At 38.9% G+C, this 72,089-nt stretch overlaps 2 protein-coding genes across 2 annotated transcripts; both read left to right on the forward strand.

The window, feature by feature from the left end:
* The first annotated feature begins 4,270 nt into the window (after positions 1-4,270).
* On the forward strand, positions 4,271-33,133 carry LOC127102189 (uncharacterized). Its single transcript, XM_051039592.1, has 3 exons — positions 4,271-4,343; positions 4,757-6,034; positions 32,916-33,133. The coding sequence occupies exons 1-3, from the start codon at positions 4,271-4,273 to the stop codon at positions 33,131-33,133; spliced, it is 1,569 nt and encodes a 522-aa protein (XP_050895549.1).
* A 6,462-nt stretch (positions 33,134-39,595) lies between these two features.
* LOC127115647 (60S ribosomal protein L36-2) lies at positions 39,596-40,398 on the forward strand. The gene is made up of 3 exons (XM_051047137.1): positions 39,596-39,711; positions 39,870-40,069; positions 40,159-40,398. Exons 1-3 carry the CDS (start codon positions 39,610-39,612, stop codon positions 40,187-40,189), a joined length of 333 nt encoding a protein of 110 aa, XP_050903094.1. The 5' UTR covers positions 39,596-39,609; the 3' UTR covers positions 40,190-40,398.
* Positions 40,399-72,089: the final 31,691 nt, after the last annotated feature.

Below are 72,089 nucleotides of genomic sequence, written 5' to 3' on the forward strand. Positions count from 1 at the left end.
GTTGAAACAACTTGGCTCCGGTCTTCATTGATGCTTGTGTTACATGGCCTTACCTTGAATTTCATGTACATATGTTGTCCATCTTCAAACCGCATGAAAAACCGCATGAACCTGCAATAGTTGGAGTAATAATGCAATTCGGCATATGAATCAGCACGTCTAAGGGAATTCCATATTGCTTCACGAATATGGGAAGCACCCTTTACCTGTTTTTCCCTTGCAGCAAGTCCACACACAAGTCAGCTTGTAAAATCGGAGAGTGCTCGAGCATAAAACTCATTTCCTGCTTTTAAATGTTAAGAATAATACATCAGCAAGATAATAGCACAAATACAATAGTCAATGCCAAAAAACCAACAAAAAGGCAGTAGAGGCACATTAGCGCTCAAGAGCTCATATGCAGATCTTCACGTCTGTATCTTCGCCATCGACACATATTCTTGGCTCCACAAGGGTTTTCTTGCAAGCACTGACCTCTGTAAAGTTGAACAAGAGAACAAGTGTGCTAGGGTTAGAAGAGATAATTTTGAATGTGCAAGTTGAACATGATTTGAATGGAAATTCTACAGCTGCCTGTGAAAGCCGTTGATATTTCACCTGTGATTGCGCAAGGACTAATTCAGTCGACAATCAGGCACGCTTCAGTCTTTTCTTAGACAGTAGTCAGGGATAATTGACATGCAGCTTTTACAACTACACACAATGCTCAACCAGTATGCAATCGAGCGTTATAGCCTACAACGATACCGCAATTTGAAACGAAGATGCAAGGCTCTGTGACAACAACGAATCATAGAAGAAGCAAACAAGAAAGCGAAAAGCAGTCAGTAGTAGAGGAAATGGAGATATCAAAAGTGACAAGAATGAAGAAAGCTCAGTTTTACATGTTCAGCGAGACACAGAGCTGCATAATGGTGAATTTCAGTCTTCATCTTTACAACAAGCTGGCAAGGAGGAAAGTTGCAAGTGATTCAGCTGCTGATTCTCAAACTTCTGGAAATGTCCAACGAGATTCTCCAATGTTCGATAATGATAACAATGACTCAGGATCCTGCAAGCATCAAACCACACATGTTATATTCCAATGAATTCGCAGCGGTAAATAGCCTTTTACCGGCGGTAAAAGTCCACAAGCGACCCAAAAGGAATCGAAACAAATTCAAGAAAAGAAAGTACAAGGTTCGTGTTACCTTTTCTAGAATAAACACCAAAATAGGGTAGACAAACTGGAGCACCTCAAGCACTTCCAAGTCGGATACCCCTTTTGATCTCAGTAGCCAGCTCAAAACCCTAGCAGGGTGAGTATAAAAGGAGGAATACTCTCCTCATGGAGGGCGGCCGCGACTGTTCAATAACAAAAAAGAAAAAGATCTTAGTAAGAGTTCTGTGAGAAAATTTCAAAAAAGAAACTAGCATTCGCGAATTCATATAAAAAGACAGTGATACTACTATTTTTGAGGCCCTGTTTTCGAAACCCACTACCAAGAGCTAAGTCGCAACGGCTCTTCACAGTCGCCGTAATGCCACGACAAGTAAAGGATGGTGATTCCGAAGAGATTAGAGTTGGCGACTCGAAGAAGCAAGAAGTGTGGGAGATCACATACGTGTTCACTTGTCTTCAAAGTATTCTGATCCGGTATGTTCCCTTAATGCTAAAATTGGTTTGTGTTTGGTTAGGAGAAGTAAAACCGTGATTTTTGTTTCTATGAGCGATGTTGATTTAGGAACGAAAGGAAGATGAACATTTCAAACAGAGGAAAGAGTGGTTAAGGTGGAGGTGGATACCGTGTTTTCATCTCTTTCCTAGAGTTTAGTCTGTTTTTGTTTTAAGAGGGTTTAAAGGCCATTGATGACGGCACATTTCCCACTTCCCAAGGCCAGCTTTTCACTTTCATCTTCCATTCTCATTAAAAACCACAGACCAACCATTATTGTTGGCAACCTTTTTTTCCGTCACCCAACAGCCAGCGGCTAGGGTGACCGTTGAGCTTCCTTCTGGCCCTTTTTGCGTTTGGATGCTGCTAAAGTGGGCCTCCACTGACCCGAGTCTGGGACTTAGGTTCGTGGGCCTTAGATAACCTAACCCAGCGGCCCATGCTGGCTTTCAATTTATTCATCTACTTTGTTTCATTTGTTTTTTTTATTATATGCTTAAGTCGTTGATTGGGTTAACAAATGACCATAAGTGGCCGAGTGGAGAGAAAGCAATTTCGTTTTCTTTAGTGGGATGGGTTCGATACCTGTGTACGACATTTAGATTTTGATGTACAATAAATTTCCATTCTTATTTCCTTTCATTCCTTTTGTATTATATGCATTTATCCAACACTCGTTGATCTTAATGTTTTCCCATTTGACTTATTTTAATTGCTAAAACGTCGGTTTTTATTTATGGATTCAACTACTCTCATGTTGTTCATCCGTAATTATTTTATCGAGATATCAATGGAATTTCGCCACGTTATGATTGATCGCATATGACACTTCGATTGTAGTCAATATGTGCAAATCGGCTTTGAGCATATTATTTAGGTTTTGTGTGTCCCTTAATTTCCATCCGTACAAATCCCGATTTTACTCCTTTTGATTTAATTCTTTTTGATTCTCTTGTAAATAATTTTGGTATTTGTTGCTTTCTTCACATGGCTTACTCTTGGGCCTTCTTACAATGAGCTATTTTCTTTTAGCATTTCGTGTTTGTATTTTAATTACCCTCAAATCATTTCAAACCATTTTCATAACTAAATCTGAAGAAAAAGATTACCCTGGATGGAATATCCAGTCGTAATCCCGAATATTAGACCCAAGTTGTAAGAGCTTGTAAGTCATATGTATTCGTCTTCTCCTCAAAATGCTCTAATATTCAAATCTTTTTCTCAATAAAATCTGAAGAAAAAGATTACCCTGGATGGAATATCCAGTCGTAATCCCGAATATTAGGCCCAAGTTATAAGAGCTTGCAAGCCATGAATATTCGTCTTCTCTTCAAAATGCTCCAATATTTAAATCATTTTCATAAGTAAGTTGGAAGAAAAAGATTACCTGGATGAAATATCCAGTCGTAGTCCTGAATGCTAGGCCCAAGTTGTAAGAGCTTGCAAACCATAAGTGTTCGTCTTCCCTCCAAAACACCTGTAAATATTCAAACCATTTTCTTAATAAAATTGGAAGAAAAAGATTAGATGGGTGAAATATCCAGACGTAGTCCCGAGTATTAGACCCAAGTTGTAAGAGCTTGCAAGTCATAAGTACTCGTCTTTCAAGCCCAAAAATACATCCAACCGATCAAACTCTTTTTTGCCGCCGTGCGATTAATAAAAAACCATTTTCATAAATGAAAGACATCTTGTCTTAAGATGATGCAAAGCAATGCTTCGGCCACAATTGTTGAGTTGAGATAAGTGACGTTTTTCCGAATGTTGATTTGTAAATCCATTCGATATGTGGTATACGTCCGCTCCTCATCTGTTTTGGGTAAAACAATGTTTTCGTCGATTAATACAATATAGCTTTCGCTAAAATCGACCAACAAACAAACATTTTTCTACCCAGAACTACGTAAGCCTTGATTTCTCTATCTGAGATACGTAGGAGCAGGATTTGTAAATCTTGTCAGGCCCACTAATAAAAAACTTAGGTTTAGTCCTTCGTTAAAAATCCAAAAATATTCTCCTCTCACCCTTTCTTTCTTTCCCAACTAATAACTCGAGAAGCCTAACATTTCTAAGCTTACAATAACGCACACAATTAACCTAATGGTTCCCGTTGAGTACAACGGACGTAAGGGGTGCTAATACCTTCCCCTTGCGTAATCGACTACCGAACCCTAATATTGGTTGCGACGACCATAATCATTGTCGTTCTTTCTTGGGTTTTATCGATATTTCCCCTTTCCTTTTTAGGAATAAATAAAGTTCGGTGGCGACTCTGTTCAGTCCATCACTGCGAGCATGCGATTGCGCTTCGCTTAAGTCGTGTTCTCATTTTTCGAGGTACGACAGATGGCGACTCTGCTGGGGACATACCAATGTCTCCCTAAGTGAGTCAAGCTTAGTTAGGTCGTTTGTGTGCCTTTGATTGTTAACTTGTGTGGATTTTCTTTCTTGCTTTTGCTATCTTTATTGTCATATTGGTATAAATCTGTTGTATTGGTTCCATTATGCTTTGGTACTTGGATACTCTGATTGCAAACCTTGTGGGAAAGACTTTTTACCCGAATCTCGAGTAAAAACATAAGATAGGACAAGGTTGAGTAGTGCGGGTCCGCGAGATGAATTTCTCGTTGGGCCGGTGCGAGAACCTTACTTATAGTAGATTCCTGAGAGGATGTTGTCGCTCGGCAAGTAAGTTGCCGTAAGCTTCGATATTTTCTTTAGGATCCATGACTCTGAGAACCATTTGTAGAACCTTAATTCTTTGTCCAGCTAGGAAAGATGGTTACGTAGCGTGGGTCTGCGAGTTGAATTTCTCGTTGGATCGATGCGAGAACCTCACTTAGAGTAGATTCTTTAGATGGAGTTGATGCCCGGCAGGTAAGTTGCCGCAGGTAGCAAACAGTCTAATGGATCCATGACTCTAGGAACTTTTTTTGAAACCTTAGATCATACCTGGTGAGAACCATGTTCTATACGAAGCAATCAGACTTATCTATGCCTTAAGCCTATTGAACTTATACAAAAAATGCATCACATTCATCCACATACATTGCATCAACGTCATAAAAAGAAAGCTCTTAGTTGTCTCTTATTTGTTTCAGGAATTGAGAACTTGAAAACGACAACTCCAAGGAGAAACACTTTCATACTTAAGTACAAGGAACCTAAGCTTGACAGTCTGAAGGGTTTGATCTCTGATTTGACTCTCAGTAAACATGATGACTTCGGAAAAAACTATGGGAAAATTTTGAGCCTTCTAACTAAGAAAGTTGACTATGGAATTATCAGCTCTTTGGCACAATATTATGATTCACCTCTACACTATTTCACATTCATTGATTTCCAACTAGCTCATACTTTGGAAGAAGTTGAGAGAATCGTGGGTCTCAAATTGAAGGATTTCAATCCATTTCCAAAGCTCGAAGAAGAAGCAGGCCCAAAAAAGATAGCTTCAGCCCTAAGTATCAATGTCCCGACTGTTCTAGACAATTGGGTCGAGAAAGGGGGTTGCGAAGGTTTTGCCATGACATTTTTGGAAGATTTAGCTCTGAAGTTCAAGAAAAAGGGAAATTGGAATGCATTCTATGTTGTGTTGGCTTTGTTGATCCATGGGATTGTGGTCTTCCCAAACGTTGAAAAATTTGTGGATCAGGTAGCCATAGAAGTCTTTCTCTCTGGCAATCCCGTACCATTTCTCTTAGCTGACATTTACCATGCCCTTCACGCTCGACACGAAAAGAGGGGTGGAACTTTGTTGCGCTGTGCTCCTTTGCTTTATACTTGGTTCATGCAACATATGCCCGAAGAAGGCCCTTTTGTGGCAAATGAGCTTAAATCTCCTCAAAGATTAGCGTCTCTCACTGCAAGTTCCATCCGATGGTATATCCGAGAGTGGGAAACCCCAGACATTATAGTCAGCTGTGGGGAATTTCCTAATGTACCATTGTTGGGTACTAAAGGTTGCATCAATTGTAACCTTATGTTATCTCGAATGCAACACGGTTACTCCATGGAGGGTCCTCCTGACGCAAAGGACTTACAGCCATTTGTGCTCTTTGATATCCAAGCAAGCAATCCTGATGTAAGAGCGATACGAAAGGATTGGTTAAAGGTTGTTAGGAAGGGTAAAGAGTTTGGAAAAAGAAACCTTCTCGCCAAAGAACCTTACACTCGATGGGTGAAAGAAAGAGTTGGGGAAATCCATTTGCCATTTATCTTAAAGGCTTCGGTTTTTCCCAAAACTCCTGAGCCCAAGCCCATACTCCCCGAGGACATGGAGAAACTCACTACTAAGGTTAAGGAGCTCGAATTGGAGAATACTGAATTACGGATTCAGATGAACCGAGTTATCTTGGAAAATCAGAATTTGAAGGAGGAACGTAAGGGGAAATGTAACACCCTTCTAAAATACCCCAATAATTTAATTAAATATTAAAATATAACATCAGAGTAATTATGCCCATTAAGGGTGTCACACAATCTTCCACACTATTCAACAATATAACGGTCATGCTCTTTTATTAATTTCAAACTTAAACAATTGCATAAAACACAGCGGATATAATTTCATCAATCATGTAAAACAATACATGGAAAATGGTTCTCAACCAACAAATAAACATTCAAAACAAGTTAAACAACCCATCCCGATGTTACATCTATCAGAGCACGACCCACTACGGAGACTACACTAGACTCCAATAATTAGCTTCTACTCAACTCATTTCTCGTTACCTGAAAAATAATTGTAAGGGTGAGTTCCTCAATCAATATAATGAGTATTATAAAATATCATGTTATGTTAAGTGATTCAACACACTTCATCACCCTAATCAAAACACACATTCAGGAACAGCATATTAATTCAACATCATACTCAATAACAACACAACAATACCAACACAAATACACGTGTAATATTGGAATACATCCATTCATATTACACGCCATACATATATTATGCAATGAGACTCCATGCATGCGGTACCGACTATTTTGTGAACATATAGTTCAACCTCACCGTCCAAATCCAGGCACGGCTACCAAGCTCACTAGTCCCACTCATTTGAGACATAGTGACTCACTCACTAATTCCTCACCATGGGAATTAGCTACCACCCCAAATGGGCCATGCTATGCACGCTAATCACCTAGCATGCAAACATCAACAACAATCAAAATGATTTACTCACTAATTCCACACCATGGGAATTAGCTACCACCCCAAATGGGCCACAATATGCATGCTAATCACCTAGCAATGCAACAACAACAACAACACAAGAATAGACGTATGCTCACACTCTAAGCCATAAAACAGTCTATTCGCAAATGCATACATTCACATCGTCATGTATACCATCGCATATCATCAACAAAAGCATATCATATCATGCCACATAATTAATCATAGTATTAGCACACTCTACTAATACCTATACTATTCAAAACAACGGGAATTGATCCCTACTACGTCATACATCAGCTAAGTTACATCACTCAGCCTAAACCACCAAAAACTGCACGACCACTGTTCAGGAAAATCACAAATCTGCCCATACGCGTATTGCCTATGCCCATACGCGTATTGCCCAAACCTGACCAAGTCCATACGCGTAATGCCCACGCCCATACGCGTATGCTACGCGTACCACATCCTCATACGCGTACCAACAGAGACGCTTTCACGCTCAAAACATCATCTCTTTCACTCATACGCGTATAGCATACACCATACGCGTACCACTCCAGGGATACGCGTATCACACGCGTATGGCGCGTACCAGCGCCAAAACCCCCATTTTCCAGCCATCCCATACGCGTATTGCCTAGTGCCATACGCGTATGACCAGAGTCCAGTTTTCCAGATCTGCTATGGGTTTCCTCTGCTACGAGATCCTTCAGATCCAACCCCTCACAGTCCAATTTTCACACACGTTCGTTCGTTTTATCAATTACAACTCAGATACATTCAACTTCTCAAATCGTAACCTCACTACATCTAATTCCTACAATTTCATCAATTATCATCCAATTTTCGTTCATCAATATTTCACAAATTCATCATATATCAATTCAATCAGAGTCAAATTCAGAGGTTCATCACTACCCATTACATGCTATCCCATAAGACCCATCAAACGATGATAAACCCCCTTACCTGAGTAAATCCGGCAGTCTCTGCGCTCCAAGCTTTCCCTTCCTTCAACCTTCGTTCTTTTGCTTTTTGCCCTTTCTGCCTCTTTTCCCTTTTCACGTGAAAAATAACTTTTTACCAAAAAATGGGATTTTTCTAACTTCCAACTTATATATTTTCCAAATTATATTATTATTCCAATAATAATAATAATTCAATAATCCCAAAATAATATTAATAATCCAATAATTTTCTAATTATTCAATTAAATTAATAAATAAAATATTAACTTAATTTAAACAATTATCTTAATTTCATCGGGGTGTTACAACTCTCCCCCACTAAAAGAGTTTTCGCCCTCGAAAACATACCTCAAGTGAACAGCTCAGGATAAGACTCTTTCATCTGACTCTCAAGTTCCCAAGTCACATTGCCACCTGCTGGTCCTCCCCAAGCTACCTTCACCAAGGCGATCTCTTTACCCCGCAACTGCTTCAACTCTCGATCCTCGATCCTCATAGGTGATGTTTCAACAGTCAGGTTATCTCTCACCTGTACATCATCTACTTGGACTACATGCGACGAATCATGAATGTACCTCCTCAACTGAGACACATGAAAAACCTCATGCAAATTCGCAAGCGACGGCGGTAAAGCGACACGATAGGCTACCTCCCCTATCCTCTCCAAAACCTGATAAGGACCAATAAATCGAGATGTCAACTTCTTCGACTTCAAAGCTCGACCAACACCAGTTATCGGAGTAACACGAAGAAACACATGATCTCCCTCTTGGAACTCAAGTGACTTCCTCCTCTTATCATGATAACTCTTCTGACGACTCTGAGCAATTCTCATCTTCTCCTGAATCATCTTAATCTTTTCTGTAGTCTGTTGAACAATCTCCGGTCCAACCACAGCACTCTCACCGGACTCATACCAACATAACGGTGTCCGACATCTCCTACCATACAAAGCTTCAAACGGTGCCATACCAATGCTCGAATGAAAACTATTGTTGTAGGTAAACTCAATCAAAGGCAAATAACAATCCCAAGCACCTCCCTTTTCCAAAACACAAGCCCTCAAAAGATCCTCTAGCGACTGAATCGTCCTCTCAGTCTGACCATCAGTCTGCGGATGATATGCAGAACTCAACCTCAGCTTAGTTCCCAAAGCTCTCTGCAAACCTTCCCAGAACTTCGATGTAAATCTAGGATCTCTGTCCGAAACAATACTAGACGGAATACCATGCAAACTTACAACCTTCTCAATATACAACTCGGCTAATCTTTCTAACGGATAATCCATTCTGATCGGAATGAAATGAGCCGACTTCGTCAATCTATCAACAATCACCCAAATAGCCTCAAGATTCCTACTTGCCCTCGGTAACCCAGAAACAAAATCCATACTGATACTATCCCACTTCCACTCTGGAATAGCCAACGGTTGCATTAGCCCAGACGGCTTCTGATGCTCAATCTTCGACTTCTGACAAGTCAAACAGGAATAAACAAAACTCGCAATTTCTCTTTTCATCCCCGGCCACCAAAATAACTTTTTCAAATCATGATACATCTTCGTAGCTCCAGGATGAATACTCAAGCCACTACGATGTCCTTCCTCCAGAATACTCTTCTTAAGTTCGGTAACATCCGGAATACACACCCGATTACCAAATTTCAAAACACCATTCTCATCAACTCTGAATTCACCACCTTGACCTTGATTCACTAAAGTCAACTTATCAACCAAAAGCATATCGGATTTCTGACCCTCTCCGATCTCATCCAAAATATTACTCGTTAACTTCAACATTCCCAATTTAACACTATTGTGAGTACTCTCACACACCAAACTCAAATCTCTAAACTGCTCAATTAAATCCAATTCTTTAACCATTAACATAGACATATGCAATGATTTCCGACTCAATGCATCAGCTACTACGTTTGCTTTACCCGGATGGTAATTCAAACCAAAGTCATAATCCTTCAGAAACTCTAACCATCTTCTCTGTCTCATATTCAGCTCTTTCTGATCAAACAAATACTTTAAACTTTTATGGTCACTGAAAACCTCAAATCTCGACCCATACAAGTAATGCCTCCATAATTTCAGAACAAATACCACAACTGCCAATTCTAAATCGTGTGTCGGATAGTTCCTCTCATGAACCCTCAGCTGTCTTGAAGCATAAGCTATAACCTGCTTATTCTGCATCAACACACCACCCAAACCCAACAATGAAGCATCACAGTAAACCTCAAATGATTCCGACGAACTCGGTAATATCAGAATAGGAGCAGTAGTCAACCTTCTCTTTAACTCTTGGAAACCTTCTTCACATTTTGAGTCCCAAACAAATGTTTGCCCCTTTCTAGTCAACATCGTCAACGGTAACGCCAACTTAGAAAATCCCTCAATGAACTTCCTATAATAACCTGCAAGTCCAAGAAAACTCCTTATCTCAGAAACTGACTTCGGAGCTTCCCACTTAGATACCGCTTCTATCTTAGAAGGATCAACAGCAACACCACCTCTGGAAATCACATGACCAAGAAAACTGACCTCTTCTAACCAAAATTCACACTTAGACAGTTTAGCAAATAACTTCTTTTCTCGTAGAACTCCTAAAACCACCCTCAAATGCTCAGCATGCTCTTCTTCGGATTTCGAATACACCAAAATGTCATCAATAAACACCACCACAAACTTGTCTAGGTACGGCTGGAAAATCCTATTCATATACTCCATAAATACTCCAGGCGCATTAGTCACACCAAAAGGCATTACAGAATACTCATAATGTCCATACCTTGTTCTGAAAGCAGTCTTCTGAATATCCTCAGTTTTCACACGTATCTGATGATATCCCGACCTCAAATCTATCTTGCTGAACACACTCGCACCAACCAACTGATCCATCAAATCATCAATCCTCGGCAAAGGATACCGATTCTTGATCGTCACTTTATTCAGTTGCCTGTAGTCCACACACAACCTCATAGTACCTTCTTTCTTCTTAACCAATAACACTGGTGCACCCCACGGTGACACACTCGGACGAATAAATTTCTTATCCAACAGATCTTCCAGCTGACTCTTCAATTCAGCTAACTCAACAGCAGACATACGATACGGAGCCATCGATATCGGTCTAGTACCAGGTACTAAATCAATCGAGAGCTCAACTTCACGCTCTGGTGGCAATTCATTCACTTCTTCCGGAAACACATCAGGAAAATCACACACCACGGCTAGATCACCAATCACCAGTTTATCTTTAGCCTCCAGAGTCGCTAACAGCATAAACAACTCCGCCTCATCTGCTACTTCCTCATTCACCTGTCTTGCAGATAGAAACAAATTCTTTCCTTCTTCAATCTCAGGAAAAATCACAGTCTTATCAAAACAATTGATAGAAACTCGGTTAAACACCAACCAGTTCATACCCAGGATAACATCAACCTGTACTAGTGGAAGACATACAAGGTCTATCCCAAAATCTCTACCAAAAATACTCAAAGGACAACTCAAGCAAACTGAAGTAGTAGTCACTGAACCCTTTGCAGGAGTATCAATCACCATACTTCCAAGCATCTCAGATATCTCTAACTTAAGTTTCACAGCACAATCCAAGGATATAAAGGAATGAGTAGCACCTGTGTCAATAATAGCTACAAGAGGAAAGCCATTAATATAACACGTACCTCGGATCAAACAATCATCTGCAGAAGTCTCAGAACCTGATAAAGCAAAGACCTTGCCTCCTGACTGATTTTATTTCTTCGGCTTAGGACACTGTGGACTGATATGACCCAACTCTCCACAGTTAAAACAAGTCACAGTCTTCAACCGGCAGTCTGCAGCCAAGTGACCACCTTTTCCACACTTGAAACATTTCTTCTCATTACTGGTACACTCATGGATACGATGCCCAGCCTGACCACATTTATAACACTTAGCAGGAGCACTAGAGTCTCCCCCACTAGGCCTCTTCATCCCACTCTGTCTCTGAAAACCCTTTCCAGCTGCATACGGTTTTCCACGATCATTCTGACTCTTGCCTCTTCTATCAACCCTCTGCTGATAGCTCTCCGCTCTGGCTTTGGAATCCTGTTCAAAAATCCTGCAACAGTCAACCAAGTCAGAAAACACTCTGATCCGCTGATATCCAATAGCCTGTTTGATCTCGGGACGCAGCCCGTTCTCAAACTTCACACACTTTGAAAATTCTCCAGCAGCCTCACTATAGGGAGTGTAATACTTCGACAGCTCTGTGAACTTAGCAGCATACTCAGTAACAGACCGATTGCCCTGCTTCAATTCCAAGAACTCTATCTCTTTCTTCCCTCTAACATCCTCTGGAAAATACTTCCTCAGGAATCTCTCTCTGAACACAGCCCAAGTGATCTCAGCATTCCCAGCAGATTCCAACTCAGTGCGGGTAGCAACCCACCAATCATCTGCTTCCTCTGACAGCATATGCGTACCGAACCTGACCTTCTGGTTCTCGGCACACTCAGTCACTCGGAAGATTCTCTCTATCTCCTTCAACCACTTCTGAGCGCCATCTGGATCGTATGCTCCCTTGAACATTGGAGGATTGTTCTTCTGGAACTCACTCAGTTGACGAGCAGCTCCCATTCCCACAACATTCGGATTTCCTCCAAGTACTCCAGCTAGCATACCCAGAGCCTCAGCAATCGCAGCATCATCTCTACCTCTTCCAGCCATCTCTATTCTGAAAACCCAACAAACTAAAACAATAAGTACTGATAGGGTTACACAACACCTATCTCGTACAGGGAAACGGAATAATTACGACTCGACTCGACCGACTATGCTCTGATACCACTAATGTAACACCCTTCTAAAATACCCCAATAATTAAATTAAAATAATAACCATATAACAATTCAGAGTAATTATGCACTTCAAGGGTGTCACACATAATATTCACACCATTCAACAATATAACGGTCATGCTCTTTTATTAATTTCAAACTTAAACAATTGCATAAAACACAGCGGATATAATTTCATCAATCATGTAAAACAATACATGGAAAATGGTTCTCAACCAACAAATAAACATTCAAAACAAGTTAAACAACCCATCCCGATGTTACATCTATCAGAGCACGACCCACTATGGAGACTACACTAGACTCCAATAATTAGCTTCTACTCAACTCATTTCTCGTTACCTGAAAAATAATTGTAAGGGTGAGTTCCTCAATCAATATAATGAGTATTATAAAATATCATGTTATGTTAAGTGATTCAACACACTTCATCACCCTAATCAAAACACACATTCAGGAACAACATATTAATTCAACATCATACTCAATAACAACACAACAATACCAACACAAATACACGTGTAATATTGGAATACATCCATTCATATTACACGCCATACATATATTATGCAATGAGACTCCATGCATGCGGTACCGACTATTTTGTGAACATATAGTTCAACCTCACCGTCCAAATCCAGGCACGGCTACCAAGCTCACTAGTCCCACTCATTTGAGACATAGTGACTCACTCACTAATTCCTCACCATGGGAATTAGCTACCACCCCAAATGGGCCATGCTATGCACGCTAATCACCTAGCATGCAAACATCAACAACAATCAAAATGATTTACTCACTAATTCCACACCATGGGAATTAGCTACCACCCCAAATGGGCCACAATATGCATGCTAATCACCTAGCAATGCAACAACAACAACAACACAAGAATAGACGTATGCTCACACTCTAAGCCATAAAACAGTCTATTCGCAAATGCATACATTCACATCGTCATGTATACCATCGCATATCATCAACAAAAGCATATCATATCATGCCACATAATTAATCATAGTATTAGCACACTCTACTAATACCTATACTATTCAAAACAACGGGAATTGATCCCTACTACGTCATACATCAGCTAAGTTACATCACTCAGCCTAAACCACCAAAAACTGCACCACCACTGTTCAGGAAAATCACAAATCTGCCCATACGCGTATTGCCTATGCCCATACGCGTATTGCCCAAACCTGACCAAGTCCATACGCGTAATGCCCACGCCCATACGCGTATGCTACGCGTACCACATCCTCATACGCGTACCAACAGAGACGCTTTCACGCTCAAAACATCATCTCTTTCACTCATACGCGTATAGCATACACCATACGCGTACCACTCCAGGGATACGCGTATCACACGCGTATGGCGCGTACCAGCGCCAAAACCCCCATTTTCCAGCCATCCCATACGCGTATTGCCTAGTGCCATACGCGTATGACCAGAGTCCAGTTTTCCAGATCTGCTATGGGTTTCCTCTGCTACGAGATCCTTCAGATCCAACCCCTCACAGTCCAATTTTCACACACGTTCGTTCGTTTTATCAATTACAACTCAGATACATTCAACTTCTCAAATCGTAACCTCACTACATCTAATTCCTACAATTTCATCAATTATCATCCAATTTTCGTTTATCAATATTTCACAAATTCATCATATATCAATTCAATCAGAGTCAAATTCAGAGGTTCATCACTACCCATTACATGCTATCCCATAAGACCCATCAAACGATGATAAACCCCCCTTACCTGAGTAAATCCGGCAGTCTCTGCGCTCCAAGCTTTCCCTTCCTTCAACCTTCGTTCTTTTGCTTTTTGCCCTTTCTGCCTCTTTTCCCTTTTCACGTGAAAAATAACTTTTTACCAAAAAATGGGATTTTTCTAACTTCCAACTTATATATTTTCCAAATTATATTATTATTCCAATAATAATAATAATTCAATAATCCCAAAATAATATTAATAATCCAATAATTTTCTAATTATTCAATTAAATTAATAAATAAAATATTAACTTAATTTAAACAATTATCTTAATTTCATCGGGGTGTTACAGGAAAGCCCATGAACTTGAGGATAGTAACAAGAGAGCCATGCTATTGGAAGACCAGAAGGACGATCTTGATCATATCCTTATAGGTTCCACATCAGTGATCCAAACAAGGAAGGAAGAGCTCAAGAAAGCTGAATATAGAATCTGTGAGTTAGGGAAAATGTTGGATAGATCTCTTATGGAAAAGAAAGAAATTAAGCTCGACTTTGAGGCACAAATTCGTGAACTAAGGGACACTCTGAAGAAATGCAAGGAAAAGTTGTCTCGCGAGATACTCCAAAAGGAAGAAGCTGAAAGAAACTGTCACCATCTCAAGTACCAGTTGGAAGAAGCTAATAGGAGGTTTGCAGTTTTGGAGAGCCAAGAAGGTGATGCAGCCTACTTGCTCCTAAAGAATGATTGTGTGTATTTGAAATTCTGGCGTAGTCAGTATTCAGATGTTCTACTCCAAGTCATGACATCTGATCTAACATTGTACTTATTACAGCAAGACAGTTATTACACTCTGTACTAATGAGCACCTTTTCACAGTGTCACGACCTCTCCTTCTATGTCATCCTAGAAAGGAGGAACACTTAGTTATGTGCACCATAACCTTCTCTTCTGTTGTTTTCCTACACAGATATCAGCATGATGTCTCAATCCTGTTTTGAACATCATCTGTTACATTGTTCCAGTTTGTTGGTCATGTACTTGTATTTCCTAAATTAAAGGTTGTAACAAGTTAAACTAATCTCTACTTATTAAGGAGCTAACAAATAGATTATTTGCCAGGTTCATTAATTGTAGCTTAGTTGTTAGTTTCCTAGATTTTAGATCAGCTGGTGGATTCCTGAAGAATAGCCTGAGAAAAATCCTGAAACAGAAAACTAACCATCCAACAATTTAGCATATGCAGTGAGGAGTGAATGTCACAACATTCCGTTTGACATCCAAGTCCAGAACCATATGCTAAGTCTGTTTGGTTCCTGAAAACAGACTGAGCTAAATTTGCTGTACTGTAAAAGACCAACCAGTCTCTACATCAGTATTAGCTTTCTGGAAGAACTGTCAAGACACCCAGTTTGACAGGTTCACAATGATCTTTTGGCCAGGTCTGTGATGATTTTGAAATCCAGACTTCACTACATACTGAACTGAGATCATCAGCTTATTATACAGTATGTGCTGTTGTTGATGAATGTCAAAACATTCTGCTTGACATTCCAACAGAAGGCTATGTATCATGTCTGCTATTATCTTGCTGAACAGACTGAATTACATGATCAGTTTGGCAGACATGATTATATCATACAGAAGGAAAACAAACACAGGAAATTGTTAACCCAGTTCAGTCCAACATGACCTACATCTGGGGGCTACCAAGCCAGGAAGAAGATCCACTATTAGTAGTATCAATTCAGAGTTAAACTCCCCCGTTTACAACTCATCACTTAATCCCTACCCAATGCAATCTATACCTAGGAACTCCTAGATAGAAACCTCCAGTTTCCATTCCTATCACTACAAATACAATGTAATGTGCAAACACCTTGAACTTGCTTCACAGCTTCATTCAAGAACATAATTACTCTTGCCTACAGGCTTTGAGTAACAAACACTCTCAGGTTTACCACTGAGAAACACATGGTACCCTTCCCACAGATTGGGAGGTTTACCTTACACACACCCCTAAAAATTCATTCTAAGAGGCTTACAAAAACTAGATTACAATCAGCTATTTATAACCTAATCACCCAACTGGATTTGGGCCTTCAGAAAGTTGCAACAGACTTGTTCTTTGCTGTTGCAACTTCAGCAGAAAAATTCTGCTACAAACAAGGTCTTCAAGTTCCTAAACTCTCTCCATATATATCTCCATATTTTGAGCCTATATATCTTCTGATTTAGTCTTCAAGACCTCCACCTGGGAGTTAGGATATTCACCAGATATCCTTGCTGATCCCAGAACATATACTGAATTAATTAATTCAGTTTCCTACACATGTGCGATGTCACAGACCTGACGTCGTGACATCGTACATGACATGTTGGTCCAGATGTTGAATTTCTTCAACCCAACATATTAAAACAACAGAGGTGATTACATTATTTGTTTTCTAAAATTAATGCCAATCCTGAGGTATTAACAATCTCCCCCTTTGGCAAATTTTAGCTAAAACAAATAATCCTCTGTTATTATCTCCCCCACCATGAACACCAATGTTGGTGTACATGAGGAAGAAGAGGGACAATACTCAGTTGTACCAGAACCCTCCCCCTCAACCGGAGAGCTTCCTGAAGAGTATGTAATGCTGAGTACATAGACAATGTAACTCAGATCACACGGCACAACTGTCTTCTTAACTCAGATCACAAGACACAAGTGGTGAATTTTGTGCCTGATGCCAACTTCTGTTTGCTGTCACATCCACAGTTGGCTTGCTTCTGGTACATTCTCAACCCCAGGACTATATTTCTCTCCCCCTTTTTAGCTAAACATTTGTAAAGGCACCCTTCACAAAACCAGATCCAGGCGCAGCTTGCCCAAACCTTAACATACCCCATGATTCTGAGAATGGAGTGTTTTTCTTGTGAGAGGAAGAGGGCTATTGCATCCTTTAAATGGTCCATCCCGTGCCTAGGACTTTCCGGTAGAAATAAATGCTTGGTCAAGATGCATTTATTTTTGCTGAGAAACAGTCAGAGAATCACCACCAACATCTCAGACTATCTTTGAATACCTTTTATAGCTCTTGACTGTTTCTTTTCCAAAACAACCGTTCCAGTGCATGGAGACCATTCCATATATGCAGTCAGACACGTTGCACGCGATGTCTTAACATTCCTGCATTCAGCCAGTATTCAACAAGACCTCTGTCATACCTCCAGTAGATACTTGACACCTAGCACTGCTACAGCCAACTTTTCACACTTCAGTTGATGGTTACTCCCCCTGTACCACACAGCTGTAGCCAACAGGCTTATTCTGGTTTATCAGACTTAGCCACATCACCCTTATAATTCCTAATGACTTTAAAATTCAGAAGGAATTAACAGCAATGTCCAGGGCAATGTCATGACATCCGGTCAGACATTTTTCTGCTCACTCAGCCTTGACATACATCACAGCATCCTGATAACTACCTAGTCATCTGAGAGCACATAGACCACAAGCTTGGTGATTGCTTGCAACACAAAGGCACAACTCCCCCTGTCATGGACAACCTACTCTCTTGGAGGTCACACATGATCATATCCAACATCCCAAGGTTGGACCTTCACATACTTCCTGATTCAAAGAGATTCCAGACCACTTGATGAAAGGAAAACATAAGACGCATCTTCATGTCTTCAAGAGCGCACCCTCTGTCCAACCCTCTTGGTTGAACACATCCACACTCTGTGTCAATTTCTCTTCTAACCAGAACAGAAGATCACTTCACAAGATGTTGTAACATCAGCTGGGACTTCCTTCACAGCATCACAAGGAGCACTATCTGATAGACTTCAGATATTACTGAGTCCTCAGCTTGGGCCAGAGGAACCCAGACATACATTGGGATATATACACTCTCATCCCACTACCAGAGACAGTCTTCCATAGATAGCTCAGAACTTCTACCACAAGCTCCAAGAGATGAATAGAGAACACCTCCTTTTGTCTTCAACTTAATACTTTTCAGTTCAAAAGTAATTTGTCTCAGACTTTCCTCAAGAATAATCAGCTGCCTTATGTTGATTACCTTGATTCTTCGAACTCACTTCTGAGATAGACCAACTGCCACTGGTTGATTACCTCCTTCATGAATTCTCATATGAAAAGATCAAATGCTGCTTTTTGACCTCCCCAAGTTTATCAGACTTCTCCCTAAGATATTCTGACCTCTCAAGTGAGACTAGAACTTCAAGATTTTGAAGTATCCAATCTACAACCCTGTAGACCTTTTTATCTCAAGTTGATGTGCCACTTCACCAACTAAGAGTCTGATGTTGAACCAAATGTCACAACATTGTGTTTTGACATCTAGCTGTTGAATTCAGCTCCTTCTTCTGCCACTTGAAAGAACTTCCTCCCTTCACAGAACAAGAGTTCAATGTTCTCATAGACTTGATTGTGGAACCAAGTTTGAGTAAACAACCTCTATCGTGCAGGTTTGCAGTTAAGTCATCCAAGCTCACACCTTGATGAATCCCTGCTTCTTCTCCAAAGACATCAGACATTTTGATGTATGAGTCTTCAGAAGGAACAGTTAGAAACTATCCCTTCAGCTATGCCAAGGATTCCTCTTCCTAAAGCAAGGCTGTTTCCATGATGTCAAGACTGCTGCCACTAGTTCTTGACTTCACAGTGTGCATAAGCTAATGCACTTCCTTACCTAGATCAGAAATAAACTGATCAAAGTAACCACCATCAAGACTATGATGTCTTCTTCTTCTTGTACATACCAAGGCTGAACATGTTTCGTGCCAGGAAACTTTTTCAGAGATCATATGCTTTTGCTGCCACCAAAGCGATAGATCATAAGCCAATGTACTGTCCTTCCTGTGATTCTGCACAGGGTCTTGAAGAAGTGATGTTCCAACATCTTTAAGAACATCAGTTATCTTGAGCTCCAAGGATAATCGATTAAACACTTGCACTTGGCACAAGTAGACATTGATCTTAAATCCTTTCCCAATTATCCTTTCAGATACTTCCACCATACGAATACTTTGAACGTACTCTTCTAGTGTCAACATCTTCTGCTTGCAAGCACCTCAACAGTCTTGAGACTCTTTCCAGATTAGATTCACCCTTAGGAATGAGAGAGATGAATCCTTCCTTGCAAATGTGTCACACAACAACCAGAACCCATGTGACACAGGTTAACAGCCAACCAGACCCTAGGCTGACCACACTTGAGGAGGTTAACCAAGCCTCCCCCTCAAATTAACAATCATGGACACTCCACACCAAGATCCATGCATTGTACACATATGTCTCAACATGACATACATTATCCCTACCAGTGGCAACTAACTCCTCCACTCACACCAATCAGACTTCAGCTGACCATAAGTACTAGTGAGACAAACAGCACCAGTCAATAGTATATATGCATTGCCAGAGCATATTACCTCAACCAACCACTGAATCTTCATATTCTCACTCCTAGTAAGAACTGCCACTTCTGAACGTGGTGTTTGAATACTAAGATTCATGGTTACAACCCCCTTTAATGATATCACAGTCAGGTTACCCCATTATTGACTGCTAACGTCCAGGAGACTCGTCACACCATAGTACTTCAGGGAACAACTATCCAACCCTGATCAAACTGCAGGGAGATGCCTAACAGCAGGAGATTGCACAATGTCACATCTCAACCAGCTCAACTTCTAGGGATGACCTTCTTGAGCACACACCCAGTTGACCCTGCTCTTGTCAACTTGGCACACACAGATGTCTCCTCTTCCAGGTCAGGAGTAGGTTCCAAACAGAATTATCCCTTTGTTTGAACCCTAAAAACATCTGCTCTTCAACCAGTAGCTGCATACTTGTTGAACAACATGTTCTATCATCACATAGAACATTGGTTCCACCTCCTTAGAACAAACCTTCCTTGAAGGTCTTCAAGGTCTTCATATACACTACTCATGAGAGTAAGAGAATCAGTGATTAAGTGACTCTTACCATCCTGAAGTGAGAACGTCATGATGAGTGGACTTGAGGGGACTCAAGTATCTTTGACATCTTCAGTAGATTATGATGAGATCTTGAACACAGCAGCCTTTCATCCACATGAGGGGAAACTACATCAGAGTTTGAGTTTTGCCATGTATTATGCAGCGGAAATCATAATACAACTCAACCTATGAACACACACTTCACCAGATTGGCCTCCAAGACCATACCAGGTTTGAATGTGTTTTAGTACTGGCACAGCTGTCCCACACACAGGCCTATTGCCAACCTCCAGAGACAGGTACACACCATTCCTGTCATGAACAGTCCATCCACCTACTTCAAGGGACCATTCAGGGAATTACAGAACCTTACACAGGTTCCAGCATCAGTACTAACATAACTCCTTGCCAGCTACCAGAAAGTATCACCCATGGATCTCATCCAGAGACAGAACAGGATGCCTGCTCTGATACCAATTGAAATTCTGGCGTAGTCAGTATTCAGATGTTCTACTCCAAGTCATGACATCTGATCTAACATTGTACTTATTACAGCAAGACAGTTATTACACTCTGTACTAATGAGCACCTTTTCACAGTGTCACGACCTCTCCTTCTATGTCATCCTAGAAAGGAGGAACACTTAGTTATGTGCACCATAACCTTCTCTTCTGTTGTTTTCCTACACAGATATCAGCATGATGTCTCAATCCTGTTTTGAACATCATCTGTTACATTGTTCCAGTTTGTTGGTCATGTACTTGTATTTTCTAAATTAAAGGTTGTAACAAGTTAAACTAATCTCTACTTATTAAGGAGCTAACAAATAGATTATTTGCCAGGTTCATTAATTGTAGCTTAGTTGTTAGTTTCCTAGATTTTAGATCAGCTGGTGGATTCCTGAAGAATAGCCTGAGAAAAATCCTGAAACAGAAAACTAACCATCCAACAATTTAGCATATGCAGTGAGGAGTGAATGTCACAACATTCCGTTTGACATCCAAGTCCAGAACCATATGCTAAGTCTGTTTGGTTCCTGAAAACAGACTGAGCTAAATTTGCTGTACTGTAAAAGACCAACCAGTCTCTACATCAGTATTAGCTTTCTGGAAGAACTGTCAAGACACCCAGTTTGACAGGTTCACAATGATCTTTTGGCCAGGTCTGTGATGATTTTGAAATCCAGACTTCACTACATACTGAACTGAGATCATCAGCTTATTATACAGTATGTGCTGTTGTTGATGAATGTCAAAACATTCTGCTTGACATTCCAACAGAAGGCTATGTATCATGTCTGCTATTATCTTGCTGAACAGACTGAATTACATGATCAGTTTGGCAGACATGATTATATCATACAGAAGGAAAACAAACACAGGAAATTGTTAACCCAGTTCAGTCCAACATGACCTACATCTGGGGGCTACCAAGCCAGGAAGAAGATCCACTATTAGTAGTATCAATTCAGAGTTAAACTCCCCCGTTTACAACTCATCACTTAATCCCTACCCAATGCAATCTATACCTAGGAACTCCTAGATAGAAACCTCCAGTTTCCATTCCTATCACTACAAATACAATGTAATGTGCAAACACCTTGAACTTGCTTCACAGCTTCATTCAAGAACATAATTACTCTTGCCTACAGGCTTTGAGTAACAAACACTCTCAGGTTTACCACTGAGAAACACATGGTACCCTTCCCACAGATTGGGAGGTTTACCTTACACACACCCCTAAAAATTCATTCTAAGAGGCTTACAAAAACTAGATTACAATCAGCTATTTATAACCTAATCACCCAACTGGATTTGGGCCTTCAGAAAGTTGCAACAGACTTGTTCTTTGCTGTTGCAACTTCAGCAGAAAAATTCTGCTACAAACAAGGTCTTCAAGTTCCTAAACTCTCTCCATATATATCTCCATATTTTGAGCCTATATATCTTCTGATTTAGTCTTCAAGACCTCCACCTGGGAGTTAGGATATTCACCAGATATCCTTGCTGATCCCAGAACATATACTGAATTAATTAATTCAGTTTCCTACACATGTGCGATGTCACAGACCTGACGTCGTGACATCGTACATGACATGTTGGTCCAGATGTTGAATTTCTTCAACCCAACATATTAAAACAACAGAGGTGATTACATTATTTGTTTTCTAAAATTAATGCCAATCCTGAGGTATTAACAGTATTGGAAAAGGTTGTATATAGAGGCTAGAGCAACTTTAGATGAAGATCAACAGGTCATCAAGAAACTCCAAGAGCTCTATGTTGAATGGAATGGCAAGTTCCGCAACTTAGCTAGATTTGTTAACCTCAACATGTTGGAACTCCCAGAAAAACTCTAGGAAGCGGATTGGTGTATGTGTCCAGAAAATACGCCTCCTCAAGTTTTGAATTTCGTCAAGTTTTGCAAGAAAATGATGAAGGAGCTCACCACAGATCTCGCTACGATCATAAGAGCTGAGACAGAGCTTAAGTTTACTTGTACTTGAATTTGAATTGTTGATGTTTAAATCTTTTGTATTTGAATCATTTGTACTTGAAGATTAAATCCTTTTGTATTCGAATTTGATTTTAATTAATGGAAGTTGTCATTTTGGGCCTCAATTATTACGTGTTATTCTTATTTAATATATTCTAACATTGCTGGAATAAATAATATAGATAACTAAGAGATTTGCACCAAAATTCACCCATAACATACACTCATGTCATTCTTCAAACAAAAAACTCATTTTTGTGTCTTCTTCAGTTCCACACTGAGTCCTCAACACCACTACAACACCAGAGCCAGCGCTCGTCAAAGAATGGCAGATCAAGAACAAGAATTGGAGAGAGTAAGCTCAAAACTTGAAGACTTACGAGGAAACACGGGTCAAGTCATGGAGATACTACAAGTCATTAAGGCCAAGTTGGACACCCAAACGACGGTCGTTTCAGATATCACCGGTCCTACGATTGAACCCCAACCTGTGAGGACAGTGTCGACCACTTGGCCAGTCTATGGTTTACCTCCCGGTTTCACACATCCAGTTGAAGGCGCCCCTGGTGTTGTACAATCTACTCAGCAGACGGTTCCTCTATCAACTATCAATGAAACTCATCCCGTGGTCCACACGTTCGCACCACCCCTTGTCCGTGCACACGTGCAACCTTATTTTGAGGATCAACAACATGCTCCGGATTTTTCGGACGAAGATGATGAAAGGCATGAAGACATAAGAGGAATGAAAGAGAATTTCCAGATTCTTGAGAAAAGGTTAAGGGCTATGGAAGGTGACCAAGTCTTTGGTGCTGCTGCTAGGGAGATATGCTTAGTGTCAGGTCTCGTGATTCCTGCGAAATTCAAGACCTCAGATTTTGATAGGTATGAGGGCCACTCATGTCCTAAAAGTCACCTTATTATGTACTACCGAAAAATGGCTACGCACGTAGAGGACGATAAACTTATGATACATTGCTTCCAAGACAGCTTGCGGAGTGCTCCCTCTAAGTGGTACTTAAGCCTTGATCAAAGTAGAATTCATTTTTTCCAAGACTTATCTAATGCTTTCATCCAACATTATAAGTATAACATGGATATGGCCCCAGATAGGAGGCAATTGCTCAGCATGTCCCAGAAAGATAACGAGTCTTTTAAGGAATATGCACAACGATGGAGGGAAGTGGCCTCGCAAGTCGAACCACCCCTTGTTGAGAAGGAGTTAGCAGATTGGTTCATGGATACGGTAAAACCTATGTTCTATGAAAGGATAATGAGTAGTGTATCGGCAAGCTTCTCTGACTTGGTTGCCGTGGGCATAAAGGTCGAGCTTGGATTGAAAAATGGAAAAATGATAACCACCTCTGAAACATCTGGTAATAATGTCAAAAAGTTTCCCGGAAGTTTTCAAGAAAGAAAGAGGGTGAAACAAATTCAGTGTCAACCAGTCAAAGGAGGAGTCATTCATGGAAGAAGCAACATCAATTTGCTTAACAACAACCAACTTATCCAGTGCAGTATGTTCAACAACCATATGTGGCAGCAGTCACACCAAATTTCAACCAATCACAAGCTCCCGTCTATCAACCTATTCAACAAGCACCAGTATACCAGCAAGCACCCATGCCACCTGCTTATCAACAGCCAAGGGCACAAGCTCCACGTCCACAAAATCTTCCAAATCAAAATAGGGTACAAAGAGGTAGACCTCCTTTCACTTCAATCCCTATGACATACACTCAGTTATACCCATCGTTACTGCAGAAAGCGTTGGTGACCCCCAGACCTCTGGGTCCTCCACCAAATCCTTTACCTCCATGGTTCAATCAAGATGCCATTGTCCTTTCCATGAGGGTCCCCCTGGGCATGATTTAGAGGGATGTTATACTTTGAAGCATATTGTGCGAGAGCTGGTTAAGAAGAAGATTTTTTCGTTTCGAGATGTCGGACCCAACGTAAAAAGTAACCCTCTGCTGGCACATGGTGATGTTTATGCCATTGAGGATGCTTCTGATGTTTGTATAATCAAAAATGTTGAAGATGTTAAAACTCCATTGCTAGCACTCCATGCAAGATTGGTGGGAGCTAGTTTGATTGATACATGTCACGACAAATGCGAAGAATGTGTCATTCATCCAAGGGGATGTAAAGTGGTACGAATTGATATTCAAAACTTGATGGATCAAGGTGTTTTACAAGTTTGTGGTCCTGCAACAAACGAGGAAATTTCAGTCATTGAACCCTTTTTCAATCTACCAAAACCAGTTGAGATAACTTATCAAAGAAAAGATGTTGTTCATCCATCACCCGTGGTAGTTTGTATGCCTACCCTCTTTCCCTTTGAAAGCACCAAAGCGGTACCCTGGAAATATGACATAACTGTGGTAGATGGAGTGGCAGATGAAGAACCCAAAGATGTTAAAGGTGAGAAAAGCTTGGATAATGTTGACACCAATATCACTAATATCGCAGGGACAAGCAGAATGACCCGCAACGGTCGGATTTATACTTCCGATGTTAATATAATCCCTCAAGAACCAACAAGGGAAGCTTCAACTGCAATTCCTGCCCCAGAGTATGGAGGGGTACAGCCGGCAGTGCAAGCAGATGAAGCGATTGAATTTCTAAAAATGATAAAGAAAAGCGACTACAAGATAGTTGATCAGTTACATCAGACACCGTTAAAAATATCTATCTTGTCCTTGCTTCTAAATTCCCATGCTCATAGGGAGGCTCTACTGAAAGTGCTTGCTCAAGCTCATGTTACCCAAGATATAACGGTTGGCCAATTCGATGGGGTGGTCGCCAATATCATAGCCTGCAACACTCTAAGTTTCAGCAATGAAGAGCTACCCAAGGAAGGGAAGAATCACAATCGCGCCTTACATGTATCCATAAATGGCCAAGAAGATGCTCTGGCCAGGGTCTTAGTTGACACTGGATCGTCCCTCAATGTTCTACCAAAGAGGGCACTTGCTAAATTATCTTACCAAGGTTCGGAAATGAAACCTAGTGCACTTATGGTAAAAGCATTTGATGGTTCTCGGAGGACAGTAGTTGGGGAGGTAGAGCTACCAATCCAAATCGGACCGCAAGTATTCCCCATCAATTTCCAAGTCATGGACATAAATCCCGCTTATAGCTGCCTTTTGGGACATCCATGGATACATGCTGCTGGGGCAGTGACTTCTACTTTGCATCAGAATATGAAGTTTGTTGTCGGTGACAAGCTCGTCATTGTCTCGGGTGAAGAAGATTTTATCATTAGTCAACTCTCCTCTTTCTGTTATATCGAGGCTGATGAGGATGCCTTAGAGACCTCTTTCCAAGCACTCGAAATATCCAATGCCACACTTGCAGAGGTAAAGGATCCTATTGAGAAAACTAGTTTGTCGTTCGCCTCTTTGAATAGTGCAAGGTCAGCAGTTGAAAGTGGAGGTCCTACAGGTTGGGGGCAAGTCATCAATGTCAGCGAGAAAAATGATCGTTTTGGTTTGGGGTACAAGCCTTCTGCTAAGTAAGGAGCCCTGGTCCCTGCAAAGGACCGCATACGGAGCATACAAGAAGTTTTCCTAAGCACAGGATTTATCCACGGGGATCAAGTTGGTGCAGTTGAAGATGACACTGAAGATGACACTGAAGATGGAGAAGCATCAAATCTGATATACCGGTGTGAAGCAGCCTTAACAAATTGCGAAGCAGTTGAGATTCCAAAAGTTTTTCCTGTGTCAAAGTAATTTTGTTTTCCTTTGTTTTTTGAAAATCCTTAGCTCTGCCCAAGGCTAACGGATCATTTGTAGGGCCACTTTAAATTTCAAAATCATTATGACAAATAAAGAGCATTTTGTTCAAATTCTTATCGTTCATTCATTTGTTTTTCTTTCCTTAAAATGGCAATCCTTTCAAAAACTACAAAAATATTTTTAATTCTTTTGCACTTTATTTCCACTTTTCTAAAAAACCATCATTAAAAAAACATGCAGAATAATCAATAAACCAGTTGAATTCGATGACTCCACTACTTCCTATTTCTTTGAATCCCCATCTACCAAGCGGAATAGGATAGTGAGGAAGATTATGATTTCCCTGAAGAATTGGAAAGGCTACTCGAGCACGAGTCAAAGGCCCTTCAGCCACATCAAGAACTAGTGGATACAATCAACCTTGGCACTGAGGAAGAAAAGAAAGAGGTCAAAGTTGGGACTACACTTGGGGAAAGCACCAAAGAAAGATTGATCAAGTTGCTACAAGAATATGTAGATGTATTTGCTTGGTCGTATCAGGATATGCCAGGTTTAGATATTGATATTGTTGTCCACAAGCTACCACTACAGCCAGATTACCCGCCAGTGAAGCATAGGTTCCGAAGAGCAAGACCCGACATGACTCTAAAGATTTGTGACGAGGTGAAACGTCAATTTGATGCCGGTTTTCTAGCAGTTGCGAAGTACCCCCAATGGGTAGCTAATATTGTACCAGTACCCAAAAAGGACGGCAAGGTCAGGATGTGTGTTGATTACAGGGATCTAAACAAAGCTAGTCCAAAGGACGATTTCCCCCTGCCACACATTGACACTCTGGTAGACAACACTGCTAAGTTCGCGGTCTTCTCCTTTATGGACGGATTCTCGGGTTATAATCAAATTAAGATGGATCCAGAAGACATGGAAAAGACCACATTCATCACCCCTTGGGGAACATTTTGCTACAAGGTAATGCCATTTGGTCTCAGAAATGCTGGGGCAACTTACCAAAGAGCAATGGTCACTCTTTTCCATGATATGATGCATAAGGAAATTGAGGTTTATGTAGATGATATGATTGCAAAATCCCAAAGTGAAGAGGATCATATAGATCACTTGCAAAAGCTATTTGAGCGTCTTCGGAAATTTCAACTACGGCTGAATCCTGCTAAATGCACCTTCGGTGTCCGATCTGGAAAGTTGCTTGGTTTCATTGTCAGTCAACGAGTAATTGAGGTAGATCCAGACAAGGTTAGGGCAATACGAGAAATGCCTGCTCCACGTACAGAGAAAGAAGTTAGAGGATTCCTGGGATGTTTGAACTATATCTCTAGGTTTATATCCCATATGACTGCTACGTGTGAACCTATATTCAAGTTGCTTAGAAAAGATCAAGTAGTCGAATGGAACTCTGACTGCCAAATGGCTTTTGAGAAGATCGGAAAATACCTGCAAGAGCCCCCTATTCTAATTCCACCTGTTCAGGGGAAACCACTCTTTATGTACTTAATTGTGCTTGAAAAGTCAATGGGATGTGTGCTGGGACAACATGACGAAACCGGCCGAAAAGAGCATGCCATCTACTATCTAAGTAAGAAGTTTACCGATTGTGAAACCCGATATTCACTCTTGGAGAAAACTTGTTGTTCTTTAGCATGGGCCGCTCGTCATCTAAGACAATACATGATTTGCCACACTACTTTGTTGATCTCAAAAATGGATCCAATAAAATATATCTTTGAAAAGCCTGCTTTAACTGGAAGACTCGCCCGTTGGCAGATGTTACTATCTGAGTATGACATCCAATATGTATCCCAGAAGGCCATTAAAGGAAGTGTGTTATCTGATTACCTGGAAAACCAGCCTGTTGAAGACTACCAGCCGTTGAAATTTGACTTCCCTGATGAAGACATTATGGTAGTAAAAGATTGTGAGATACCAGGACTTGACGAAGGACCTGAACCCGGATCTCGGTGGAAGCTCATGTTCGATGGTTCCTCCAACTACATGGGGCATGGCGTAGGAGCTGTTCTTTTGAATCCGAATGGTGGATACACTCCTTTCACAACAAGGTTATGTTTTGATTGCACAAACAATATAGCAGAATATGAGGCGTGCATCCTAGGCATTGAAGCAGCAATTGACCTCCGAATCAAAATCCTCGAAGTATGTGGAGACTCAGCCTTGGTGATATACCAAGTCAAAGGCGAATGGGAAACTCGTGACACCATGTTGATCCCATATCGTGCCTATGTCATGGAACTAATAAAATACTTTGAAGAAATCACTTTCTGTCATATCCCGAGAACTGAGAATCAAATTGCTGATGCTTTGGCTATGTTGGCTTCAATGTACCAAGTTAGATTCCATAATGAAGCGCCTCTCATTCAGATAGAGCGGAAAGTTGAGCCTGGTGTGTTATACAAGAGGAACCACGACATGACTCTGCTCAGATGCGTGAATGAACATGAAGCGAACATGTTGATCAAGGAGATTCATGAAGGATCCTTTGGAACTCATGCAAATGGGCATGCCATGGCCAAGAAGATTTTGAGAGCTGGTTATTACTGGTTGACCATGGAATCCGACTGCTTCAATTATGCTAGAAAATGTCATAAATGCCAAATTTATGCCGACAAGGTACACGTGCCTCCGACCCTACTAAATGTTTTGACGTCACCTTGGCCTTTCTCAATGTGGGGCATCAACATGATTGGCGCCATCGAGCCCAAAGCTTCCAATGGTCACTGCTTCATCTTGGTTGCCATTGATTACTTTACCAAATGTGTAGGAGCCGCCTCTTATGGTAATGTGACAAAATAAGTGGTTGCACGGTTCCTCAAGAAAGAGATCATTTGTCGTTATGGAGTTCCAAGCTGGATAATCACAGATAATGGGACGAATCTGAACAATAAGACCATGAAAGAACTATGCGAAAGCTTCAAGATTGAGCACCATAACTCTTCACCATATCGTCCAATGATGAATGGCGCTGTTGAAGCCGCTAATAAAAACATCAATAAGATCCTGCAGAAAATGGTGAAAACCTATAAGGATTGGCACGAAATGCTACCCTTTGCACTGCATGGATACCGGACTTCCGTCTGCACTTCAACAGGGGCAACCCCATTCTCTTTGGTATATGGGATGGAAGCGGTTCTCCCAGTTGAAGTGGAGATACCTTCAATGAGAATCTTGATGGAAACAAAGCTAGAAGAGGCTGAATGAATTCAAAATAGATTTGATCAGTTAAACCTCATAGAAGAGAAGCGAATGACTTCTTTGTGCCATGGACAGTTATACCAGAAGCGGCTCAAGAGGGATTTTGACAAGAAACTACGTGTTCGGGAATTCAGAGAAGGAGACCTCGTGCTCAAGAAGACCTTGCCACTACACAAGGACTCACGTAGGAAGTGGACTCCCAATTATGAAGGCCCATATGTTGTGAAGAAATCCTTCTCCGGAGGTGCCTTGATTCTCACAACTATGGATGATGAAGACCTTTCCCATCCCGTGAACTCTGATGCAGTTAAAAAATACTATGCCTAATAAAAACCCGCTAAGTGGAAAACCTGAAAGGACGATTTAGGCAAAAAAGGGGTATCCCGGTGGATTAAAAACCCGAAGGGGTGATCCAGGCAAAAGTTAGGGATGAATAAAAAAATGATAGCTCGCTAAGTTGAAAACCTGAAAGGGCAACTTAGGCAAAAGAGAGCGTCCCGATGGATTGAAAACCCGAAAGGGCGATCCAGGCAAAAGTTAGGGGAAAAAGGCATAAACTGCATCAGTTGTTACTGATTGACACTGAAGAATCTGAGGCGGAAGATCAATCCAGTCACTTCCCTTAGAAGCAAGGTTTTGGGGAATCATATCTATTGGGGATGTTAGTGGTCACTGAATTCAACGTAAACCTTTCCTTATTGCCATTTTCAAAATTGTAACATTCCATGGAGCTACGCCATTTGTGTGCTACCATCCTTGAATAAAATACAAGTTTTGCCTATTAATCATTGTTAATTGTGTTCTTCTATGTTTTTCTTTGTTATGCAAAGCGTCATTTATTTGTTAATAATGAAATTTTGAAACTTGAAAAGAATTTGAAATTTAGTGAAAGGAACAAAATTACTTTGATATATGTGAAAATCAAGAGAAAAGCATTTGTTTTTCCGAAAGTCTCCAAATTGCATAAATACTCCTGGATGACCAACAAAAATCTCCATGGAACACAAATTATTAATCCTCTGGAAGGGTGGACCTTTGGTTATTTATGATTGTCAATCTTGATAGATTCTCTTCTGGATACGCCTGTTACTTGTACGGGTTTGAATTATTGGTGTTGAGGAATTAGAATGTCTATAAACAGTCCCTACAAACTCACAGTCTGCCTATTGTCAGCATTGCATATCATGATCATTCATATATCATGCATAAAACAAAAATTAAATCATGCATGGTTCAAAATGTACTTTATACTCATGTGTGTGGCCCCTTCGGTCCCGTTGTTGATTGTTATCTCTTGACCCAAAGACCAGTTGTCACTAGTATCGTTTCAAAAGTTCAATCGTCATTGGCATCTCCAAAATTCAGTCATTACTGGCATTATCATCAAAAATCCAGTGGTTACTAGTATCTTTTTAAAAAAAATCCCATAGTCCTTGGGATTTATTTCAAGTCCAGTTATTGCTGGGAAATTCTGATGTGATGATGATTATTTTACTATTTCCTTTGGTCAAGTCCAATTGTTGTTGGCAAAATCCGTTAAAAGTTGGTTGTAATCCATTGCTTACGGTCAAAATCCATTTGTCATTGGCACCCATCCGTTAAAATCTGGTTGTAATCCATTGCTTACGGTCAAAGTCCAATTGTGGTTGGCAAATTCCGTTAAAAGTTGGTTGTAATCCATTGCTTACGGTCAAAGTCCGATTGTTATTGGCACATACAGAGAGTTTGATTACCCTGTCTTTCCTGATGGTTCCGTGAAGGTCATGTATGACTCATCATCTTGAGCAATTCCCAGAAGCTTGGAGACTTTTCGTGTTAGAAAACTCCAATGATGTTGGTTTTGTTTGATTTCTTTGTGAAGAATCACCATAGTCTTTGCATGGATGATCTACTTATAAGAAGACTCATGCTTATCTTTGCTTTGCATAAATTCCCTGTTGGGAATCTCAAAAATATTTGGTCAGATGAATTTCTCGTGAGAAATCTCCAAAACTGTTTGATGTATTCTAAAGTGCCTGGTCATGAATGAACCTATTGACGATACTTGGTTTGCATGTTTTCCAAAATTGTCAGGTCATGTATGAACCTGTTGTTGCAAGTTTCCTTGGGTTTTCTATTGTTATTAGGTCATGTTCGAATTTGTTGTTAAAATCTTTTTGCATATCCCCTAGTTGTCTTTCCTCCAGCAGGATTGTTATCCCCAACAAGTTTTCACTTTCATTTCTGTTTCCCGTGGGCCACCGTTACAACATGTCTCCATCATTCCCCACAGATTTTTGTTTCAATCTGTATCCATTATAAAACATCATGTTAGGGTTTATCTCATGTATGATCATATCCCTAGCAAATAAAATAAAAAAAGTCTTTCACCCATGCATATCATATCATAGCATTTGCATTTTTAAGGATCAAAATCTGGGTCTCCATGGTATTTAACCATCCCCCACTACGATCCGATGAAATGTACTGTTTCATTTTCCTCTGGCAGAGGATATTTAAATAGGGGCAATTATCATACCCTGATTTTGGACCCTGAAAAAAAATCTTTTCCCATCAATCAGTCCTTCACATTTCTCCTCATGACCATTTCACGTTTAAACTCTTCACTTCATATTGAAAGATCTTTCATTCATTCATGTTTAAAGATTTCCACGAAATCATTCATAGTCCAACCATTCATGCATGATTAAAATGATTTTTCCCACATGTCTTCGGTTCACGTTCATGTTCTCCATTTTTATGTTCGAATTTTTCACATTACATTAGGAAATCACTATTCACCCATATTTGAGAACTCACGTATTCATGCCCAAGAATGTCCTCACGTTCATTTGATCATAGTCTTGTGATTACTTCATAATCCTAGAGTGTCATTAGAAGCTTTAATTGCCAGAAGACACTCAATTGTCAGAAAGATGTTATATTGGAGATTTAACACTCCATCAGGGGGCATTTAACTCGAAATTGGCTATTAGCATTCATGTGTGCAGCAGTGAAATTGCAAAGGTGGTGGAAAGAGGTTGAAAGATTAAAGGTGCATCTACTTTCTCCTCTACTAATGTGCAAGAGATGGATACACTGGTTTCTACTTTCGGTGCTTTTGAAGTAAACGAAGCTGGTCCTCTAGTTCCATTATGGGCAGTGTTTCTTTATCTACTCTCTACACTCCCGGGAAAAGATGAGAACAATGAGCTCATAGGGTTTGCTTACATTGGTTATGTTCGTCAAGCCTTTGAGGCAGGATCGTTACACTATTATTCTGAAATTCTTCAGTGCAACCTGTAAATGCTATTTCTAATGGAAATGTTTTTTTTCCTCATCATAATCAATCGAAAGTAGCTACTTCAAGTGAATTCTCTCATTTTGCATCAAATCCTAATGGACAGTCTATTATTGGCAAAGTTAGGCCGAAGGGTGACATATTGAAAGTGTCAAATGATAGAAATATCAGAAATATAACGAGGAGGATTTCCCTCTTAACTATGATAATGCAAAGTTTTTTGTATAAAATCATACAGTGAGGACGATGTGCACTAAAGCCATTACACCAAAAATAGGAATTGAAATAAAATCACTTAAACCATTCAGCAACGATGGCTGCAATCAATGCCTTTTAGTACATCCCTACCACCCACAAGCGTTGACCAATCTTGGAAATATATACATGGAATGGAACATGGTGGCTGCTGTTTGCTTCATATTATAAAGCTGCGCTAAGTGTAACCACTGGATTATCTGCACCTTACAACAACCAAAGCTCAATCTCGATATGATGATGCATGATCAATGTCCCATTGCGCTTAGTTGGAAAGGAAGAGCAAAAGACGTGAATCATTTGTGTCTATAGGAATTGCACCTGTCTCTGTTTTGAAGAACCCCTGTTGAAATAACTTGGCTCCGGTCTTCATTGATGCTTGTGTTACATGGCCTTACCTTGAATTTCACGTACATATGTTGTCCATCTTCAAACCGCATGAAAAACTGCATGAACCTGCAATAGTTGGAGTAATAATGAAATTCGGCATATGAATCAGCACGTCTAAGGGAATTCCATATTGCTTCACGAATATGGGAAGCACCCTTTACTCGTTTTTCCCTTGCAGTAAGTCCACACACAAGTCAGCTTGTAAAATCGGAGAGTGCTCGAGCATAAAACACATTTCCTATTTTTAAATGTTAAGAACAATACATCACCAAGATAATAGCACAAATACAACAGTAAATGCCAAAAAACCAACAAAAAGGCAGTAGAGGCACATGAGCGCTCAAGAGCTCATATGCAGATCTTCACGTCTGTATCGTCGCCATCGACACATATTCTTGGCTCCACAAGGGTTTTCTTGCAAGCACTGACCTCTGCAAAGTTGAACAAGAGAACAAGCGTGCTAGGGTTAGAAGAGATAATTTTGAATGTGCAAGTTGAACATGATTTGAATGGAAATTCTACAGTTGCCTGTGAAAGCCGTTGATATTTCACCTGTGATTGCGCAAGGACTAATTCAGTCGACAATCAGGCACACTTTAGTCTTTTCTTAGACAGCAGTCAGGGATAATTGACATGCAGCTTTTACAACTACACGCAATGCTCAACCAGTATGCAATCGAGCGTTAGAGCCTACAACGATTCCGCAATTTGAAACGAAGATGCAAGGCTCTGTGACAACAGCGAATCATAGAATAAGCAAAGAAGAAAGCGTAAAGCAGTCAGTAGTAGAGGAAATGGAGATATCAAAATGACAAGAATGAAGGAAGCTCAATTTTACATGTTCAGTGAGACACAGAGCTGCATAATGGTGAATTTCAGTCTTCATCTTTACAACAAGCTGGCAAGGAGGAAAGTTGCAAGTGATTCAGCTGCTGATTCTCAAACTTCTGGAAATGTCCAACGAGATTCTCCAATGTTCGATAATGATAACAATGACTCAGAATCCTGCAAGCGTCAAACCACACATGTTATATTCCAGTGAATTCACAGTGGTAAATAGCCTTTTACCGGCGGTAAAAGTCCACAAGCGACCCAAAAGGAATCGAAACAAAATCAAGAAAAGAAAGTACAAGGTTCGTGTTACCTTTTCCAGAATAAACACCAAAATAGGGTAGACAAACTGGAGCACCTCAAGCACATCCAAGTCGGATACCCCTTTTGATCTCAGTAGCCAACTCAAAACCCTAGCAGGGTGAGTATAAAAGGAGGAATACTCTCCTCATGGAGGGCGGCCGCAACTGTTCAATAACAAAAAATAAAAAGATCTTAGTAAGATTTCTGTGAGAAATTTTCAAAAAAAGCAACTAGCATTCGCGAATTCATACAAAAAGACAGTGATACTACTATTTTTGAGGCCCTGTTTTCGAAACCCACTACCAAGAGCTAAGTCGCAATGCCTCTTCACAGTCGCCGTAACGCCACGGCAAGCAAAGGACGGTGATTCGGAAGAGATTAGAGTTGGTGACTCGAAGAAGCAAGAAGCAAGAAGTGTGGGAGATCACATACGTGTTCACTCGTCTTCAAAGTATTCTGATTCGGTATGTTCCCTTAATGCTGAAATTGGTTTGTGTTTGGTTAGGAGAAGTAAAACCGTGATTTTTGTTTCTATGAGCAATGTTTATTTAGGAACGAAAGGAAGATGAACATTTCAAATAGAGGAAAAAGTGGTTAAGGTGGAGGTGGATACCGTGTTTTCATCTCTTTCCTAGAGTTTAGTCTGTTTTTGTTTTAAGAGGGTTTAAAGGCCATTGATGACGGCATATTTCCCACTTCCCAAGGCCGACTTTTCACTTTCATCTTCCTTTCTCATTAAAACCCGTAAACCAACCATTATTGTTGGCAACCTTTTGTTTCCGTCACCTAACAGCCAGCAGCTAGGGTGATCGTTGAGCTTCCTTTTGGCCCTTTTTGCGTTTGGATGCTGCTGAAGTGGGCCTCCACTGACCCGAGTCTGGGACTTAGGTTCATGGGCCTTAGATAACCTAACCCAACGACCCATACTGGATTTCCATTTTTTATCTACTTTGTTTCATTTGTTTTTTTTTATTATATGCTTAAGCCGTTGATTGGGTTAACAAATGAGCATAAGTGGCCGAGTGGAGAGAAAGCAATTTCATCTTCTTTGGTGGGATGGGTTCGATACCTGTGTACGGCATTTAGATTTTGATGTACAATAAATTTCCATTCTTCTTTCCTTTCATTCCTTTTGTATTATATGCATTTATCCAACACTCGTTGATCTTAATGTTTTCCCATTTGACTTATTTTAATTGCTAAAACGTCGGTTTTTATTTATGGATTCAACTACTCTCATGTTGTTCATCCATAATTATTTTATCCAGATATCAATGGAATTTCGCCATGTTATGATTGATCGTATATGACATTTCGATTGTAGTCAATATGTGTAAATCGGCTTTGAGCACATGATTTAGGTTTTGTGTGTCCCTTAATTTCCATCCGTACAAATCCCGATTTTACTCCTTTTGATTTAATTCTTTTTGATTCTCTTGTAAATAATTTTGGTATTTGTTGCTTTCTTCACATGGCTTACTCTTGGGCCTTCTTACAATGAGCTATTTTCTTTTAGCATTTCGTGTTTGTATTTTAATTACCCTCAAATCATTTCAAACCATTTTCATAACTAAATCTGAAGAAAAAGATTACCCTGGATGAAATATCCAGTCGTAATCCCGAATAATAGACCCAAGTTATAAGAGCTTGTAAGTCATATGTATTCGTCTTCTCCTCAAAATGCTCCAATATTCAAATCTTTTTCTCAATAAAATCTGAAGAAAAAGATTACCCTGGATGGAATATCCAGTCGTAATCCCGAATATTAGGCCCAAGTTGTAAGAGCTCGCAAGCCATGAATATTCGTCTTCTCTTCAAAATGCTCCAATATTTAAATCATTTTCATAATTAAGTTGGAAGAAAAAGATTACCTGGATGAAATATCCAGTCTTAGTCTTGAATGCTAGGCCCAAGTTGTAAGAGCTTGCAAGCCATAAGTGTTTGTCTTCCCTCCAAAACACCTGTAAATATTCAAACCATTTTCTTAATAAAATTGGAAGAAAAAGATTACCTGGGTGAAATATCCAGACGTAGTCCCGAGTATTACACCGAAGTTGTAAGAGCTTGCAAGTCATAAGTACTCGTCTTTCAAGCCCAAAAATACATCCAACCGATCAAACTCTTTTTCGCCGCCGTGCGATTAATAAAAAACCATTTTCATAAACGAAAGACATCTTATCTTAAGATGATGCAAAGCAATGCTTCGGCCACAATTGTTGAGATGAGATAAGTGACGTTTTTCCGAATGTTGATTTGTAAATCCATTCGATATGTGGTATACGTCCGCTCCTCATCTGTTTTGGGTAAAACAATGTTTTCATCGATTAATACAATATAGCTTTCGCTTAAATCGACCAACAAACAAACATTTTTCTACCCAGAACTACGTAAGCCTTGATTTCTCAATCTGAGATACGTAGGAGCAGGATTTGTAAATCTTGTCGGGCCCACTAATAAAAAACTTAGGTTTAGTCATTCGTTAAAAATCCAAAAATATTCTCCTCTCACCCTTTCTTTCTTTCCCACCTAATAACTCGAGAAGCCTAAAATTTCTAAGCTAGCAATAACGCACACAATTAACCTAATGGTTCCCGTTGAGTACAACGGACGTAAGGGGTGCTAATACCTTCCCCTTGCGTAATCGACTCCCGAACCCTAATATTGGTTGCGACGACCATAATCATTGTCGTTCTTTCTTGGGTTTTATCGATATTTCCCCTTTCCTTTTTAGGAATAAATAAAGTTCGGTGGCAACTCTGTTCAGTCCATCATTGCGAGCGTGCGATTGCACTTCGCTGAAGTCGTGCTCTCATTTTTCGAGGTACGACACATAGTGTTTTTAGAATTTTGTAGACACCCTATCCTTAGACTCTATCCAATTTAATATCTATACAATTTTGTTATCGATATCGAGTTACGTGATCGAGTTAACCAATTTTGTTCAAGTAAATCATGTAATATAGTTATTCGATTTTATTTGAGTAAGTCATGTAATTCCTCGAATTTGACCATCGATCATTCAAATCCGTTTAGGGTTGTTGGACGAACTGATTTTTAAAACATAAATTTTTTTCACTGTAAGTTAATCGTGACCTTCATCAGATCTTGAATTATGTTTCACTATATTTATACAACTATTAATATAATATAAAGAGAGAGAAAAAACTAATTAAAAAATGAAATCATACCTACACCATACATGGATGTTCGTGGTGTGATTTGAGAGATTATGATGCTAAAAGTCTTCCGAATTACAAGAGAAAAAAATGTATGGTTTGATTTGTTTTGGTTGGATTTTAGAAATAAAACCAATATCGTTTGGTTTGGTTTTTTACAATTTTTTTATTGAATCATACATACATATATAGAGAATAACATAACTTTGTGTTTAGTCATTCATACATTACCAAATAACAACAAAACTCATCATATTTTTGGACAATAACTTTTCATTTAAAATATAAAAATTAGTTCAGACAAAATTAGAATAATAAACATAAAACAGTAACAATAACATATAACAATATCAATTACATTACAATGAAACAAAAAAATAGAAAAGATGGGAGATTAGTGAAGATGAAAAAAAAATAGAAGAGATGAGAGATTAGAGAAGAAGATGTGCGATAAAAATGAATTTTGAAGAGAGAACACTACCATAAAAATGAGAAGATGAAAAAGAAAGAATATAATAAAGTAGAGATTAGAGAAGAAGAAGTGAGATGTACTTGGAGAAGAAGCACGATACTTCTGAAACTAAAATCTTAAGTGTGAGGAAGAGAAAATCATTTATAATCTTAAGGTTAAGGCATATTAGGTTTGAGTTTGAGTTAGATGTGGGTTAAGTAAAATTTATATTGTAATATAATGCGGTTTGATTCGGTTTGCAAAAAACAAATGATCCAAACACATCCAAACTAATGCGATTTTTTTACAATTTTCAATTTGATTAGATTCTGATTGCAGTTTTCTATTGAAGTGATTCAATTTTGAACATCCCTACCACCATATACAAATACACTATTGAACACCACTTTAGATGTCAACGTAACATATCTCTTTTTTGATTGACTAATTTTTTAATTGATCTATTAAATTTATATAGGATCCAAAAGATTTAATAGAACTCACATAAATTTCAATCAATAAAAAATTGTTTTACAAAGTGTCTTATTAACACTCCTCAAATTCACATAAATTTCAATCAATAAAAAATTGTCTTAAAAAATTGTCTTAGAGAGTGTCTTATTAACCCTCCTCAAATAAATTTCCAAAATAAAATTTTTATGCATTCTTGAACAAATCCATACTTGTTTTATTTCAAAAAAATAATTTTAAAATGAAATTTGAAATCATAAAAATAAATTAATTTCAGTTATAAAATTCTAGTAAATAGAATTTTAGCGAGTGTGGGGAAAGCAGGGGTACTAAAAGTAACATCTATAATCGTACCAAAAAGTTCTGAATCCATAACCCGACCCGATATAAAATGGGTTTTTATCTTTCTCATTTCCCTGCAATAAAACGCTTCGCTGAAACTCTTAAAACCCTAGTTGAAGCTACCGCAGGTATCTGAATCGTTTTTTCCCTTTCTTCTCTTGTCACTCTTTCAATCGATTTTATTGTTTATTTGATTCGTTTAACATTGCTCTTAATTTCTGTTTCAATATTTGGTTTTGAGGTTTTTGAGGTTTTCAGGAAAATGGCTCATAAGCAGGCGAGTACAAGTATTTTTGTTGGATTGAACAAGGGCCATATTGTTACCAAGAAGGAGTTGGCTCCACGCCCCTCCAGTCGTAAAGGGGTAAGGTTTTCAATTTTGTTAATTAGAAATGAGATGATGAGATCAGTTTTCAATGTAATGTAATTGTGTCTACATGAAAAATGAACAAGTTGGGAGAATGAGATTAAAGTATGATTTGTTTTATCTTTGATCTTTGATGAGTATGTTGCATTCAACAGAAAACAAGCAAGCGTGTGCACTTTGTAAGGAACCTCATCCGCGAGGTTGCTGGCTTTGCACCCTCTGAAAAGCGAATCACTGAATTGCTGAAGGTGGGAAAGGGTAAGAGGGCACTGAAAGTTGCAAAGAGAAAGCTTGGAACCTACAAGCGCGCAAAGAAGAAGCGTGAGGAGATGTCTAATGTTCTTCGAAAGATGAGGTTCGACTTCATGCCAAGTGTTTTTATTATTGGACTTTTGTTAACTTGATGAAAATTGACTTTGTAGGTTATCTTTTTATTGTGTGCAGGGCTGGTGGAACAGGTGATAAGAAGAAATAAGTAGAAGATAAGTTTTGTTTTGGTTCAACTATCTAGTGTGCTCTTACTTCTAGAGATATTTTGATTTATGATTTATGGAAAGTGCAGTTGGATTAATCTCTGCTCTAATATAAAATAGGGAAAATCTTTTTCAATTCAACATTTGTTGTCTGTTCCACTTTTGCATTAGGAATAAAAAAGAGTTTACTCATTATTCAAAAAACTAAAAATATGGTAAAAGCAAAATTTGATTAAAATTAATTGGATAAGCATATGAGTTGAAAAAATATGGGGATTTTTTATCCCATATTGGGTGCAAAAACATTTTATGAAAAACTCAAAAGCCTCATAGAGATTTTGGATATGCATTTTTAGACACATTTTCTCTAAGTCAAAATGTTAATTGATTCGGAGATATATCTCTGTAATATTTTAAAATACACTCCATACATCCCTTTTTGAAAGGCCCATTTTACATACATGTTTATTGTTGGGTTAAATATATTTATGATCCTCTTAAATATATCAATTTCATTTTTAGTCCCTCAAATATTTCCTTCAAAGGATGAATGGTATTCTTAAAATTTACCATCCATACTTTTGCTCCCTCATGCAACTCAACGACGATTTTTACAACTTAGCGATTGAATTAATGATATTCTTAAAATTTACCATCCATACTTTTGCTCCCCCATGCAACTCAACGACTTTAAGGAAATATTTTGAGGGACTAAAAATGAAAATTGAGATATTTAGGAGGATCACAAACATATTTAATCATTTTATTGTTTCGGAGATGCATCTCCGTTTAGGATTTACGGAGATGCATCTTCGTAACCTATCAGAACAATGCAAGTTATGTTAGTTTTATGGTTATTTAGATGAAAATGACGATTTATAAATGTTAAGGACCCTGTTATGTGATGAACATTAAATCATATAATCAATATGCAAAAAATGACATGTATAAATCTAGATGGTCAAAATAAGTCATCAGCCGATACACAATGAAGTCGAAATACATAATAAAGTAGAGATAAGTGAAAATAAAAATACAATCAATAATAAATCCAAAGTACAAATATTATATACTACTGTGTATGCCAGATTACAACTCTTCGACGATGTCTTTGGTACATCAGTGTCTCTCGTGCTTCTGTCATAATGACATCTAGGATCTACCTCACCTCAGACCCATCAGGAAAGATATCTATATTAATGCTTGTCTGTGCAATCTCCATAATGCAACGACATCTAGGAAAGACATCACGAGCATGGTCTAACCGTTCCTGCTCCACTAATATCTCCTGATGAGCTGGCCTTGGTGGATCTCCTAGAGCAACCTACACCATATACGAACGTGACACCCTGAAGAACCACTTGATGTACTCGTCGACATACCTCTAGTCACTCTCAACCATGGTACTTAGTGCCTCCTCTGATATCAGATGACTAAGATAATCATCAAACATGACATACATATGTCTACGTCTCATATCAGGAGGAGCAGAGACTGTTTGGGAATAGTCTAAGTGTAGTAAAACTCCCGCATGACACGCTCAGGCAGATGAGAAAATATGAGCTGTGAACCGCAAATCAACCATCTAGAGTATAACACTATGTGGTTAAATGACCCGTCTCACGGTGATCGACATAGCTGTTAAATTGCATATCTCCAACAACCAAGCGGTCAAGATACACTCTAAACAACTCTGTCTCCTGGCTCTCTCTTGTCGCACCGCGAAAAATACAGAGTTGCCACCGGATTTTATTTATTCCAAAGGAAAGGGAAAATAGCGATAAAACCCCAAATGAAAGAATGGTCTCGCAACCAAGAGAGGATTCAAAAGTCGGTTATGTAAGGGGAAGGTATTAGCATCCCTCACATCCATGATACTCCATGGGAACCACTTACTTGTATCAATGTGTATGGATGTTATTTATCTGTATGTTGCTTGCTATCAGGAATGAGATGAAATAATGATATGAGGGAAAGAGAATCAGTTTTAAGTTGGCGTGCTCTCCAAGGATTTGGGCCCTTGTGCCTACATATCCTCATACGTGCAATAAGAAAATCAGAGCTCCGTAGTTCGACTCACAAACGGAACATTTGTTTGGTTATTTTTATTGAACAATATTGATGTTCACGTGCTACTATTCACCTACTTGTATACTCTTTCATGGCAGAGGTAAATATTTGCTTGTTTGCGGTAAAGTGGATACACTTGGATCGCACTCTAGCAGTTAAACATTACTTGCTCACACATGGAGGCTTAACGTCGTTCACGGTAGAAAGGAAGTAACACGTTCTTTTTGAAAGGTTTTGAAGAGTGTGCATTGAGGCAAAAGATGATTTGATTTGTTGGGATTGATTTTATGTACGGAGACAAGCATCAGACCCTTGGCTAGATACAGTCAACAGTCCAAAAACTCGGGAGTCGAGAGGACAATGTTATCATAACCACTCTTTTTCATATAAAAAAGAGATTTGAATAGTGAAAAGAGTTTGGAAAGTCTAATAATTGGAACTTAAAGGGAGACAAGTATCTAACCCTTGACTAAGTACGACCAACAATCAGAATACTTGAGAGTCGAGAGGATAATGGAGTCCTAACTACCCTTTTCTCCCTCATAGCACCTAGATCTAAGTTGTTTGAATCATTAGATGTTTTAAGGGGGAAGTCAAGTGTCAGGTCCTCAAGCTAGGTACGGTCGACAACCCAAGTACTTGAATGTTGTGTACAAGCACGTGCACCCTATTTTTGCATTCCAGTTTTTTATGAAAATGGTTTGAAAAAGGCATTTGACATTGGATCAAGCGTTTGAGTTTATTATGAAAAAGTGAGTGAAGAATGGAGGAGAGAGAGATAAAGTGAGGTTGAGAAGAGATTATAGAATGGATCATGGATCATGGAATGGAATGGATGGGAAATAATTGATATTGGATTAAGTATTCATGTTACAATGGTGAGAGTTTTATTTGGAAAAACAACTTGACATTGAATAAAGTACCTTTTATTTCTTTGAAATGCTTTATTTATCATTTTGTTTTTTATCTTTTTAATTAGCATGCATGATGGATTAACAAAAACCTAAACCTAAACTATACGTCTTCATGGGGTGGGGGGACATTTGACTCACATTAGAGGATGGATCCACACAATACAACATAAATGGAAATGGAAAGAATTATACAAATTACAAACCGTTGTAGTGGTAAATTCATGACCATCAAGCTATGGATAAGCTAGACGTCAATAAAACCAGAGTCGCCAGCGCGCTTTTATTGTTTCCAAGGGAAAAGGGAAAAGTACGAACAAAACCCAAAGATAATAAGTTTTCAAATCAAAACTAATAAAATGTCAGAGATTACAGGTAAGGGGGTTGGTTACACAGAGGGAATGTGTTAGCACCCAAAGTGTCCTAGGTACTTCTAGGGAGCCCTTTTTTGTGTGCATATGTGTTTTTCTACAAAATTATGTTTGCAATAAATATAGTGGAGGGATGATAAAAGAATTCATTAATTATATTTTTATGTTTGACAAGACCTTCAGACTTGTGCCTACGTACCAACATAAAAATGAAGGATCAAAACCTCATAGTCCGTGGTAACAATTTCAAAGTGGATGCATTTCGTTTAACAAAAATTTAAGTTTAGCAAAGGCACAAAAGGCCTAAAAAGGTTTGAATGAGTTTTAGTTCTTTTTGTCTTTTGAAATTTTAAGTCAAGTATAGTTAAGTTCATTTACAAGTTTGATTAAGAAAAGAGTTTAAAAATTCAATGGCATAAGGCCAAAGTTTCTAATTTGCAAAATGGTCTAAGTTTAGAAAACAAACACAAGCAAAGAAGATTTTAAAAGGGAGGGAGAGATTTCAAATTAAAGAAATGGGGAAGAGATGAAGAGACTAATACTAAGCAAAAATTTAAAAGTTGAGAGTTGAAAAGATCTGACCAATGGGCTACAATCCAATAGACAATAATGTCATATAGAAATCCAAATTTCCCTTGGACTTTAGAATCAAGCAATATCAATACACAAATATCAATATGAAGAGCAAGGAATCAAATAAAGATATCCACATCCAAGCTTAGCAACTCCATGATCTTTCTTCATAATTCTCCATGTATCAGATGGCTTCAAAGAGGAGCATTAGACACAGGTTCAAAATAACAGCTTCAATATGATCATGTTGTAGATGAACTCAAATGGATCTTCAATATTTGCATTAGATGAAAGTTTTCTTCACAAGCACTTGGTTTCAGAAAAGTTGGCATTGGCCAAGTCCTTTGCATAAGGAGTGTTGCTTAATTCTAAGTCCAATGTCTCAGATCAATCCAATAGTCCACACAAAATGTTTTTTAGGGTTTTTGTTCTTATTATGTTCATTAAGGTCAAAAGACCACAAATACAAACAAGTATATACAAACACAATATATCCATAAAGTATGGCTCAAGTGAGCAAAGTGAAAATGACATTAAAGTAAACAAATTGAATGGTATGAATAATGGCAAATGAATAAAGGCTTGAAATTAAAGTGCATAAAAGTAAATGGCTTGAAATTAAATGTTAGTGGTTAGTGGATTAGAAGTTAGTAATGCTTTTGCTTTGGTTTTGTTTAAGTCATTCTTTGGAGAACACTCAACCCACTTATCACAAGCATGGATCCTTGAACCAAGACATCTTCCAAAGGAATGAAAAAAGGCCAAGTTTCCACACAATAGCATGAAAGAGGGGAGACTTACGATCTCACTTACTAGAATGTTATGCCTTTTGTGTCAACAATTTAGCGATATGTTAAGCAATTGTAATTGGATTAATGTAGAAGTCACAACTATTTGAGGCTGGGCAATAGAGATTTTGGTGTTAATGCATGTTAGAGACATAGTATAATGGACTATGCTCATAAAACACCATACAAAAAAAGAATATGCAAAAAAGTGGACCTAATCTCATCTATACTCATGTTGATTTTGCAATCAACTAGTCTTAGGATCTAGAGATATCATAGGCCCATGACATGAATGAATAAAGAAGGGGAATAAGATGAAGAGGGAGGGGAAATGGAATCAACACAAATTGGTCAAAGGAGGACTTTTACCAAATTAAGATCATTCATTCATTTTGGGAGATGAAATGTACATTTCATCAATCCCCTAAATCTAATGATCTTAACTCAACAAAGTCAAATCAACCTTGACTAAGGCCAACAACACAAGTCAAACTCAACAAGTCAAAATTAGAAGCTCAACACAATTTATTTTGCATTTAAATAATTAAAATCAACTAAAATATGCATTAAATTAAATTATGGTTTATCAAATTCCTAAAACCTCATCCAAACACCAAAGAAATGACCATGAGATTTATCATACGTCAAACAAGGTCAAAGGACCTTGAAGAAAAAATTTCATCATTTTTGGAAACTTAAAACTATTTTTAAACAATTAAAAAAAATCACAAAATCAAATAAATCATGAAAAATATTAATAATGATCCAAAAAATAATTTTAATTCAGAAAATGAAAGAGGAAATTATTTAAAATTTTTGGGTGAAACTCTCATATTTTTTTTGATCAATATTAAAATTACTATGAAGTAATGAAAATAAAATAAATAAAATGAAAATCAAATAATCAGAAAAAATGTGGACCACTTGATCTCCCTCATTAATTGTGGTGGCAGATCAAGTGGTCACAAGTGTGCAATCCACGACGGACTGTAGTCAGTGCACCACAAACTTGGTAATTCAAACCAACACACGAGATTATTTCATTTCAAAAGGATCATGTGGCTCTGAACACGCCAACTCACCACCGGAGCTACAACTTCGGTCTCCTTCTCAGGCGAGCCTCGCCGGATTGGTTCAGTCATAACCATCACCAAAATTAAAAAGGACATGATTTCAAAGTAAAAATGGCACTGAGCTCGAATCTGGCATCAATTCATCCTAACTCCAAGTATATTGAAAGATACAAGGAGTTGAAATTTGAGGTGCACGATCTGAGTTGCTTTGATTTGACCTCAAAGCAACTCAATCTTGTTGCCTACATTGGTAGGACTTCAGACAACCGCCATCCAAGAGAATTATGGAGAATTGAGTGAGAATCGAAGAGATGAAATTTTCTGAAAAATACCTTCAATGTAGGTCTGAATTCAACTGTTCTTTCTTTGATTCGTGCTTGATCTTGCTCAGAATGCTTGCAGGAGTATATTAGAATGATCAAAAGGCTTTGGATCCCTGGAGTTTTGAATCTAAAAAAATAGTGAGATTCAAACTCAATTTCCAATGGAAATTCTCTGGTTTATCCTCTCAAATGGAAGGGTTTGGTGTTTGGGATCAAGGCTGGCGCCAAGGGGTCCTCATTTCTGATGCATAGGGTCTCTATTTATAGCTAATTCAAATGATATTTGCACCCTTGAAGTGAACTTCCAAATTTGGCAATGAGTGATGCATGGGTGCATGGGCGTGTACAAGCCAATGAAATCATGTCATTTGGTTCATAATTGAGTGTAGATAAGTCTGAGATCATGTTGGAATGTTAGGCAAATGTGCATGGAAGTTTGAAGTTTAATCTTGCCAAATGATGATGCAATGTTCAAGCCATGTGCAGCCTATTCAAATCTTGTCCAAAATGGATGAAATTGGACTTTTCTGGAAAGGTTAGATCAATAGGAACAACTTTCATGTTTAACACTTTTCTATTTGAAGCATGTATCATGATGAATTTTGAGGTGGAAGTTTGGAGATTTAAACATATCAAAAAAAATTCTAAGTGTCAAGCCATATGTTCACTTATTCCACCTTGGCTAACTTTTTATGTGAGCTCCAAATGAGAAACGTTCCTTAATCAAAGTTGTAGCTCTCTCAACTTAATTAAAAATGGTCACAAATGTAACCTCATTTGGATTTAATATGAAGGAGTTATGCATTTTTTAAGTTGAGGAAACTCACTTGTTCAATGGTATTAGTCCAAAATGACCTATAATGTATCCTCATATCACATGCTCATAAAAGTTGAATTAACTCTACCTATAAACATAATAGTTGAAGTAGACATATTGAATTTGATTGTGAAACTTGGAAATCTTTCATCTCATAAAAATTGAGCAACTTATGGCCTTGGGAAGTTGACCTCCAAATTAGGGTTTAGACAAAATGACCTATAATCTTTCACCATAAGAAATGACTTTTCAAGCAAAAATAGATCTAGACCCCAACATGAAAGTTGTTTGGAATGTTATTTAGAGTAACTTTGATCTTAGAATCATTTTCATATGATAAATAATTGTAGGAGATAGGGTCTAGGGGACCCCATATTTGATTAGATGAATTCCTATGGTCAACTACCATGAACCAACTTGCTAGCTTGCAATTCTCTTGACTTTTGGGACTCATGGGAGATCATATATGCATAATATAATTAAATTTTAAGTATCCCTTGAAATATTGGATCAATTGTTGAAGAAACTTGTTTAAGAAGTTACACAAGATACCCAAATGAACTAGGGTTTCCAAGGCAAACCAACTTCAAACTCTTGATGATTTTTTGATCAAAATAACATGTGAAGCTAGGGATTCATATATGATGCCTAAAGCCATTTGTAGACTATTCTTGATTGAGCTCTTAACAATGAGGGTCATAAACCCTATATATGAGCTTGATAAATCAAAGGTGAGCATGTGCCCTACCTACAAAAGAGTTAGACAAAATGCAAAGACATGTTTTAGGGATTTTAGTTAGTAAATATGATAAAATACAAAGTATGATACAATCAAATGGTGCTTGGTGATATCTCCCAATGCAAACCCAATGAAGGAGGGGTAAGGAGGATGCCAAGGTGTGATCACAATGCTAATGCATATGATTAGATAACATGAGGGATCTTAGGGTCAAAATTAGGGTCTTACAGCTGCCCCTATTTAAGGACGTTCTAATTGAGGAGATGAAGGTTAAAATCTTCGTATCGACTCAGTAGAATGGGCTTAAATAACAACATATAGAAACAAATTTTGGTCCCTAAGAGACCTCATGATGCATATGATATGAATGTTAAAGTAAGTCTTTGTGGGGAAATATTGCCACAAGGAAAAGAATTCAGAGAGACCGAAAGTCCGCAGTAGTATAACGCATTCCGTAAGGAAAACTCACTGGGGAGACAGAGACTCTAAGGGGATAAAAAGGTTGTGCGTAGTCTAGGCTACGACTTAAAACAAGATGGGGGACACGAGGGATTCCATGAAAATAAATCAATGGGAAGACTCAGCCAGGGCACACAAGGAACATTTGCAGGGGAAACAGGTAAATCAGAACAAAACTGAAATACTCGAACCACACATGAACAACGATTTCACTAAGGAAATACACACTCAAACTCAACTGGGGAAGAAAAGATCTTCAACATAGGAGGAGCAAAAATATATCATCCACTACCAGTTACTGGATACAGGGATAACAAAATTTGACAGGGAGGACATCCGCTACCGGTTAGGGTAAACATATCAAGGATGACTCACTAAGGGCCGCCATGAGGCGTATTCATTACCGGTTACTGGGTAAGAATAAACTTGCTGGGGAAAAATAGGATTTACAACTACCAGTTACTGGGCAAAAGACCAAAGAGAGAGAATATACATCACTGGTTAAAGTGAACATATCAAGGATAGACTCAAATGAAAGAAAACTCGTCATCGATTAAGATGAACTTGTCAAGTATAGACTTTCCTGGGGATCTTAAGGAGGATACCCGTCATCGGTTAAGATGAATATATGAAGGATAAACCGCACGAACCAAGTAGGAATTACATCTATCGAATGCTGGATAGAATACCACAAAGAGAATATCCGTCACCGGTTAGGATGAACATATCAAGGATAGACTCCGAGGTGAAGAATAGGAATTATAGCTATCATTTACTGGATAGAAAACCACAAAGAGGATATCCGTCACCGATTAGGATGAACATATCAAGGATAAACTCTACAAAGGGGAGAAAAGAAGGATTTACAACTACCAGTTACTGGGTAAAATACCGCTAAGAGAAGGAAACCATTCATCGGTTAGGATGAACATATCAAGGATTAACTCTCTGGGGAACGAAATAGGGATTACAACTACCTTTTTACTGGGTAGAATACCACAAGGAGAATTTCGTCACCGGTCAGGATGAACATATCAAGGATAAACTCATAGCAGAGGAAGAAAATATTTGTCATCGGTTAGGATGAACATATCAAGGATTTACTTCCTGGGAAACATGAAAACTAACCCGCCGGGGAGAGAAAAAAAGGGGTTACTTTTTCCGGGTATTGGGCAAGAAGTAACAAACTGCAAACTAAGAAGAATATTACCAGTTACTGGGAAATAGACTCTTAAAGGACCAAGGACATCTATCTAGGTAAGATCTAGAAATAAACGGTCAATCAAGACTCAATGGGGAATAAGTGAAAGGTTAAAGTCTTTCTACTTAGGGGTTGACACTCTACAATTGAAGGAGGACATAATCAACCATGCTAAACCTGCATAGGGATAAAGCACTACCATAGCAGAGAGTCAAAATAACAATGAATCATAAGTGGTAATAATGCAATAATGAAGTTATATGAATGTATATGTATATGTATATATATATATATATATATATATATATATATATATATATATATATATATATATATATATATATATATATATATATATATATATATATATATATATATATATATATATATATATATATATATATATATATATATATATATATGTATGATGATTATGCTAACAAAATAATCACAAAGGATACAAAATGTTGTTCGTTTGAATCATCGATACAATTCCTAGCCAATCTCAACAGGATGGAGGCATCAACTGGAGAAAGATCAAACCTCTCGAAGGCTCGAACCAAGCTGGGGAAGAAAGGAGGAGATCTGCTAAGGAAACTATATCACATGGGAGACAACCCTGCAGGGGATAAACACAAATAGATGCTCAAAACCAGGGGGAAACTTTGATTGGGGACCAGTCTCATGGCGACTTGCGGCGAAACAAAGTTATGCTGACGCCATGCAAACCACTGTGATGATATGCCTACAACTCAATGGAGGCCAATCACAAACTCAGTTGGAGAAGATGAACAACTCGGCTGGGGAAATCAACAAACAATGGGTGCTGACATACTGCCGGGGGTGAAACAGGGATCACGCTAGCTGCTTGGGGAGAACCAATAATGCTTCACATTTAGGGCTTACTGCTTTCAAACCACCGTTGATATTCCTTTTAAATGAAATCAATTGCTTAAAATTAATGCTTTTATATGTTTAAGAAAAATATGATTTTGATTAAAATTTTAATTTCAAAAATGATCATAATAAAATTTAAATCTATTTGGCTGAATTAAACAAGATTAGAAACAATTGGATAAAAGGACAACTTAATTGAATGAATGGCAGTCTGTAAATGACAAGACTCCATAGATCTTTACAAAATTTGAAAAATTATAATTTTCATGGAAAAAGAGATACATTGAATACAATGATTACTAATCCTCCTACCAAGTCTTGATATCCACTATTTTCTTGGCCGCAACTCGGGACGAGGGAACAGACGGGACCACCTTGCTCAACAATGTCTTCAAAATTAAAGATCAACAGGATGCACTTACTTGCCATAATCCCTAATTTTTGCATAAATTGCCCCAACGTGGGGTACTCAATGTATCGGGATAATTCTTTCTGTTTTATGTCTTTAACTTTTGCCTGGATCGCCCTTTCGAGTTTTCAATCCATCGAGTCACTCATTTTTTCCTAAGCCGCCCTTCTAGGTTTTCAACTTCGCGAGCTGTTCTTTTATTTTTTTTAGGCAAAGTATTTCTTGACTGCAACTGTGTTCATAGGACGAGTGAACTCTTCACCATCCATAGTTGTAAGAATCAAAGCACCGCCTGAAAAGTTTCTCTTAACAACATATGGGCCTTAATAATTAGGAGTCCATTTGCCCCTAGAATTTGGCTTGAAAGATAGAATCTTCTTGAGCACAAGGTCACCTTCTCGGAACACACAAGGTCTAACCTTCTTATCAAAATCTTTCTTCATTCTTTGTTGACATAACTGACCATGACACATGGCAGTTAACCTATTCTCTTCAATTAAATTCAGCTGATCATACCTGGTCTGACACCATTCAGCCCCAGTCAACTTGGCTTCCATCAAGACGCGCAACGATGGGATCTCAACCTCTACTGGGAGCATAGCTTTCATGCCATAAACAAGTGAGAAAGGGGTTTCCCCTGTTGAAGTGCGGATGGATGTACGATACCCATGCAAAGCAAATGGGAGCATCTCATGCCAATCCTTGTATGTTACCACCATCTTCTGAATGATCTTCTTGATGTTCTTGTTTGCAGCTTCAACAACCCCATTCATCTTGGGTCTGTAGGGAGAATAATTATGATGTGCAATCTTGAAGTCTTTGCAAAGAGCTTGCACCATACTATTGTTCAAGTCTGATCCATTATCAGTAATGATCTTACTTGGCACACCATATCGGCATATAATCTGATTTTTGATAAACCTCACAACAACTTGCTTGGTTACATTCGCATACAATACCGCTTCAACCCACTTTGTGAAGTAATCAATAGCCACTAAAATGAAACAATGTCCATTAAAAGCTTTGGGCTCAATCATGCCAATCATATCAATTCCCCACATGGAGAAGGACCATGGGGAGGAAATGACGTTCAAAAGTGTTGGAGGAACATGAATCTTATCTGCATAGATTTGACACTTGTGGCATTTCTTCACAAACTTGCAACAGTCAGATTCCATTGTCAGCCAATAGTAACATGCTTGCAACATCTTCTTTGCCATCGCATGTCCATTGGAATGAGTACCAAAGGAACCTTCATGGACTTCAGTCATCAACAAGTCTTCTTTGTGTCTATCCACGCATTTGAGTAGAACCATATCAAAGTTTCTCTTGTACAATACATCACCATTCAGGTAGAAATTGCCGACTATAAATCTGACAGTAAATACCCCAGGCGGGTAAATCTGACTTTGGAGGAAACACTTGATATCATAATACCATGGCTTCTCATCTTTGATCTCTTCAACAGTAAATACATGAGCTGGCCTATCAAGACGCATCACAATCAAATTGGGAACCTCATTCCAATATTTCACTATGATCATTGAAGCCAATGTTGCAAGAGCATTTTCCATCCGGTTTTCATCTCGAGGGATATGATGAAACTCAACCTTTGTAAAGAAAGTTGAAATCCTCCTCGCGTAATCTCTATATGGTATCAAATCGGATTGATTCATCTCCCATTCACCTTTGGTATGATTCACAACCAAAGCTGAATCTCCATAGACGTCTAAATACTTGATTCTGAGATCAATGGCCTCTTCAAGCCCCATAATGCAAGCTTCATATCAGCCTTATTATTTATACATTTGAAAGTCAATCTAGCTGTAAACGGAAAATGCGTGCCTTAAGGAGTAATAATCACTGCCCCAATGCCATTACCATATTGATTAACAGCTCCATCAAATACCATACCCCAACGGGAACCAGGTTCTGGCCCTTCTTCAAGCAACGGTTGATCACAATCTTCCATTTTCAAGTATAACATCTCTTCGTCAGGAAAATCATACTGTATTGACTGATAGTCTTCAATCGGTTGGTGAGCCAAATGGTCAGCCAAGACACTACCTTTAATCGTTTTTTGAGATCGGTATTCGATATCATACTTTAATAACAACATCTGCCAACGGGAAATCCTCCCAGTTAAAGCAGGCTTCTCAAAAATATACTTGATTAGATCCATTTTGATATCAACCAAGTAGTATGATTCAACATATATTGACGCAGATGCTTAGCAGCCCAATCCAATGCGTAACAAGTCTTTTCTAGCATAGAATACCGAGTCTCACAATCGGTGAACTTCTTACTGAGGTAGTAAATAGCATATTCTTTATTTCCAGTTTCATCTTGCTGACTAAGAACATAACCCATACTCTCTTCAAGCACAGTCAAATATATGATCAACGGTCTTCCTTCCACAGTCGGAGACAGAATCAGAGGCTTAAGCAGATACTCTTTGATACTATCAAAAGCTTTTTGGCAGTTTTTGGTCCAATCACAAGACTGATCTTTCTGAAGAAGCTTGAATATAGGCGCACATGTGGCAATCATGTGCGAAATGAATCTTGAGATATAATTCAAGCGGCCGAGAAAACCTCTAACTTGCTTCTCTGTTTTGGGCGCATGCATCTCTTGTATCGCTTTGACCTTGGCAGGATCAACTTCAATACCCTTCTCACTGACGATAAAGCCTAACAACTTACCAGAACAAACACCAAATGTACACTTATTGGGGTTCAAGCGGAGTTTGTACTTCCTCAAATGTTGGAATAACTTCAACAAATGTTCAACATGTTCCTCTTCATCAATGGATTTAGCAATCATATCATCGACGTAAACTTCAATCTCTTTATGCATCATATCATGAAAAAGAGTAGTCATTGTTCTCTGGTAAGTTGCACCATCATTCTTTAAGCCGAAAGGCATCACTCTATAACAGAATGCCCCATAAGGTGTAATGAATGTGGTCTTCTCCATATCTTTGGGTGCCATCTTGATCTGATTATATCCCGGAAATCCGTCCATAAATGAAAAGACTTTGAATTTAGTCGTATTGTCTACCAACATATCAATGTGTTACAGAGGGAAATCATCTTTCGGACTGGCTTTATTCAAATCTCTATAATCAACGCATATACGAACTTTTCCATCCTTCTTCGGAACAGGCACAATATTGGCCACCCACTGCAGATACTCGGCCGTCATAAGGAAACCGACATCAATTTGCTTTTGCACTTCTTCTTTGATTTTCACTGCCATATCAGGATGAGTCCTCCTCAACTTCTGCTTGACTGGAGGACATTCTGGCTTCAACGACAATCTATGCTCCACAATCTCAGAATCCAACCCAGGCATGTCTTGATAGGACCAAGCAAATACATCTGAATACTCTCGGAGAATATCAATCAACCCCTTCTTCACTTCTGGGCACAATCGAGACTCAATATTGACTTCCTTCACATCATCCTCGGAATCCAAGTTGACTAGTTCAATCTGCTCTTCGAATGGATGAATGGCTTTTTTCCTCCTGCTCAAGAAGACGAGACAACTCATTTGATACTTCTTCATCACTTTCCTCCCCAGCCTCAAATACAGGGAATTCAAAATTTGGCGAAGGAGTAAGATCATTGTATTCAATGGATTTAGAAACCAACCTACATAATGATTTGATATTTTGATTTTAGAGAAGGGAATTGCGACCAAATATTATGCAGATGGACAAATTATTATTTATTTACTTATGTTTTTTGAGATTACCATTTTCAGAATAAAGCAAAAAGCAAAAAACAAAACATCATAGATGTGGATGAATAGAATTATATTTTTTTGATGATCAAATTTGAAATGCCAAACAATGTTCACTTCTCCCTTAGGCATAGGAGAAGGATTTTCAAAAACAATAAAAGCAATTACTTAGATCGATGCACAATAATAGGAACATCAACAGCAGTCCAATTGTTGCAAGCTTTTCCATGCGTCACAAAATTGGTGCAATCTTCATCTTCACCACCCTCGATCACAACAACTAAGTGTTGTTAATTACCATGAATGAACCCTCCACTACGGAAACTGGGTTTCACATCTTCAACTCTAACCACATATTATCCTCCTTGGAAACCCAAATCGGCTCTGCTCTTATTGTTAGCGACCTCTACCATTTGGCCCCACTGATCAGACTTACCGTTTTCAACAATTCTTTGTGCATCTTTGAATGAGGACATCGGTGCCCCAACTCTCTTTTCCTCAGCAATAAATAAGGGTTAGAACGGGGTTCCAATCTCATCCTCAGCTTCTACATAAGAGAAAGATGACATGTGGCTTACCAACAAAGTCTTCTCCCCACCAACAGTAACAAGCTTACCATTCTTGACGAATTTGAGCTTCTGGTGCAATGTTGAAGTAACTGCTCATGCCTCATGTATCCATGGCCTTCCTAGCAAGCAGCTATAGGCCGGGTGGATATCCATTACTTGGAAAGTAATCTGGAAATCACTCAGACCTATCTTCACAAGAAGGTCCACTTCACCGATTACAGACTTGCGCGAGTCGTCAAAAGCTTCGACGATCACACCACTATATCTCATAGGAGCTCCTTGATAAGATAGCCTTGACATAGTTGATTTAGGGAGTACATTTAATGAAGAACCAATGTCAACCAAAACATTTGACAAAGCATCCTCCTTGTAATTCATTGAAATGTGCAATGCCAATTTGTAATTTCTACCTACCTCAAGGAGTTCTTCATCACAGAAGCTAAGATTGTTGCAGGAAGTGATGTTAGCCACAAGATGATCGAATTGATCCACCGTAACATCATGTTCCACATACGCTTTCTCTAACACCTTCTGTAGTGATTCTCTGTGCGCTTCAAAGTTCATAAGCAGAGACAACATTGAAATCTTGGAGGGGGTCTGGAGCAGCTGCTCCACCATATTAAACTCACTTTTCTTGATTAATCGGAGTACCTCATCATCATCATTAGGCTTCAAACCGTTGGATTCACCAGACTGACACTTTGGAGTGCTAATAGGATTTACTACAAGTACATTAACCTTCTTATTAACAGATATATATTCCATATTCTTAGGGAACACCCGCCCAAAGACACGACCACTACGGGTTACCTCAGTAACATCAACTATACTCACAACAGAACTGGTTGTAGGCAAAGGAACCTCTTGACCATTCTCTAACATGGTAGCATTGTATTGATATGGGACAACCTTATCGTATGCATACGGGACGGGGCCCGTTAACCATATAACCAACGACAATACCGATTTGTTGCTGACATTATTACTGCTACTGCTATCGAATTGAATCACCATTCTCTCTGGTGTCTTGAATGCCAGAACTATTACATTCACATCGTCATCCACGTGACGGGACTGGAGAATCTGAATCATACCTTCATCCATTAACCTCTAGATGTCTCTCTTCACAACCATACAACCTATAGGATTGACACTGCTGATTGCACAACCATCATGGTCATGCTCACAATCGCTAACCAAACAGATATCCTTGTGCATCCTCACCAAGGACCTTCTAATAAAGCGTACATTAAATACCGTGAACTCCCCAGGACAGACATCCACCATATTGACAGATGAATCACCATGAGCAGGTAATGGATTAGCTTTGACATTTGGCGCGCGGTCCTCAAAGGTCACCATTCCATTCTTGACCTACTTTTAGACTTCATAATTCATGGGGTAACAATTCTCAATATCATGATCAGGAGCTCCTTGGTTAAAGGCACAACAGAGTTCCCATTTGTACCACCATGGAAGGGGTTCAGGTATTTGAGGTGGATTTCTCAGTTGCAAAAGGTTCTTGAGAACCAACGATGGATACAATTCGGCATAAGTCATATGAATTGGGTCAAAAGATACTTTCTTCCTCTCAAAGTTTTGTTGTTGTTGATGATTGTTGGTATTGTTATTGTTGTAGGTGTTTGTTCGTTGCGGTGGCGGTTGTTGACGTTGTTGTTGAATTGGGGTTGAATGATTGTTAGAAAATACCTGTAAGACCCCAATTTTGGCCCTAAGATCCCTCATGGCCCATATCATATCATATCATGGCCTCAAGGATCATTGCATGCCCTAGCTTCCCTCCTAGTGGGTGGGTCACCTTGTGAGTGTGGTTCTTGATCACCAAGCATGTTTTGCATTTGTATATCATTGCTTTTCATATGTTTACTAACCAAAAAGTACAAAAATATTGTCATCTAACCATGTTACTTGCAGTTGAAGCAATCATCAGTCAAACAGTCAAATCAGCCATTAAACAGTGGATGGTGGCCATTCTTGAAGAATTTGGGCACCATGATCAATAATCAAGAGTTCATATAAGTTGTGATGTCATTTGGTATCAAGATCTCAAGTGATTAGGGTTTGGAATTCATCAGAAGGTGGTTCAGTCAAGCAAAACCCTAGAAAGTCAACCTTTGGTCAACTGTGCATTTAATCGGTGATTTGATGGTGGGAATTGGTCTGAGAGGTCTCGTTCATGTCCATATAAGCCTCATATATCATGTCAAACATCATCATGGAAGAATTTGAAGTCAAACAAGAAATTTCCAAAAATAGAAAGTTGACCTGTAATTGGAATTTGCCAAAAATGGAAACTTCTTGATCCTCAATTTACATCATCATACAAGCTTCAAATGAATTTTTGCCCAACATGAAAGTTGAAGATCTTGTTCTCCCATTTTCAAAAAGTCCAAGAACACTCAATCCCCATGTATGGTTGGCAAGTTATGATCAAATCATTCTCCAAAATGTTTGAACTTCAAAAGGCCATATCTTCCAAACCATTTGGCCAAATTGGGTGGGGTTTTTTGCTACAAGTCACATTTGATGCCCTCTATCCAAATATGTCATCATAATTCACCAAAGGTTCCCCAATCAAAATGGCACTTTTTGAAGTAGCATGAATTAATTCAAGTGAGGTGGAAAAATGAGTTTTCAAAATAACCAATTCCAACCATTTTTACCACTTGCAATTGATCAGAAAACATGTTTTGGATGTGTGCCAAGGCCCAATTCGCAGCTGTAACACATACACCTTGCCATTTGACTCAATTTCACAAATTAACCAAAACACCTCTTTTATGCAAATTGTGATTAACACTTAATGAACCAAGCTTACAAACCTTAAACAGAGTATATATACATCATTTTCACTCTGAAAAAGCCCTAGCCACAACACACAAAACAGACCAAATTCCATTTCTCTCAATTTCTCATTTTCTCCATTTTGAAACTTTTCTGAAAAATTGCCAAAGAACACGAGTTTGTGTGGTTTGCTCCATCACTCACCATCATTTGTGAGCTCATTACAAGCATCATTCACCAGCTGTAAAGCCATTTCATGCGACTGTTCCATTGAAGCACATCCATGGCAAATCTCGATTTGAGCTGGAATCAACATTGTTGAGCTTAAAGTCTTCAATCATTCATCATTACAAACTTGAAGGAGCATCTGTTTTAGCCTTTTGCAACCAGAAAACCACAAATCACCATTGTTCTTCAAATCTGGTATGGTTCTCGAATCTCTCATTTTCCAAAATCATGTTATGTATTATGTAGATCTTGCCACACTGATCATTTTGAGCTTCGAACCAACGAAAATGGTTGAGTATTTACAAAGTTATGATGAACTGAAATATGATGCTTAAATATGTTTTTGCTTGATGCTTCTTTGTTGGTTCAAATTGGTGTAATTGGTTGTTGGATTATTGATGTATGTGGTCTGCTGGTTCGAATGCCATGCTTGTTGACCAAAACTGTGACCAAAATTTTTTCACGATTTGATGAACAAGATGAAGGTCTACTGTAGCGTACAAACCCTAAGTTGCCATGCCCAGAATTTTGTCTTGCTCGCGCGTTTGCATGGAGAGTCCCTGTTCCATTGCCCATGACCAATCACCATGTGCCACGCCTATTCTCAATGCGCAGCGTTTCATTAAAAGTTCCAAGTATTTACAAATATGCCACGCCGTGTTACAATATCCATTAAATCATATTATTTCTTCAATTTTTATTTCATTTGTTACACAAACTTAAAAAATTCATAAGTCATTCAATTTGAATCCAAAATTCATGGGACTTTTTGCAAAATTCTCGGTGTGATCTCTAGTTTTTTATCATATATTTTCCAGATTTTTGGCATGGATGGATTTTTAAATGATGCTAGGGTTTTGTTCATGTGTCCATTTTTTGTACACTTTGCCAAATCAATTGTAAAATGATGATGCTTTATCCAATGGCTTCCAAATTTTTTGTGCTTAAACTAGACACATTCATGGTGATTTTGGTGTAGAGTTTGTGAATTTATCATTTCTGGTTTGTGAGTTATGAGTTTCTGAATTAGGGTGTGACAATTTGTGTCACACCATTGATGTCCAACTTCATGATTTTATTTACCATGCTTCTTGAACTCAAATTGGCTTGAATTTTTGCATGAATGTACTCTTGGATGTCTAGTTTACATGTGATTTGTTGTGGAACTATTGATGGCATTTCCTAATTGTTTGGGATTTTCTCCCCTGTTTAGTCATATGTTGACTTTTTGTGACACATGTTCTCATATTGTTTGTGAAATTCTCATACTTAATTGGATGAACATGAAATTTGACATGTGATTAATAGACATCTTAATCTTTGTAATGGTTTTGATACCATTCATTTCTCATATGTTATCACTGTTTTATGATTTATTGAAGTTGGTGCATGTTTGGTTGACTTCTTTGAGCATGCTTGAACTTGCCTTGCCTTTCTGATTTTCATTGACCAACTTCCCTTGATCCAAATGAGCTGAAATTTGATATGCTTATCATGCTATGGATTATGTTTGATCATGAATTATTTGATAATTTTTTTGAAATGTTTATGATTGGTTTTGAGTCAAGTCTTGCTGTTGACTTCTATGAGCTTCTATATGCCATGCCTTGACCTAATTTGCTTATGAAATCATGATGATGAATGATATGAACATGAAACCAATTGAGTTTGTTTCTTGATTGTTTGAACTTGGTTTTGATTGGATTTCACTTGCTGTTTTGACTTTCTCATCCCTTTTGACCCTAGGCTTGTCCTAGTGGTCCTGTTGCTCATGTTTGAGTTCATTTTTTCAGGTTAAGCAACAAATGCTTCAAAGAGATCATTACAAATTGATTGAGCTTGATTTGATTATCATGACTAACTTGTTTGTTTTGTAGGTTCCTTAGCTCACATGCCTTGAGCCTTGTGCATTGCACATTTAACTGATTTGTGTTGACTGTTGATCATTATCTCATTTTTCTTTAACTTTGAGTTGTATACTGATTCTGTTTGACTGGTTTCAGGTACCTTTAGTTGCTTAGTTCTTTAAGAACTTGCTTTGCTTTGCTTTAATAGCAATTTGCATTGAGGTATAATCCCTTTTCTTCATGTAGTCTGGAAGACCTGGCCTGTTACTTGGCCAGGCAACTGTCTGAAGTCCTCCTTAAGAGGCAATGCTTGTGTGTGTTTACATTTGTCCCAAGCAGGAAAAGTCCTTCAAGTAAGGCAATTGGTAGAATCCAAGAGATATGCAACCTATCTCCTACTATTCTGTGAGTCTTCTCCTTGCTCCCATTACATGGTTGTAGCATTGAGATCCAAGCCCAAGATCTATCGAGTCAATAATCTGTGGAGAGAGTTCCTACTTTCTGAACTCCCACACCTTCTGATATTCAAATGCTCTCCCTGGCCAGGGATAAGAGCAATGAGGCACACCCCTCATATCCTTTCATCTGCTTCACCTTAGCCCCTCAATGGCAAGGTTAAGAGCACCATTAACCCTATTCCAGTGGGCTTCAATGCCTAACCCTTTGTCTGAGCCTGATTGTTTGGTTATAGTGTGTGCTGAATGACTTTAATTGATTGATTGCTCACCTCATATATACATGTCTGCTTGCATGCTTTGTGCATTTATCATCATCAATTACTCATTAGTGCATGATCATTTCATTTGTCTCTGTGACATATCTTTGTTGTTTTCCCATTGAGGACAATTGTAAGACCATCCATTGGCCATTGCTCCTGTGATATGGAAGTGAGTATAAGACCATCTCATTGGCCACTCATCTTCTCTTTGCTTGATGCATTTGTTTGTTGTATGTGAGGATGCAATTGTAAGTCCCTGCAAGTTGGCATTTGTATTCCTAGGACCATACTGTGGAGGTTAGAGTAAGCCCAGATAGATTGGCATCTGACATCCATGTTCTGCTTTTCTTTGTTTATGTGAGGATGCAATTGTAAGTCCCTGCAAGTTGGCCTTTGCTTTCCTATGATCATATGTTGGATATTGGTATAAGCCCAGACAGATTGGCATCCGGTATCCAAGTTTCATTTTGTTTTAGGAGATTGGAATAAGTCCATCTATTGGCTTCCGACATCCTTGTTTCTTTGTTTAGGAGATTGGTGTAAATCCATCTATTGGTATCCGGTATCCGCTTTTGTTTGTGAGATTGGAGTAAGTCCATTGAGTGGCATCCGGTATCATTTGTTTGCTTATTTTGTTATTGCTTATTCCAAAGGACGCACTTGAGTCATCTTCTATATGATTTCAAGAGGTGAACCTTCTAGGAAGTTTTACACTCCACCTTCATCCATTCATCCCCATTGTGTCCTAAACCTTTTCACACATTACTTTCAAACTTGAGGTAGATATTGTGCAAACGTCTTCATGTTTTCAAATTAAAAACCTGGACCCCAAGTCCTTGACTTTTTTCAAACTCCATTTCATAATACTTCTTTGAATTAATCTTAACCATACTTTGACTCTACTTTCATGAATACTCATAATCAATTAATTCCACCCATTCAATTGTTTTGTGGCTTTGTCCATGCTTGCTAAGTTTTCATACATGAGCCTTAGGTTTGATTTATCCTAGTTGGTTGATGTTAATCTCACCTATTTGTCCTTAGTTGATTGAATTGTAAGTCTTCCTTGCTTATTATAGGGTTAACCCCTCACTAGCAAGTTGAAGCTGTTCTCACATGGTGGACTCGTTGTTTGTATAAGGTTGAGTTTTCTCCCGTGGATAACGTAAGACCTTAGGGTTTATTGTTTAAAATTGAATCCACTAACTTTTGGAAATCTTTTAGCCGAACTACGGCGTTTTGATCCTTACCTTTGATGGAAGGTACGTAGGCAACGGGTTCATCCGTTCGAACACAAAAATAATCAAATTGTACATTCTTTTCTCATCATCCCAATCATGTTTGCACAATACTTATGTCATAACAAATAACAATTTGATACAACAAGTGTGAAAAGGGCTCCCTAGGAGTACCTAGGACGTAGTGGGTGCCTAACACCTTCCCATTGCGTAATTTACCCCTTACCCAGACTCTCTGATCTTTTTATTAGTTTTCTACGCGTAAAACTTCTTAGGCTTTTGTTCGCTTTTTAGCCAGTCCTTTGGATAAATAAAAGTGCGGTGGCGACTCGAATTCATTGTATGCTTTGCTTATGATTTAATCAATAGATCATATAGCGACGAATACACCGCTACAGAAAAGTGGGGACTCTGCTGGGGATTAAATCGATCCTTGGTGGTATTGCCTACTTTTCACCCTTGTTGTGCTATATTATTATTTGTTATTTGACATATTTTTGTACAATTTGGGATCACTGTATTGATTGTAATGTTTGAATTGCTTGATATACAATTGCTGTTTGCTTTGGTGATCTGTGAGATGAGTTCTATACCCGAACTCGAGTGCACTCTAGGATAGGAGAATGGCATAGTCTTGTTGACTGGTGTGGAGTATTCCTTAGCCAGTTGACTTGCGAGTCCATTCACTTTGTGGAGGTCATGTTGAATTAATCATGTCACACAAGTTATTTGTGGTTAGGCATTATTCTTTCAATCATGTGCCGCAGAAGCCAAGGACCATAGTTTACCAAACCCATCTTAGCCTATTTTTAGGAACGTAGTGCGGAGGTCGTTCAGATGTAAGTTCTGATACGATTGTTACGCGATACTACACTCATAAGAGTTTCTCTTGAGAATATTCTTGGAATACGAGTATTCGTTCCTCCGATAATATTCGAAAGATGGAACGATGATTATGGGAACCTCTGATAGAACATGTCTGGCAGGTTTAAACCCTAGTACACTCCCTTTGGGTGGTTCTTAACCGAGACTCCATGCTCGTGACTCTCAACAAACCCGTGATTCGTGGTTGAGTCGTTCAGACAACCTTAATATCAATGGAACCTGGGTGTTGATCAGGTATAAAACCTAAATCCCCCAAAAAGGATGGTTGATATTAAGGATGTTCGAGCCGGTTCATGTACCGTTAATATCAATGGAACTTGGGTGTCGATAAGGTGAAAACCTAAATCCACCAAAATGGATGATTGGTATTAGGGATACAATGAGCTTTCCCACGACCTTTGTTTGGTGTGACTTGCTTGATCCTTGAGTGTGATTGTTGCATTCATACATTCACGCATTCATCCGCATCCATATCATCAGAAAAAAGAAAATTTTCAAGGAACTCAAAGGAGTTTATTTGCAAAAATTTTCAAACATGAAAAAACCGGAAAAATTTTTCACCTGATATATCTGATGAGATATTCTCATGTATGATCAAAATGCTTAAATATTTCAAAGTTTGCAAATAAAACCCTCGGGTTCCTTTGATATAAAAACAAGCATATGCACAAACACTTCATGCATCATTTGCATAAGCGGGTGTTTTGTTCCGGTCTCCCGTCCTGTGGTCTGACTCTGCGATCTTCATTTATTTTGAAGACGCACCTCGCCGGTATTTTACCAGAGCCAACTCTGCCAGATTGATGGATCATCCTGAGCAAGAGAATTGTGAACTCAGAGAGAAATTTGTCAGACTAAGTACTGTTGATGGATTTAGTCCTGGTTAACCAATCCCGGGCTGGCATTGGCTGCTGTTCTGGGGCACTTAAGGAGCAAGGTTTGTTCACAAGTGGAGGATTCATCCATGATGATCAACCTGAAGAAGAGGCTGCTGCTATCTTGGAAGAGGATGCAGAGGACCTGAACAATTTCATCATACCTGGTGGTGTCTGCCACAATTGGGTCGCTGTGGATGTTCCTACGGTCATTCATAGATCAGAGTAATTGTTCACTTTGTTCAAAACCCTTCTCCCATGCCAAAAGGAGAAGTGATGACATTGTTGGCAGCATTTAATACAATGATGTTTTCATTCAATTAATGCATGGTTAAACATTTGTTTTTCCATTTGTTTTCACTTTTTGCTTTTTGCATGAAATCAGTGATCACAAAAAACCATGAAAAACAAAAACAGCTTTTTCATCTGCATAAATGATTTGCTTGTTTAAATTCAAAAGCTTTTCATTATCCAGAATCATTATGCAGGGATTTCTAAACCCATTGAACATAATGATCCAACGCCATCTCCCAATCTTGAATTCCTTGTATTTGAGGCAGAGGAAGATGATGTTGAAGGGGATTTCTGATGAGGTTACCCGTCTTCTTGAGCACCAAAGGAAGCTCATTCAGCTGTATCATGAGAATCAGCAAAACAGTCAAACTGGGGCATTGCAAATGCAATCAAAAAAAAAAAAAAAAAAAAGAAGAGGGTGAAAAAAAATAAGAAAAATCAAAAATCAGGAAAAAAAAATTTTCAAAATTTTTCAAAAGAAAAAAGAAAATGATACCCTCAAATCCCTAGTTGACTGATGCTGAATGGATTCAGAGTCGTTATGACCAATTGAATTTGATCGAAGAGAAGCGATTAACTGCCATGTGCCATGGTCAGTTATATCAGCAGAGAATGAAGAAAGCATTCGACAAGAAGGTCAAGCCTCGTGTGTTCCGAGAAGGTGACCTCGTGCTCAAGAAAGTTTTGTCTTTCGCGCCCGATTCCAGGGGCAAGTGGACTCCAAACTACGAGGGTCCATATGTTGTTAAGAGAGCCTTTTCAGGCGGAGCTTTGATGCTTACAACAATGGATGGGGAGGATTTCACTCGTCCTGTGAATTCAGATGCAGTCAAGAAATACTTTGCCTAGAAAAAAAAAGAAGTATATGCAAATGAAAAAACAGAATAGCTCGCTAAGTTGAAAACCCGAAAGGGCGGCTTAGGCAAAAATGAGCGTCTCGGTGGAGAACCCGCAAGGGTAATCCAGGAAAAAATTAGAGACTTGAAAAAAAAGAGGATATTTGCATCCCGCTGGATTGAGTACCTCACCCTGGGGCAATCTAGGCAAAAATTAGGGATTTGGCAAGTAACTGCATCCTGACAAGACTTTCTGTTCACCCGTCGTCATTTCGTCAGAAGATTCTCGAATCATCGTCAACCGAAGCTTCGGATACATCGAGATTCAAATTGGTAGAGAAAGGATCATTTTGTTCAATGTAGCCCTCTTCCAATATACATCACTGATTTCAAATTTGTACAGATCTATGGGGTCTTGCCATTTGCAGGCTACCATTCCATCAAATCAATATGAGCTTTTTATCCAATTATTTGCACTCTTATTTGTTTCAATTCAACAAATGTTTTGCATGTTTTAAATTGATAAAATGTCATTGTTTTAAACAAATCAAATTTTTCAAAAATATTGTTTTAAACAAAGTGAACATTCACAATATTGAAAGGATACTCAAGAATATCTCAGTGCTCTCCCGAGGGTGGCATGATTTCCAACAGGTAAGACATTTGTTCATATTCCTGGCTTGGTTGTATCTTCTTTCTTCAGATCTTTGTTGGGGTTGTTCCTCAAACAAAGTTGTTGTTGGGGTTGTTCCCTAGTATAGTCGCGAGCAGAGTGTTGTTGAAGGCTTCGTTTTCTCCAGCAGCAATCTTCCCCAGCATGGGTGTTTCCTTGTGAGTTTCGGCGTTTGATGGTTTGTCATCTTGGTGCCCCGTCACTTCATCCAGTGGGTCGCCTGCCCCAGACTTTATTTGTCTCCTCAGCATAGTCATGAGTAGAGCTGTTGTTGATATCCTCATCGGAGTCGCAAGCTGAGTTGTTGTCACTCTTCCCAGTGCAGTTGCCAGCGGAATTGTCTGTTTCTTCAGCACGATCGCTTTCTTTTTGAAGATTTGGTGAGTCAGTGGTTTGATACCCAGTACTTTACCCTTTTCCCCGGCGAAGTCGTCCGCGAATTTGTTGTTATCTCTCTTCAGCAGAACAGGATTTATTTTCCTACTCAGTGGTTGATTGGGTTGATATCCCAATTTTTCAACCATCTTTTCCTCAGCATAGTCTGCAGAGCGTTTGTTGTGGCAGTTTTGCCTGTTGAATACTCCTTCAATCCCCAGTACGGTCGGATGATGGCTCTAGCATCCCGAGAACGGATTGATTTCCTGACTGTTTGTGATCCCCAGTAGAGTGGCTTATATTGCAGAATCTACTTATTGTGATCAGTTTGCTATGTGTATTCTTCCCAAGTAGAGTGGTCCGTTGCAGAATCTACTTGTTTGATCTGTCCTCCCTCAGTGGTTTGTTCCCCAAGAGAGTAGCCGACAGTTTTCCCCAATAGAGTTGCTTATGCAGTTAGATTCTATTTGGATGATATCATTCTCCCTCAGTGGGTTGTTCCCCAGCGGAGTTATTTGGATTTGCTTCTACAGCAGTTCGTGTTTGTGCAATGCACTTTTTTGTTTCTCAGCTGACACTGGGATCCCCTGCAGATATCGTGGGTTTTCTCTTGTTCTCCAACAGATTCGTCTTGGTGGCTGTTTTGCCTGTGGTGACTTTCTGTACCCTGATTGGGTTGTTTCCTGATATCCTTGATCCTCTGCTTCTTCAGCAGTACCCGCAGATCTTTGCTTGACAGCATATAGATCTCCGTAGATTGGCTCTCCAGCTGGTTTTTCCCCTGGAAGTATAATACCGGGCGTTCGATTCCTGGACCTGTTTGTGTTAGAACTATCTGTTTTGTCAGCATTCATCAAACATAAATCACGCATATTCATTCATATTCATAAAACATTCAGATATTCATGTTGCATTTCTTGCCATATATCTTTTGTTTGTCGTGTCTCCTGCAACGGGCGATGCAGATCTTCTTTATAGATCTTCCCTTAGCAGATGTCGGGTGTTATAAATCTCTCCATATAGAGTCAACCCCGTAAGCAGAAAGTGTTGGTCTTTCCTTCTGCAGTTCCCCACCGAGATATATCCTCGTGGATGACGGTTTCTTCCGTTTCCTCCCAACACATATATTGGGATGGATTTTCCTACTTGAGTTACATCCTCATTAGGACATGTCTTGATTCAGTCCGTCTTTTCGGATTATTCCCGAATTGGCTATTTGTCAAATGTCTTGTGCTTCCCAGTGGGTTGTTCCCCAGCGGAGTAGTTTTGGGCCTCTACCCTCATACCGGTAGTTATAAGTCCTATTTTTCCTGGCTTTCTTGGCAGAATTTGTGGTTATACACCTTTTATTCCCCAGCCAGAGTTGTTGGTTTTCTACCTAACAGTCGGTAGTTGTAAATCCTATTTTCCTGCTCTCCAGCAGTTTGTGGTTTGTTATAAACCCTATCTTGGTTTCCCGTGCGGATTTGTGATTTGTTCTATCCCCACGCAGAGTTGTTGGTCTTCTACCCCGTATTCGGTAGATGTAAACCCTAATTTTGTGGTCACCTCCACCCTTTTGGCCCTCTACCTACAAACCAGCAGTCGTAAGTCCTATCTTTGCGGTTTTTCTGCCTACAAATCGGTAGTTATAAACCCTGTTTTCTCCACTGGCAGAGTTAACTTTGTTGTTCATCCCAACCGATGACAGTTACTCTTCTGTGGTTTTCTATCCAATTTCTTTTGGTAGATGTAATCCCCTCTTTGTGGTTATCTTCATTCAATACTTGATGTTGATTTTCCTTTGCTTGGATAAGTTGCTCAGATCAGCACTTATATCCCCAGCAAGTCTTTTGTGGATAATTGCCGTACGCTAGCAATTTTATCCCCAGCGGGTCCTTTCACCTTTTGTCAGTGATTGTGTTCCCCGGATCATTGGTTTTCATCAATGCATCCCAGCGAGTCTTCTTTCATTTACCCTCTTATTGGTAATGTCTGTCGCTCCCTTCGATTGTTCATCATTATATACCTAGTTTGGTATCCTGATGCCTTTCTTTTCGGATTTTTATCCTATAAACAACCTGCAACCCGGTTCAGGATAATCTTCCATGCGAGGTTATTATTCACGTTTTGACGGCTATGAATAATATATCTCATGTACTCTGCAGTCGAAGCCTTTTGTGTTTTCTTTGTTGAGTAAGATTCGTTATTTCCCTTTGCGAAGTCGAATATTCTTGTTGTCGGATAATTGCCGGATGCTTGCAATTTATCCCTTTGAGTTGTCTTTCGTTTACCCGGATGCTTGGTATCGATTGTCTCTCTTTTTGGTTAGTCACCTATTATATACTTCGGTATCTCTGGTGTCTTTTCCTTTCAAGTATATTATTCACGGTCTGCCGGTAATGAATAATATGTCTCATGCGCTCTTTGGTTGGAGTCCTTTGTTGATCTTCCCCAGTCGAGTAAGATTCGTATTCTTTGTAGAATCGAATATCCATCCTTTAACCAATTTGTGTTTTGGATGATGTGTGTTTTGGCATATATACCAACTCACGTTTTCGGTAGATCACCTATTGTATACCTCGGTATCTCTGGTGTTTCTTACCATGCGAGTTTATTATCTACGTTCTGACGGTAATAGATAATATATCTCATGCGAGTTTCTTATCCACGGTCTGCCGGTAATGGATATTGTATCTCATGCACTCTTTGGGTTTGTGTCCCCAGTTGAGTAAGATTCGTTTTCCCGTTGTGGATTCGAATGTCCATCCTGTAAGTCGATTTGCTTTTTCAAGCACTCCTTTCGGATGATGGGTGTTTTGGCATATATACCAATTCACGTCTTTGGTTAGTCACCTATTATATACCTCGGTATCTCTGGTGTTTCTTACCATGCGAGTTTATTATCTACGTTCTGACGGTAATAGATAATATATCTCATGCGAGTTTCTTATCCACGGTCTGCCGGTAATGGATATTGTATCTCATGCACTCTTTGGGTTTGTGTCCCCAGTTGAGTAAGATTCGTTTTCCCGTTGTGGATTCGAATGTCCATCCTGTAAGTCGATTTGCTTTTTCAAGCACTCCTTTCGGATGATGGGTGTTTTGGCATATATACCAATTCACGTCTTTGGTTAGTCACCTATTATATACCTCGGTATCTCTGGTGTTTCTTACCATGCGAGTTTATTATCTACGTTCTGACGGTAATAGATAATATATCTCATGCGAGTTTCTTATCCACGGTCTGCCGGTAATGGATATTGTATCTCATGCACTCTTTGGGTTTGTGTCCCCAGTTGAGTAAGATTCGTTTTCCCGTTGTGGATTCGAATGTCCATCCTGTAAGTCGATTTGCTTTTTCAAGCCCTTCTTTCGGATGATGAGTGTTTTGGCATATATAGCAATTCACGTCTTTGGTTAGTCACCTATTATATACTTCGGTATCTCTGGTGTCTTTTCCTTTCGAGTATATTATTCACGGTCTGCCGGTAATGAATAATATGTCTCATGCACTCTTGGATTAATCTTTTGATTGTTTTCTCCGCAGAGTAAGATTCATATTCCTTGTGGAATTGAATATCCATCCTATAAACAAGTCTGCTGTTCTAGCTTTCTTCAGGGTGATGAGTGTCTTGGAACACAAACCAATTCACGATTTCGGATCTTATCCTATAAACAACCTACAACCCGGTTCAGGATAACTTTCCATGCGAGTACATTATCTACGTTTTGACGGCTATAGGTAATATATCTCATGCACTCTTTTGTCAAACACTTTGTTTGTTTCCCCAACTGAGTAAGATTTGCATTCTTTACAGAATCAAATATCCATCCTATAAACAAGTTTGCTTTTGCTCTCTTCAGGATGATGAGTGTTTTGGCATATACACCAATTCACGTCTTTGGTCGGTCACCTGTTACATACCTACAACCCGGTATCCTTGGTGTTCCTTCCTTCCTGCTCCCTATTATGACCTCGGTCCCCCTGTGGAGTCAGATTTTCCTGAGTTCATGTACCTTTTTCAGGTTTTTCTCAGATGTTTGGTTGATTGATATCTCTCACCCTTATACCGGTAACATCTCATTTCTTTGGTGCTTCCTCAGTGAAGTTTCCTGTTGCTTCTCCCCAGGAGTCAGCTTGTGTCTTTCCAATGGATTTATTTTCCTTTGGAATTCTTTTCTCCAGTGTGAGTCCTTCACTCCCCAGTGAAGTCTCCAGTCTGTTTTCTGTTCCCTTAATCAGAGTCGTGTCTTGTTCACGCTGTGTCAGTTTTGTTTATCCCCAACAAGAATTCTGTTAGAGTCTCTGTTCCTGGTGAGTGTATACTCCGATGGATCGTCTTTTCTTTTGTGTGAACCATATTCCCCACAGAATTTGTGTCTTTTGCATGCATACATTTACATCATGAGGTCTCTTAGGGACCAAAATTTGTCTCATTACTGTTATTTAAGCCCATTCTACCGCGTCGAGATGAAGATTTCTAAACTTCACTTCTCCGGCTAGAATGACCTTAAATAGGGGCATCTGTAAGACCCCAATTTTGGCCCTAAGATCCCTCATGGCCCATATCATATCATATCATGGCCTCAAGGATCATTGCATGCCCTAGCTTCCCTCCTAGTGGGTGGGTCACCTTGTGAGTGTGGTTCTTGATCACCAAGCATGTTTTGCATTTGTATATCATTGCTTTTCATATGTTTACTAACCAAAAAGTACAAAAATATTGTCATCTAACCATGTTACTTGCAGTTGAAGCAATCATCAGTCAAACAGTCAAATCAGCCATTAAACAGTGGATGGTGGCCATTCTTGAAGAATTTGGGCACCATGATCAATAATCAAGAGTTCATATAAGTTGTGATGTCATTTGGTATCAAGATCTCAAGTGATTAGGGTTTGGAATTCATCAGAAGGTGGTTCAGTCAAGCAAAACCCTAGAAAGTCAACCTTTGGTCAACTGTGCATTTAATCGGTGATTTGATGGTGGGAATTGGTCTGAGAGGTCTCGTTCATGTCCATATAAGCCTCATATATCATGTCAAACATCATCATGGAAGAATTTGAAGTCAAACAAGAAATTTCCAAAAATAGAAAGTTGACCTGTAATTGGAATTTGCCAAAAATGGAAACTTCTTGATCCTCAATTTACATCATCATACAAGCTTCAAATGAATTTTTGCCCAACATGAAAGTTGAAGATCTTGTTCTCCCATTTTCAAAAAGTCCAAGAACACTCAATCCCCATGTATGGTTGGCAAGTTATGATCAAATCATTCTCCAAAATGTTTGAACTTCAAAAGGCCATATCTTCCAAACCATTTGGCCAAATTGGGTGGGGTTTTTTGCTACAAGTCACATTTGATGCCCTCTATCCAAATATGTCATCATAATTCACCAAAGGTTCACCAATCAAAATGGCACTTTTTGAAGTAGCATGAATTAATTCAAGTGAGGTGGAAAAATGAGTTTTCAAAATAACCAATTCCAACCATTTTTACCACTTGCAATTGATCAGAAAACATGTTTTGGATGTGTGCCAAGGCCCAATTCGCAGCTGTAACACATACACCTTGCCATTTGACTCAATTTCACAAATTAACCAAAACACCTCTTTTATGCAAATTGTGATTAACACTTAATGAACCAAGCTTACAAACCTTAAACAGAGTATATATACATCATTTTCACTCTGAAAAAGCCCTAGCCACAACACACAAAACATACCAAATTCCATTTCTCTCAATTTCTCATTTTCTCCATTTTGAAACTTTTCTGAAAAATTGCCAAAGAACACGAGTTTGTGTGGTTTGCTCCATCACTCACCATCATTTGTGAGCTCATTACAAGCATCATTCACCAGCTGTAAAGCCATTTCATGCGACTGTTCCATTGAAGCACATCCATGGCAAATCTCGATTTGAGCTGGAATCAACATTGTTGAGCTTAAAGTCTTCAATCATTCATCATTACAAACTTGAAGGAGCATCTGTTTTAGCCTTTTGCAACCAGAAAACCACAAATCACCATTGTTCTTCAAATCTGCTATGGTTCTCGAATCTCTCATTTTCCAAAATCATGTTATGCATTATGTAGATCTTGCCACACTGATCATTTTGAGCTTCGAACCAACGAAAATGGTTGAGTATTTACAAAGTTATGATGAACTGAAATATGATGCTTAAATATGTTTTTGCTTGATGC

Source organism: Lathyrus oleraceus, chromosome 1 (assembly GCF_024323335.1).
Source record: "Lathyrus oleraceus cultivar Zhongwan6 chromosome 1, CAAS_Psat_ZW6_1.0, whole genome shotgun sequence".
In the NCBI taxonomy this organism is placed as follows: Eukaryota; Viridiplantae; Streptophyta; class Magnoliopsida; order Fabales; family Fabaceae; genus Lathyrus; species Lathyrus oleraceus.

What these genes read in the sequence shown, in the direction of transcription:
- LOC127102189 (XM_051039592.1), top strand. Translation starts at nt 4,271, where the DNA reads ATGAATTTCTCGTTGGGCCGGTGCGAGAACCTTACTTATAGTAGATTC. An exon ending in AGGATGTTGTCGCTCGGCAA is followed by an intron (nt 4,344 to 4,756) that starts GTAAGTTGCCGT and finishes TATTTGTTTCAG; the next exon opens with GAATTGAGAACTTGAAAACG. An exon ending in TCAGAATTTGAAGGAGGAAC is followed by an intron (nt 6,035 to 32,915) that starts GTAAGGGGAAAT and finishes CTAATGTGCAAG; the next exon opens with AGATGGATACACTGGTTTCT.
- LOC127115647 (XM_051047137.1), top strand. Translation starts at nt 39,610, where the DNA reads ATGGCTCATAAGCAGGCGAGTACAAGTATTTTTGTTGGATTGAACAAG. An exon ending in GCCCCTCCAGTCGTAAAGGG is followed by an intron (nt 39,712 to 39,869) that starts GTAAGGTTTTCA and finishes TGCATTCAACAG; the next exon opens with AAAACAAGCAAGCGTGTGCA. An exon ending in AATGTTCTTCGAAAGATGAG is followed by an intron (nt 40,070 to 40,158) that starts GTTCGACTTCAT and finishes TATTGTGTGCAG; the next exon opens with GGCTGGTGGAACAGGTGATA.